The sequence below is a fragment of the Bufo bufo genome, chromosome 2, assembly GCF_905171765.1.
Source record: "Bufo bufo chromosome 2, aBufBuf1.1, whole genome shotgun sequence".
Lineage (NCBI taxonomy): Eukaryota > Metazoa > Chordata > Amphibia > Anura > Bufonidae > Bufo > Bufo bufo.
In genome coordinates, this window is record NC_053390.1 from 734,342,189 (window position 1) to 734,403,136 (window position 60,948).

The window sequence follows — 60,948 nt, forward strand, 5'->3', positions numbered from 1 at the left end:
TTATCCTGCAAATAGGTAACAAATGTTTATAGGAAAACCTCTTTAGGCTACCTGCACATGGTGGAGATTTGTGTGCTGAAAATCGTCACGAACCAAAACCGCACAAAAAACAGCACATAAATCCACACTATTTATCGAGGTGTTTATGCTGTTTTTGCTGCAGATTTTTGTGCTATTTTTTTTGTTTATGTTAACAACCTCATTAAAGACTATGGGGGGAAAACCACTCTACAGAGGTGCAAAAATAATTGACACGCTGCAGATTTTAACATTTTTAAAATCTGCACAACAGGTCAATTTTCGCAAGGAAGGGAAAAGCCAAAGTCTGCATAGAAAAACCACATGTAATCTGCAACATCTGCAGGTAGCCAAAGAGTAAAAGAAGCATCTCAAAATAAAGGAAATGTGTTTGAGCAGGATCTCAGACACAAAGTAATTATTTAAAAGATCAATTCTGTTTCAAATTGTGATTCACAGGTTGAAAAAATATTTAAGGTTGTACAGGGTTCTGTCCTCTGCCGCAGAAAACCATAGCAGAACTTTTACTGTACCGCAGACTACAAGCACAGAATACTGATCCCAAGCAGAAAAGCAGCTATAATTCATTGCATTGCATTTCATCTCACAAAATATTTTCATCTATCGAAAATTAAACATCTTGTTCACTGTGTCTCATTTGACTATAAACATGTTCATTATGTACCATTAACTAAACAATTTTTATTGTCATATGGATCCATTAAGCCAATTAGAAGCCACTTAGAATGTCATCCAATAAAAAGAAAAAAATTATGCTTTATGATAAACATCAGGAAGGCATGTTTTACAAAGCACTCAGTGGACGTCACTGCTATATCTATATTTATCCTGCAATTAAGGCTTTACTGTGTCATGAATGTTCTAAGAAGTAATGTAGGGGGGCGGAGCTAGCGCCGGAGCAGAGCGGACATGTGAAGCGCTGCTCTCCTGCAGATTTACCCTCTAAGCTTGGATTTTCAGCTCTACTGGTTACCAAAATGGTCAAGATAGGTGGCCAAAAACCTCCTGACCAAACGAATCAAGCCCGTTCCTCTAGCCAGCCCGGCGATATGGATAGTTTCATCAGAAAAGCACCCTCTGCTGCAGTGAACAGAGATCCTAAGATGGCGTCCGGCACTCCTAGAAGCGGCAACAACACATCAGCCAGAGAGACGGCCGAATCGGATGGGGTAAGAGATAATTCCCCTGACCCTGACAGCCTCCCCATCTCCCGCTCTTACCTTAAAGAGGCTTTATTAGATGCCCTAGGTCCCATCAGCCTGGATCTTGCTTCTATCAAGGAAGATGTCCGTCATATAGGCAGAAGAGTGGAGGGCCTAGAAGAGAATCAGGCGGCCATCATTACACACCAATCGGAGGCAGCTAACAGCCTCATGGCATGTCAGAAACACCTTAACTCCCTGTACTCAGCCATCGAGGAACAGGAGAACAGAGGCAGGAGAAATAATCTACGTTTCCGTGGAATACCGGAGTCTGTGTCCCCAGTGGATGTTCCGCACACGGTTATTCAAATCTGCCTACAAATCCTGGGTCCTGATTCAGCACATGAGGTGATCATAGAGAGGGCGCACAGAGCCCTTCGCCCCAAGCCACAGACTTCAGAACCTCCCCGGGACATTATCTGCAAATTCTTGCACTTCCCTGTCAAGGAGGCCATATTATCCAGGGCCAGACAAGCAGAGCCTCTGAGAATAACTGTCAGGGAACCATGAACCAGACGTACAACAAGAGATAAGTGAAAATAGAAGGCTTTATTGAAAATAAAGCTGTAAAGCAAAAGTCCAAACGGATGGTGAAACCGAGCAGAGTCTTTGCGAAGCCAGAGGTCAGGAACCAGAAGGGTAGTCAGACGAAGCCAGGATCAGGAACCAGCAGGGTAGTCAGACGAAGCCAGGATCAGGAACCAGCAGGGTAGTCAGACGAAGCCAGGATCAGGAACCAGCAGGGTAGTCAGACGAAGCCAGGATCAGGAACCAGAAGCAGCAGCAGTCTTAGAAGCATGTGAACACAAGAGGACCAAGCAAGGAACTGAAGCCACAGACCTCCTATATATATGAGCTAGGCATCCAGCTCCTCCCAGGGGAAGGAGGAGCCGCAGGGTGGAAGGCTACAAGAAACCCAGGACCCAAGATGGCCGCCAGCACATGTCAAACGAAGGAGAGCAGCAAGCAGGTAAGACCATGACAGTACCTCCCCCTCAAGGGCCCCTCCTCCGCGGAGCACAAAACGGTTTCTGAGGGAAGCGTGCGTGGAAGGCTCGGAGCAAGGCAGGAGCATGGACATCTGCGGAGGGAACCCAGGAACGCTCCTCTGGACCATAACCACGCCAATGGACCAAAAACTGCAACCGACCGCGGACCAGGCGTGAGTCCAGGATATTGCTCACCTCATATTCCTCACGATTGCCCACTTGGACCGGACGAGGCCGAGGAACCGAGGAAGTGAAACGATTACAAACCAGTGGCTTCAACAGGGAGACATGAAACACGTTGGAGATCCGCATGCCAGGAGGAAGCGCAAGGGCATAGGCTACCGGGTTTACCCTGCGAAGCACTCGGAAGGGACCAACAAAGCGAGGCGCCAGCTTGGGAGTGGGCACTCGAAGGTTGAGGTTGCGGGTGGACAACCATACACGGTCTCCGACCTGGTAGGAAGGAGCAGGCGCTCGTCTGCGATCAGCCTGGAATCTCTGGCGCTGCGCAGAGACCTCAAGGGACTTCTGGATCTGTACCCAAGAAGCACGTAGGACGGAAAGGTGATCCTCCACAGCCGGAATATCCTGGGGAGAGAATACCTGCGGTAACACGGCAGGTTGGAACCCATAATTGGCCATGAAGGGAGACGTCCCAGAGGAAGAGTTCACCGCCGTGTTCCTGGCAAACTCAGCCCAAGGCAGGAGGTCAACCCAATTGTCTTGGTGATCGGAGACATAGCAACGAAGGAATTGCTCCAAGGCCTGATTGGATCGTTCTGCGGCCCCATTGGACTGAGGGTGGTAGGCCGAGGAGAAGGAGAGATGAATCCCCAACTGGGAGCAAAAGGCGCGCCAGAACCTGGACACAAACTGACTCCCCCGATCCGACACAATCTCCTTAGGCAAACCGTGCAACCGGAAGACCTCCCTGGCAAAAATCGTGGCCAACTCTTGTGCAGAGGGTAACTTCTTGAGAGGAACACAGTGGCACATTTTGGAAAACCGATCCACAATCATGAGAATGACCGTATGGCCTCGGGATGCAGGGAGGTCCACAATGAAATCCATCCCCAGGTGTGACCATGGGCGCTCCCCGGTGGCTATGGGTTGCAGAAGGCCCAACGGAAGGTGCCGAGGGGACTTACTCTGGGCACAAACGGAGCATGCCGCTACATATGCGGCGATGTCGGAACGTAGGGAAGGCCACCAGAACAGACGTGAAACAGCCCAGGACAGCTGATTCTTTCCAGGATGCCCCGCGGTCTTGGAGTTATGGTAGGTTCGCAACAACCGAGTGCGCAACTCCTCAGGCACAAAACATCTGCCGTTGGGTCTCCCAGAGGGAGCACCAGATTGAGCCGCCAAAATCTGCTCACCCAGGGGAGAGGTCAGGCTGGTGCGAATGGCGGCCAGGATCTGATTCGGAGGTATGACCGAAGTCGGAATCGACTCCTCCCTGGACAGCTCGGAGTACTGCCGTGATAAGGCATCCGCCCTGATGTTCTTGGAACCGGGTAGGTAGGAGACCACGTAATTAAAACGTGACAAGAACAGAGCCCATCTGGCCTGACGTGGTGTCAATCTCTTGGCCTCAGAAAGGTAGGTCAGATTCTTGTGGTCCGTCAGGATGAGAACCGGAACCAGCGAACCCTCGAGCAAGTGCCTCCATTCTTTAAGGGCCTGCACGATGGCCAATAACTCCCTGTCACCAATCTGATAGTTGCACTCCGCGGAAGACAGTTTCCGGGAGTAAAACCCACAAGGAAGCAGAGGACCCTCTGGTGTTCTACGCTGAGACAGAAGGGCGCCTACTCCCGTCTCAGACGCGTCCACCTCGAGGACAAAGGGCAACCCAGGGTTGGGATGCGACAGAATCGGAGCCGACACAAAGGCGGACTTTAGGGCCTCAAAAGCTCGGATAGCCTCGAGCGGCCAGACCTGGGAATTACTGCCCTTCCTGGTCAGATCCGTGAGAGGCTTGGCCAGCATGGAAAAGTCCCTGATGAACTTCCGATAATAATTGGCGAAGCCCAAAAAGCGCTGCAGGGAACGAAGACCACTGGGCTGGGGCCACTGTAAGACAGCCGAAACCTTCTCAGGATCCATGGAGAACCCCTCAGCGGAAATGATGTAACCTAAGAAGGTTACCTGGGATCGGTGAAATTCGCATTTCTCAAGCTTACCGAACAGCTTGTTCTCTCGTAACCGTTGCAACACTCGTCTGACATCCAGAATGTGGGCCTCCATGGATTCAGAATATACCAAGATGTCATCCAAATAGACTACCACACACTGCTGCAACAGGTCACGGAAAACATCGTTGATGAATTCCTGAAAGACTGCGGGCGCATTGCACAACCCAAAGGGCATAACCAAGGATTCGTAATGACCGGTCCTGGTGTTAAACGCGGTCTTCCACTCATCGCCCGCCTTGATCCTTACCAGGTTATATGCCGCCCTCAGGTCGAGTTTGGTAAAGACCGTGGCCCCTTTAAGGCGATCGAACAGCTCGGAAATCAAGGGTATCGGGTAAGCGTTCTTGATCGTGATGCGATTGAGACCCCTGTAATCGATGCAAGGCCTCAACTCACCGCCCTTCTTTTTCACAAAGAAAAATCCAGCCCCTGCCGGGGACGAAGATTTGCGAATGTGTCCGCGTGAAAGCGCCTCCCTCACGTACTCCTCCATGGCCTCATTCTCCGCTACCGACAGTGGATAGACTTTGCCACGAGGAGGAACGGCACCAGATTGTAACTCTATGGCACAATCGTATGGGCGGTGCGGAGGTAGGGCAACCGCGCGCACCTTATCGAATACATCCCGGTACTCCTCGTATTCAGGAGGCAACAGAGAGTCCGAGGAAGTACACAGCAACTTGACAGACCCATGGATGCAACTAGCCCCACACTGCGGTGACCACGAGAGGATCTCGACCGATCTCCAATCGAAAGTCGGATTATGTTTCTGGAGCCAGGGGTACCCCAAGACCACCGAGTAGTGTGGAGACGAAATAACCTGGAGGCAGACCGACTCTCTGTGAACGGCACCAATGGCTATCCCCACTGGAAGGGTCTCATGAGTCACGTGTGGCGGCAGAAGGGGTCTGCCGTCTATCGCCTCAAGAGCCAGTGGGGAACCTCGAGCCTGCAGAGGAATGGAATTGGCGGCAGCGAACACACTATCAATGAACAAACCACCAGCACCAGAGTCCACCAACGCCTGGGTCGTCACCGAGCCCCCGACCCAGGAGAGGACAACAGTGATCAGTGGTTTGTCAACACGGGAAACCGGGGACGAGGAGACTCCACCCAAGATCTGCCCCCGACAGGATCTCAGGGTACGAGCGTTTCCCGGACGGTTCGGACATGCCAACCGAAAATGCCCACCGAGACCACAGTACATGCATCGGCCCTCGCGTCTCCGGAGTGCCCTCTCCCCCTCGGACAGGCGAGCAAACCCCAGCTGCATGGGTTCACCCCCAGACAAGTCATCCCCAGGAGGCGTGGGAGGAGAGGGAGGCACGGGTGGGACAGCAAACGTAGGCACCAATCTGTTAGAAGACCTCCGCAGGTTCTCCTTAAAGGAAGGTCTCTCCCTGAGTCTGGTGTCAATCAAAATCAGGAAAGAAATAAGAGACTCGAGCTCAACTGGTAGGTCCTTAGCTGCAACCTCATCCTTCAAGGCATCCGAGAGACCATGAGAGAAAGCAGCGACCAGAGCCTCATTATTCCAGCCCACCTCTGCTGCCAGGGTACGAAACTCAATGGCGTATTCAGCTACGGATCGTGAACCCTGTCTGATGGACATAAGGAGCTTCGCAGCAGAGGCAGCACGAGCCGGCACATCGAATACCTTCCGAAGAGAAGCAACAAAACCGGAAAACTCGGCAACCACCGGATTGTTGTTCTCCCATAAAGGGCTGGCCCAGGCCAAGGCCTTGTCCGAGAGCAGCGAGATCAAGAAGCCCACCTTTGATCTCTCAGTAGGAAAGGCATGTGGCAGCAACTCGAAATAAATGCCCACCTGGTTAAGGAAACCTCGGCACTGAGTTGGCTCTCCCCCAAAGCGCTGTGGAAGAGGGGCAGAACCGGTCATACCCCGAAACACCACAGGCGCAACAACAGGTGTCGGGGTAGACTCTGGCGCAACAACCGGAGCGGCAGTAGGAGCGAGCCCAGGAGCGACAACCGACCCATCGGCAACGGGAGCGAAATGAGCCGTGCGTTCAAGCAGGGTTTGCAACGCCACAGCGAACCGACCCAACAGGTGATCCTGCTGATCAAGTCTGGCAACCAGCGTGGGTAGCGAGGATGGCCCTGTACCGTCAGAATTCATGGCTTGGTCCTAATGTCAGGGAACCATGAACCAGACGTACAACAAGAGATAAGTGAAAATAGAAGGCTTTATTGAAAATAAAGCTGTAAAGCAAAAGTCCAAACGGATGGTGAAACCGAGCAGAGTCTTTGCGAAGCCAGAGGTCAGGAACCAGAAGGGTAGTCAGACGAAGCCAGGATCAGGAACCAGCAGGGTAGTCAGACGAAGCCAGGATCAGGAACCAGCAGGGTAGTCAGACGAAGCCAGGATCAGGAACCAGCAGGGTAGTCAGACGAAGCCAGGATCAGGAACCAGAAGCAGCAGCAGTCTTAGAAGCATGTGAACACAAGAGGACCAAGCAAGGAACTGAAGCCACAGACCTCCTATATATATGAGCTAGGCATCCAGCTCCTCCCAGGGGAAGGAGGAGCCGCAGGGTGGAAGGCTACAAGAAACCCAGGACCCAAGATGGCCGCCAGCACATGTCAAACGAAGGAGAGCAGCAAGCAGGTAAGACCATGACAATAACCCTATCGCTGTTTTCCAAGATTTAGCGCAGTCCACCTTGAAGAAGCGCCGATCCCTGAAACCACTAACGGAATGGCTCCGTCAGCACAATGTCACTTACAGATGGACCTTCCTGTTTGGTCTGTCATTTTTCCATGACGGCCGCCGCGTCACCATCTCTTCTTATGGGGACTTAGAAAAAGCGTATGCCCACTTGAAAATCTCCCCTCTGGACATAGAGAACTGGGAGACAGTCCAGAACCTTTCTCTGTTGACACCTCTGCCTGTGATATCCTCCTGGGAGACCCTGCGCACCCCAAGATCACAGAAGACCAAGAAAAGCTACCTTGCTTCTACCCATAAGAGACTTTCTTTGCCAGACAAATGATAACCTTCTTTACCCCTGGTCTCTAGTATTCCAGTAATATTGGCCCTTGAGGGTAATATCTACTTACCTACATGACATTTTGTCTGTATCTCCCCCCAATGTTAATGTTACTGTCTTCAACTCTAACATGTTTCAACAGTAATTTCATATTTGAGCTTGATCACAAGTTCTTGTTCTGTTTTTCGTTATCTGTTCTTATTTTTTCTTTTTGTGACAGGTATATCTTATCCAACTGTAAGATGATCCAGCACTACCTTGTAGACATAGGAAGTAAGATTTTTACTTTGCAAATTCTGCCTTCTCCCTTCATTAAACAGGTTCTGTATATTCTAATTGCATACCCTCTGTCTCTCGCCCCGCCAGGCAGCACCTTCCTTGGGGGAACCGGGTTAGCGTCCTCCAATCCCTTCCCTTCCACACTTTACACAAGATGATGGCGGACGTTCACCTGATTTCCTATAATGTTAAGGGACTGAGATCACCCTCCAAGAGGTGTAGAATCTTTTCATTACTGAAAAAAGCAAATGGTTCTGTGATTTTCCTCCAGGAGACCCACTTCATACATAGCCATTACCCCAATCTCTCATATGCCAACTTCCCCACATGGTTCCATTGTGGGGCCAGTGGTGCTGCCTCAAGGTGTGTGAGCATAGGATTTCGCAAAAACTTCCCCTTTATCCTCCATACACAAATCCTAGACCCGGAGGGCAGATACCTTATTCAGAAGGTTACAATTGGCCAACAAATCTTCACCCTAGTGAACATCTACGCCCCCAACTCAGGTCAGGTAGATTGGCTCCTCTCCCTTCTGAGTCTATTAGAAGAACATATAGAAGGCTCCCTAATCCTAGGGGGTGACCTTAACCTAACCCTCAACCCACTGCTGGACTCCTCCTTTGAAAAAGTCTTCAATTTCCTACAGAAGCCTTAAAGCCCTACAAGTTAAATTATTTAACCTAGGCCTGGTAGACGTTTGGAGGTGTTTGCACCCAGATGAGTTAGATTTTTCCTATTATTCTATGGCAAATGACACATATACTAGGATTGACTATATTTTCCTTCCTAAAGAAAAACTACAATTATGCAAATTAGCTAAGATCGGTGACATTACACTATCTGATAATGCCCCAATCTCATGTGAACTGCATCTATTACCGTATCCCCCTAGAGCCCCAAACTGGCGCTTTAATGAACCTTTGCTAAACAACAATACCACAAAACCCAGATTGCCTCTCACCTTGAGGAATACTTCTCTATTAATAATACCCCAGAAGTTTCCCCCCAAACGTTATGGGACGCCCACAAACCCTATATCAGGGGTAAACTCATAAGCCTCTGCTCATTCCTCAAAAAAGAAGCGGAGAAAAAACTAAACCTCCTCCTGACGAGATTCATACTATTGAGAAGAAACATAAACAATCACATCTTGCTTTGCACCTTTCGGAACTCCTGTATCTTAGATCTGAATTTAAGAACCTCCTGAACGAACGTTCAGCTAAATACTTTCTATCTTCCCAACAGATGTTTTATGCCCATGGCGACAAGGCTTCTAAATACATGATGAGGAGGATTAAACAGAGGAGGGAGTTCCGATTTGTCCAAAGTGTTAAATCCCCGCAAGGCTCGTCCGTTTAAATCGGAGGAAATTGACGATCAATTTCAACTCTTCTACGAGTCATACAATCCCCCCCCCCAGGAGCTAAAATATTCCCCTGAGGAGAAAATACCTCGTATTAATCACTTCCTGGACTTCCTCACACTTCCCACATTAACCCTCTCCCAAAAAGATTTTCTTTCTAGGCCTTTCTCGTCCCAAGAATTGGAGTCAACCATAAAATCTACCCCAAGAGGGAAATGCCCAGGCCCAGACGGTCTCCCAATTCCCTATTACTCCTCTTTTAAAAGCATCCTTATCCCCTATCTACTCCCAATCTATAACTCCTCTCTGGAGGAACTCCAGTATCCTCTGACATGACTAGAGCTACCATCACCATAATCCCTAAATACGGAAAGGATCCCACCTCTTGTTCTAATTATCGCCCCATTTCTCTACTCAATGTAGATTTAAAACTCCTAGCTAAAATGCTCGCCCTTCGCCTGAATAACTTTCTCCCTTCACTAATCCATCCGGATCAGGTGGGTTTCGTCAAGGGCCGTGAAGGCAAAGATAATACTACCAAAGTCTTGAATTCTCTTTTTTATGCCACTCATAAATCCTCACCCCTGATCTTGATTGGCACGGACGCTGAGAAAGCTTTTGATAGGGTTGACTGGTCATATATCCGTCTTACATTACAAAAATTCCAAATCCCAGACTCTTTCATTAACTCAGTCTTCTCGATGTATACCCATTCCTCAGCGTCCGTGTCAGTTAACAGAATCCTTTCATCTAGCTTCTCAATCAGAAACGGGACCAGACAGGGATGCCCCCTTTCCCCTCTTATCTTCATCCTTATTATGGAAACACTCCTGCAAGCTTTGAGACAGGAAAATGACATTCGAGGCCTTCAAGTTGGGGGACTGGAATTTAAATTGGCTGCTTTTGCAGATGATCTTCTAATAATTACGACCAACCCCTCTAAGTCCATGCCCATTATTCTCTCACTATTGAGCCAATTTGGATCCTTATCCAATTTCAAAGTTAATCCTACTAAATCCCAGGTTCTACACATGGGATTATCCCGCACAATTCTTTTTTCCCTCAAAGCTTCCACCCCCTTTAACTGGGATACTCAGCAATTAACATATTTAGGCGTTAAACTTACCCCCTTTTTATCCGATCTCTACGCTTTAAACTTCAAACCCTTATTATCGTCCATTATTGCCCAACTAGACTCACTCAATTTCCCCTTTTTATCTTGGTTTGGGAGGAAAAACCTACTTATGTCCCTGATAATGCCACGGCTTACATACTTAATGCAGACCCTCCCAATAGAATTGCCCAATTTATTCTTCAAGCTTTTGAACAAGCACATACGGAAATTTATATGGCAAGGTAAGGCCCCTCGTATCTCCTTCTCTACTCTTTCCAAACCAAAAAAAGCTGGAGGGATAGGATTACCTGATCCTGAAATGTACATGAGATCTATTCTTTTGTCTAGGATTATTGACTGGATTAGATCTTCCCCCACCAAATCATGGATTGCGCTAGAAAACTCATTCCTAAACACTCCCTTACGGGCCCTTTTATTATCAGGAAAACCCCTTCCTATTCTACGCCTTATCCCTAACTCTATGATTAGGAATACCTTAAAAACAGTGGAGTTGGTTTTCAGCTAGAAAAGGATACATGTCCCTTCCTTCCCCCTTGCTACTTACTAAGGATATAGTCTCCCTAGCCCCGAAGGAACTTAGAGACAGCTTTCCCCCCTCTCTGCGATCCTCCGACGCCCCCATAGGGATGTTAATAGACTCTGAAGGGACTTTACTACCCGACCAAAAGCTATGCGACCTCCTTAAAACAAAGCTCTGTAACCCCATCCCACTGAGTTTCCTAAAAATAGAAATCCCTTCTTCCCTTAAAAACACCTCGACCCACGTTGAACTCTCCTGGTTTGAAAAACTTTTAAACACCAAACTTTATCCCTCCAAACCTATCTCTACAATATATAGGAATCTAAAATCTCCAGTTTTTGATCCCAAACCAGCTATAGTAGGTCTGTGGGAGAGAGATCTACAACATTCCTTATCAGAAGTGGAGATTTCCTCCATGTTGATTGCCCCACACAGGATCTCTAGATGCACCCGAACATAAGAGAATAGTTACAAGATCCTGTCTCGCTGGTACAAATCCCCAGACAAAACCTGCCTCTACAGCAAAGACTCCTCTGACCTTTTTTGGAGATGTAAAACAGAAAAAGGCTCCTATTTTCATATTTGGTGGTCTTGTGGTGTGATCAGAGCGTGGTGGGAGGAGATAATGGGAATCATAAACAGAATATGTCAAACTAATATTCCTTGTACCCCGGAATTAGCCCTTCTCTCCCTGGAGGTCCAGAAAATTCCCAAATATAAGGCTTCCCTTTTCTCACTTATGCTAGGGGCTGCTAGGTTACTCCTTCCGAAACTCTGGCTTACCTCAAATACCCCCAGTCTTGAAAGTTGGTATGCTAAGATAGACCAGATATATAGAATGGAACAGATCTCTCATTGGGAACTGAGAACAAGATCTGTTTTTCTTAATATTTGGAGCCCCTGGAAAAAATTCAGGCATTTCTCATAGTATTTTCATGCAAGTTGCCTTATATGTTGAGACTTTATAGATCCTAAATCTCTCTCTTTTTTTTTTTTTTTTGCTTTTTCTCACAAACATGCTGAAGACACTGCTACTGAGAATTGTCTTTGGAAATAATGCAGTATTGGCGCCACTTTTTGGGCCTAATGTCTTCGGTGTGTTCAAATACGCAAATTCTGAAAGAAAGCTGTCTCAATTGTAAAACACTAGTTGTCTTTCTACTATGAGATTATTCCTTCCTCTACTATGAGATTATTCTTTTGCAAGGCACTGTATATAAAAAAATATATAAAATGTATATAAAAACATGCACATATTTCCTTCCTTATACACCACTATAAAGCAATCGATGATCGTTGGTGTGTAGAAGGATTTTCATTAAATGGTAAATTACTTAGGGCTCTTTCACACCTGCGTTATTGTCTTCCGGCATAGAGTTCCGTCGTCGGGGCTCTATGCCGGAAGAATCCTGATCAGGATTATCCTAATGCATTCTGAATGGAGAGTAATCCGTTCAGGATGCATCAGGATGTCTTCAGTTCCGGTACGGAACGTTTGTTGGCCGGAGAAAATACCGCAGCATGCTGCGCTTTTTGCTCCGGCCAAAAATCCGGAACACTTGCCGCAAGGCCGGATCCGGAATTAATGCCCATTGGAAGGCATTGATCCGGATCCGGCCTTAAGCTAAACGTCGTTTCGGCGCATTGCCGGAGCCGACATTTAGCTTTTTCAGAGTGGTTACCATGGCTGCCGGGACGCTAAAGTCCTGACAGCCATGGTAAGTGTAGCGGGGAGCGGGGGAGCAGTGTACTTACCGTCCGTGCGGCTCCCCGGGCGCTCCAGAGTGACGTCAGGGCGCCCCAAGCGCATGGATCACGTGATCGCATGGATCACGTCATCCATGCGCATGGGGCGCTCTGACGTCATTCTGGAGCGCCCCGGGAGCCGCACGGACTGTAAGTATACCGCTCCCCCGCTCCCCGCTCCTACTATGGCAACCAGGACTTTAATAGCGTCCTGGGTGCCATAGTAACACTGAAAGCATTTGGAAGACGGTTCCGTCTTCAAATGCTTTCAGTACACTTGCGTTTTTCCGGATCCGGAGTGTAATTCCGGCAAGTGGAGTACACGCCGGATCCGGACAACGCAAGTGTGAAAGAGGCCTTACTTTATCGGGGAGGGAGGTATAGGATAAACTCAGCACACCTATATCTGTCACTTTGCTCTTGAAAAAGCACCTCCCTTGACTTTTTTCGTATTTTGTTTACAATCTATGTTAATGCCAGGTTGTGAGGCACCAAAATACAAAAAAAGTCAAGGGGGGGGGTGAATACTTTTACAAGGCACTGTATACATCCTTTTATTTATACCCAAATATCCTGACTGGTTTATAGATTCTCGCCTTACCCTCCATTGTCAATAATCATTGACAACTATAATTTTCTAAACTCCATCCTAAACTGTCCTTGTGGTGCCCCCTCGGTACTCTCAGGATCCCCCTGAAAGAGCACTGCAAACCATTCTCATGGCTCACAGGCTGACAGACAGCCTGTATAAACCAATAAGGGTAATCCCTCCCTCTCACTTCCTCTGAGGATTATGCGAGCATCCTTCTCATTCCTCCCTCATGCTTTTTCCTGCTGACTCGTTAGTAAAATGGCCTTGCTGGCCAATTTACTGGATTCTTCTGAAGGTAGATGTGGAAAAATGCTGCAAAGTACAACTGCACTCAGTTTTTGAGGGAACTAGACAGGGAGGCTGTTCCAAACATCTTGCAGAACTCACCACAGATCTTTTGTGAATGTAGGCCTGTTCAATTCCTTCTGTTTCTTCATGTAATCCCAGAAAGACTTGATGATATTGAGATCAGAGCTCTGTGGGGCCGTATGATCACTTCCAGGATTCATTTTTACTCTTTACTCTAAAGGTAGTTCTTAATGACAGGAAATTTATAAAAACTGATGTAAAGGAAAACTGCCATAGCAACCAATCATTTCATGTTCTAAAGGAGCTCGGAAACATGTAAAGTGGAATCTGATTGGTTCCTTTATATCAGTTTTGATAAATCTCCCATTGGCTGAATGTTTGGTCGTTGTCCATTTAGGACACAATTAATCCTGACCAACTGTATTTGCTAAAATACAGCCCCAAACTTGCATAGTATCTCCACCATGTATCACTGTTGCATGCAGACTAGTGATGAGCGGCAGGGGCAATATTCGAATTTGCGATATTTCTCAAATATTTGGGTGAAAATTGTCAATGTAATATGTGCGTATTGCGCGTGCAATACCTGCATGGGTAACATTTTTCAAACTGCTAGAAGTTTACTGAGACTGGAGAAAATGGTTGGCACGGCAGAATATTACAATAGCTTTATATGCAAATAGAGTGCTCCAATAGATTCGCAATTGCACAAATCGGCAATTAATGATGCGCATATTTTGGCGCAATACATGCAACTTCACATTTTAGCAGGTCTGACTACTTATTACTGATTGGTGCACTAAGTATTGTTGTGATCATATGACATCATAGCACTATGTCTGTAGCATGCATGTATGGACAGCTACACTATATCACTATCTAACCTACACTGACTATCTCCCACTAATTATCTGTATTATACAGTATATAAAAGCTAACTGTCTAATGTAATCCAGCAAAGCATAGAGCACAGCAATGACGCTGCTGTCTCCCTCAGATCTGCAAAAAAACTGCAGAAAATGGCTGCTGGGGAGGTTCTTATATAGTAAGGGGTAGGCAACTTTCCTATTGGTTTCTAGGGATGTTGCTAAGCTCAGACAAAGACATTGCAGCCTTCTCATTGGCCCACAAGCAAGAAGCAGGGATGGATCATCGGTTCAGATGAAAAAGAATCTAGAATATTCACAAATACGAATATATAGCACTATATTCTAAATCTTCACAAATTCTCGAAGTGGCGATATTCTCGATTCAAATTTGCAATTCGAATATTCGCGCCCAACACTAATGCAGACATTCATTATTGAGTTACACTGCTCTCCAGTCCTACGGCGAGCAAACTGCCTTCTGTTACAGCCAAATATTTCAAATTTTGAGTCATCAGTCTAAAGCACCTGCTGCAAATTTTCTGCACGCCCCTACATTGCAGCATTTTTTCCACACTTGCTTAAAACTTTTGCACAGTACTGTATCTATCTATCTACAGTATCTATCTATCTAAGCAACACCAACAAAATACTGTAGATGGTGGGTGCAAAAATCCTCTTTTTTGACTAGTTCAAAAAAAGAAGTCCACATGAATAAAATTCCAGAAAACGAGGCAGCATTCCAAGACTAGTGAAAAAAGGTAACCGATTACTTTATTGACTCATAGCTAGAGATGAGTGAAGTTTTGGAAAATTTGATTTGTCTGCTTCACCGAATTTTACAAAAAAATTTGCTTTGTGGTGAATTACTTTGTCATGAAGCGCATTTCTTTGCAAAGTGGATTAACTTGCAGGATAACAGGCTGAACTGGATGGTCTTTTTTCAGCCTTATTAACCAAGTATAAGTAGTGGGTTCATTGTACCCCTCAGATGCCGCGTTCATAGCTGATTGTGGCATCCAACATTAATATTACAGTGTAAAATAAAAAATAAATCATACTTACCCACATCCATTTGATCTTGAAGATGGTAGTGGCCGGATCTTCGTGCTCAAACGGATGATGGAAGTATGATGTAAAAAAAAAATAATTACCGCCATTTTGGGAAAGTCGATTTGTTATCACGAAGCACAAGGAAATTCGACTTTGTGGCAAATCAAATTTTCCCTGAAATTTGGATTGAATTCCACTTTATCAGGCTCGATTTACTCAACACTACTCATAGCTATGGGTGGTGACCTTCTTTTCAATAGTCTTGGAATTCTATCTATCTACAGTGAGGTACTGTACATTCAGTATGCATACTTAATATAATTATGGGGCCTGTCATAGGATGGGTTTATCCATGGCAGACACATTCCACATTCATCTGCAGCGTTGTACAGTACCAGCAAAGTGGATGACATTTTAAGAAATGCCAATACACATGTGGTGTGGAGTTCAGCAGCATGTCAATATGTGCTGTGGATTGCCACCCTTTGCAATGGAGAGGGTGAAATTCACAGTCATTTCCACAGCAACAACTTCATTTAACTCATGCTGTTTTTGTTCAATTTTTTTCTGCAGACTTTTAAACTGTATTTTATGGCCCCTATATGGACCTACCTTTTTAAGCAAATGCCCTGGACTGATAAATGACTTTCTTCTATATCATGTGGACAGCCTGGTGTGTACATCACTTGCCTGGACACCAGGGTGAACTATAAGTAAGAGCAAAGTCGCCAGAGGCAATTGGATGCTCTACACAATATTCTGCTAGGAAACATTGGGTCCTGGCATTAATGTTGTGGGACTTGACATATACCATCTACCTAAAAGTTGATGCAAACCAAGTCCATCTATTCATGACAATGGTATTACTGTGCAGAACACTGTGCATTGCCACACTGCAGAAATTGTTCAGGAAGGATAGAGGAACATGACAAAGCGGTAGAGGTGTTGGATTGGCCTCAAAATTTTCAAGGTCTCAGTCTTTCCATGCTGGATAAAAAAAAGTCTGATCCATGGTCATACCTAGCAACTTATAGAGTTTTCAGGGAGTAGAATATTGATGACCTACAGTATCCTCAGGATAGGTAATCAATATCTGATCTTTCGAGGTCTGACATCCAACACCAACCAACTGTTTGAAGATACCGTGGCGCCGATCACTGCAGCTTCCTCACATCGTACCAAGCACACCGCCATTCTTTGCATAGTGGCTGGGCTTGGTATCATAGCCAGGTCCTTTTACTTAAATGGGATGGAGTTGCACACAAGTTATTTGACCAATGAAAATGATGTCACTGGCCAAGTACTCGCCAGAGTGCCATAGCCTCTACAAACAACTAATTGGTGGTGGTGCCGGGAGTCTGACCTCCGTGACCTCAGATATTGACCACTTATCCTGAGGATAGGTTAGCAATATTCTACTCCCGGGAAGTATGGGAGTTAAAGGCTCTATTGCTGATGTCTTGTCACTTTTAAAGGTCTTGAGGAGTCTACATTTCCATAATCATCTACTTTCTCTATAAATATTTCATGGAATTTATGGGGACTCTCTGCGCAACATTCAATCAAAATAACATGTAAATGACTTTAAAAAGGTGTGTAACAAATAAGATTTTATTTAAATGAGTATTATGGTTATGCAATATTGGAGATAAGTATTAGATTGGTGAGGTCCAACCACTGGAACCCCTACAAATCACCTGAATGGGGCCCTATACCCTGGTCGAGCATGCACTGTGTTTCTTCATTCGTTCGCAATGGGATTGCCAGAAATAGAGTGCTGAACTCAGTTATCCACCAATCGAATAGTTATCCCCTATCCTGTGAATAACAAAAGATACAACTTGTCATAACCACCTAAATACCCCTTTAAGTTCAGAGAATTTACATGCTTGCTGCCATTCTTTGTATGATATGAAAGTAAAACACATTTGAATGTTTTAGGAAAATTTTATATTATATTTAACTATACATAAATATTCAAATATAGCATACTTCTGATGATAGATAGACAGACAGACAGATAGATAGATGCTCCTGTGTAAATATACTAAAATTGTGCTCAGCCCTGGGGTAATGATACTTCTCTGTTGTATAGCTTCATTCACCTTACATTCCCAAACCTTTCAGCATACCGCCTTTCAATTTCAGTTCTGCAACTGCCTTTGTAATAGAGGATCATTTGTGCTTGGATATGATTATACTGTGGCTGTGCTGCAGATGGCTCAGAAAATGTAAAAGATCAAATAAAATCTCATATCTGACAGATAAAAGGGTTTCTACTTTATTAAATACATTTTATTAACTCTGCTTAAAGATAATACCATGGTGGGCTCCTGCCAGAGTTAACCCACTATATGCTATAAAGTCCATGCCATAACAAATGGTGATGTATTTTAAGGGGTTTTCAGGATTGAAAAAAACATGGCTGCTTTCTTTCGAAAAACAGCACCATTTCTGTCAATGAATTGTGTTCGGTATTGCAGTTTAGCTCCACTGAAGCGAATGGGGCTGATCTGCGCACAGGTGGGGTGGTGTTTTAGGAATAAAGAAGCCATATAACTGTGATCCCGGACGGCCCTGTTAAGAACCCAGATTATTTGAAGTCAACCACTAAGATTTCAGATTTTGATATGTTACGGATGTAGAAAATGTTAATTTCACTGTTCGATACACAACGGGTTCAATACACAATGGTAGCAAACTGGGTATAAAATGTGTTCAGTGTCACTTTCATTTGTAGCTAACCACACACTAGCATCATCTTAACACTGTCACTCTGTTCTCCATATTGGCATTGACCAGGATGCCGTGCACTAAATGTGCAGTGTGCACAATAGAGGGAGCTCTATTTAAAAACCTTATGCCATCTAATTGCTAAAGTACTTAATACCTAGCAGCTTCCTGTAGACATTGCTCTGCTTGTTTATCTCTGTCTACTGTATTTGACCTTGTTAATCTACATATACCCGTATTTAACTGCACAATTTATTTAGGACTCCTATGTATTTACTGATTATAGCAAGGTTTTTCCGCTTTATTTTGTGCCTCCTGTGCTTTCTGTCTCCCTCCATTGAGCGCATCTGATATGTAACCTCCTATGTTTACCTAGTGCTTTGGTGACATACCTATCTTCTTGGTTTAGCACCTGGCTAGTCAACTTCATGGCCGCATACTTTATATTACCCCACACGGTTTCTTTCTACATTATCAACCTTACCAGGCGGAATGTCTTGTTCAATATGCTTGACCCTGCTGACAGATGTTATTTAAGGTTCAATCTGTCCTGGCTCCTAGGCTCTTAGGCTTATGATCTTGTGGTTAGCTCCTGGTTATGACTATAACTAGTTCATACCTAATTATGCTCTTGTATTATCCTCAGAATTGTTGCGTTCTGATTGGTCTCTTGGTGATGCCCCACAGCTCCATTCTTGACCACGCAACTGGCTCTACTCTTGACCACACTGCTGCCAATTCTATGCACCCCAACCTAGTAATCTTCCTGCAGTGGTCCACACCTCTTACAGGGGTTAAGGCTGAAAAGCTGAAGGAACCTTAGACTATATATCCTCATTCCAGTGCATAACAGATAAACTCCAGCACATAATGTAAAATGACAAGAAAAACACAGGATCCTTGTCAGAAATGCAAGTTTCCTCAAGTTTTTATACCATTAGCATCCGTGTGAAATGTAATACAAACCCAATTAGGTATAATATAATTTATTCAAGGCTGGAGGTTCACTTCTCCTTTAATTTACTCTGAAGCCTTCAAGGATATGATAAAGAGTAGGTTAAGTGGTAAAATGTATATTAATCTAGTTACTGAAGACAAAATCAAATTTGATAATGCATTTTTCAGAAGTTGTCTTGGCATATCCAGACAGAGGAGTATCCAATTGAGGAAGTAGAAGATGTGAGTGACAAGCCAGAGTAAAACCTATTATAAGAACAGTGGCAGGTCCTAATAAATTTTTTGCTCCCAGATATAAACTTTGATCTGATTTACCCACAAACATTTAACAAAGTATCATATGATTAGAAAAATATGCATCCAATGAGTTTATTTTAAAATGTATCTCTGTATTGAACTGGTGAGAAGAGCATATTGTATTCTTGGAATTAAAATTTGTGATGATAGTGACCTTTCATCTGCCTGAAAACATAATGGATAAAAAAATAATTGTGGTTAGTGGTTGATACCTTTTAATGGCTAAATGAGAAGTTGATTACACAATTGCAAGCTTTGAAGACTACTTAGGCCTCTTCCTCAGGCATATTTTAAGACAGCATCTGAAGATTCACAAGTACATAGGAATAATGAGGTAGATGAGACGTGATGTGAAGCAGATCAATACTGATGTTACTGATAATACAGCCATCTGCATCCGTTATGAACGGATCAGGTTGTATTATCTTTAACATAGCCAATACGGATCTGTCATGAACTCCATTGAAAGTCAATGGGGGACGGATCCGTTTTCTATTGTGTCAGATTGTGTCAGAGAAAGCAGATCCATCCCCATTGACTTTCATTGTGAGTCATGACGGATCCGTCTTGCTCCGCATCCCAGGACGGAAAGCAAACCGCAGCATGCTGCGGTTTGCTCTCCGGTATCAGAATGGAACGGAAGGCATTTTGAAGCACTCCGTTCTGTTCAGTTACGTTTTGTCCCCATTGACAATGAATGGGGACAAAACAGAATCGTTTTTTTCCGGTATTGAGACCATATGACAGATCTCAATACCGGAAAGTATTAACGCTAGTGTGAAAGTAGCCTAAGCAAAACGCTGTAGCAGTAAATTGTGATAATATTTATAGATAAGGAGTGTGAAAGTTTATCTTCTGCATCATTCATTCTTAATCGGTTCTGTTATACTGTACATGGACTTACAGTGCATCAAACTCATTGTCAACAGGTGGTCTTATATTTAGGCTCGTTTTTCTAGTTCATCTGTTGCATCATTTATTTTTGATCTGTTCTGTTATACATAGACTTACTGTTCATCAGACTCATTGTCAACAGTCGGTCTAATATATATACTAGTGACAGGAGAGGAGCAGGAGGAGCTAGAGGAAGATGAGGAAGACAATGCAGATGACTGTGGCAGTATGCAGTGGAGGAGGAGGCCGGAAGTCCCTCCGAGTCCCTAGCGCAAATGGCCAGATGCATGCTGAGTTACTTGAATAGTGACAGCTGCATTATCACCATTCGGCAGAGGGATAATTACTGTCTCTCCACGATGTTAGACCAAAATGGGGTCTTTTTTTACACTTTCTGAGAGGGATTAAAAACTCAACTACTATCGAGACATCCTTTGTAGTCTCCAATAAAAAGAAAGACGGTCCAGCTTCACTGAAAAATACTTGAGGCTTTATTTAATCCCGTGCAGATAAAAACCAACATACAGCAATGCAGAAAATCGACCGGTTTCGGATCACTATTGATGTGGAATCCACATCTATAGTGATCCGAAACCGGTCGATTTTCTGCATTGCTGTATGTTGGTTTTTATCTGCACGGGATTAAATAAAGCCTCAAGTATTTTTCAGTGAAGCTGGACCGTTTTTCTTTTTATTGGAATCTGCTGTGCGCCTAAGGTTCAGGGCGAGGTCCGGGCTCCTGGCTTCCTGTGGATGAGCGCGACATTTTCCAGTGTTGCTCCAAATCCTTTGTAGTCGGTTGGTCACTGCCTATGAGCGCTATTGCCCATTCTCACGAAGGTCTTACTGGGGGATCCTCTGAGCTCACGCTCCACTGCCATGAGTGCTGGAGGGGGATGGGTGGCAGGAGCAGAACCAGCTCCATCAGCAGCAACTTAAGTCTCTGATGAGCACTTTTCTTCACCCCCTTATTGCAGAAACCATCCAGCAGCAGAACATGGAGCACAACCTGAACCAGCAGGTGGTGGCATTCTTGGACTGTACCCTGTCACTCCACATCCAAGATCCCCTGGACTACTGGCCATCAAAACTTGAATTGTGGCCCCAACTGTCCAAGTTTTCCATGGGCAAGACTCGGCCAGTAGTGTGCCTTGCCTTTCAACACAAAATGTTTATAAAGATGAATCAGGTGTGTATCAACCAGGATTTCCAGACATTGGTGCCTAATGCAACAGACTAGATCATTCTGGCAATACTGATCTGACTGTAGTGTGTTGCCACATCGTAACATTGTGACAAATAGCCCATTACTTCTGGCCAAGTGCTTCTGCCAGTATTCTGATGCTGCCACCTGACTGATAGTAACATAGTAACATAGTACATAAGGCCGAAAAAAGACATTTGTCCATCCAGTTCGGCCTGTCATCCTACAAGTTGATCCAGAGGAAGGCAAAAAAACCCTGTGAGGTAGAAGCCAATTTTCCTCACTTTAGGGGAATAAAAAATTCCTTCCCGACTCCAATCAGGCAATCAGAATAACTCCCTGGATCAACGACCCCTCTCTAGTAGCTATAGCCTGTAATATTATTACACTCCAGAAATACATCCAGGCCCCTCTTGAATTCCTTTATTGTACTCACCATCACCACCTCCTCAGGCAGAGAGTTCCATAGTCTCACTGCTCTTACCGTAAAGAACCCTTTTCTATGTTTGTGTACAAACCTTCTTTCCTCCAAACGCAGAGGATGTCCCCTCGTCACAGTCACAGTCCTGGGGATAAATAGATGATGGGATAGATCTCTGTACTGCCCCCTGATATATTTATACATAGTAATTAGATCTCCCCTCAGTCGTCTTTTTTCTAACGTGAATAACCCTAATTTTGATAATCTTTCAGGGTACTGTAGTTGCCCCATTCCAGTTATTACTTTAGTTGCCCTCCTCTGGACCCTCTCCAGCTCTGCTATGTCTGCCTTGTTTACAGGAGCCCAGAACTGTACACAGTACTCCATGTGTGGTCTGACCAGTGATTTGTAAAGTAGTAGGAATATGTTCTCATCACGGGCATCTATGCCCCTTTTGATGCAACCCATTATCTTATTGGCCTTGGCAGCCGCTGCCTGACACTGTTTTTTGCAGCTTAGTTTGCTGTTTATTAAAATTCCTAGATCCTTTTCCATGTCAGTGTTACCGAGTGTTTTACCATTTAGTATGTATGGGTGACTTGCATTATTCCTTCCCATGTGCATAACTTTACATTTCTCAGTGTTAAACCTCATCTGCCACTTATCTGCCCAAGCCTCCAATCTATCCAGATCCCTCTGTAGTAGTATACTGTCCTCTTCAGTGTTAATTATATTACACAGTTTAGTGTCATCTGCGAAAATTGATATTTTACTATGCAAGCCTTCTACAAGATCATTAATAAATATATTGAAGAGAATAGGGCCCAATACTGACCCCTGAGGTACTCCACTAGTGACAGTGACCCAATCTGAGTATGTACCGTTAATAACCACCCTCTGTTTTCTATCATTGAGCCAGTTACTTACCCACTTACAGACGTTTTCTCCGAGTCCGAGCATTCTCATTTTATATACTAACCTTTTATGAGGTACAGTGTCAAATGCTTTGGAGAAGTCCAGATACACGACATCCATTGATTCGCCGCTGTCAAGTCTAGTACTTACCTCCTCATAGAAACTGATTAAATTAGTTTGACATGACCGATCCCTCACGAAGCCATGCTGATATGGCGTTATTTGCTTATTTCCGTTAAGATGCTCTAACATAGCATCTCTCAGAAAACCTTCAAACAGTTTACCCACAACAGATGTTAAACTTACCGGCCTATAGTTTCCAGGCTCTGTTTTTGGACCCTTTTTGAATATTGGCACCACATTTGCCATGCGCCAATCCTGTGGGACATTCCCTGTCAGTACAGAGTCTGCAAATATCAGAAATAAGGGTCTGGCTATGACATTACTTAATTCCCTTAGGATACGGGGGTGTATGCCATCCGGTCCTGGCGATTTGTCTATTTTGATTTTTTTAAGTCGCTGTTGTACTTCTTCCTGGGTCAGACAGGACACTTTTAATGGCGAATTTATTTCAGCATTCAGCATTTCATCTGACAGTTTATTTTCCTCAGTGAATACATTGGAGAAAAAAATATTTAACAGCTTTGCTTTCTCCTCGTCGCTCTCTGCGACTCCCCCCTCATTACTCTTTAAAGGGCCGACACCTTCAGATTTATACTTTTTAACATTTATATAATTGAAGAACATTTTAGGGTTAGTTTTACTCTCTTTGGCAATTAGTCTCTCGGTCTCTAGTTTGGCCGCTTTTATTTGTTTTTTACATGTTCTGTTTTTTTCCTTATAGTTTTTCAGTGCTTCCGTGCTACCCTCCTGTTTTAGTGTTTTATATGCTTTCTTTTTGTCATTTATTGCTTTCTTTACAGTTCTGTTTATCCACATTGGTTTCTTTTTGTTCCTTAACCTTTTATTCCCATACGGTATGTACCTCTCACAATGAGATTTTAGGATGTTTTTAAAGATATCCCATTTTTTGGCTGTATTTTTATTTTTGAGGACTTTGTCCCAGTTAGTTAGGCCTATGGCCTCTCTTAGTTGGCTAAATTTAGCTTTTTTGAAGTTTGGTATTTTTGTTCCTCCCTGTAGAAACGCTCTTTTGAATGATAATTGGAAGGTTATTACTTTATGGTCACTATTTCCCAGGTGTCCCCCAACCTGCACGTCTGTTGTTCTGTCAGGTCTATTGGTTAATATTAAGTCCAGTATGGCCGTCCCTCTAGTCGGGTCCTGAACCAGTTGGGAGAGATAATTGTCTTTGGTTATTGCCAAGAATCTGTTTCCTTTATGAGATATACAAGTTTCAGTTTCCCAGTCTATATCTGGGTAGTTGAAGTCCCCCATAATAACCACCTCATTATGATTTGCCACCTTGTCTATCTCGTTTAGTAGTAGATTTTCTGTGGACTCTGGTATATTAGGTGGTTTATAGTAGACTCCTATTAGTAATTTATTGTTGTTTTTAGCTCCATCTATCTCTACCCACAGTGACTCCACATGTTCATGTCCCTCACTTATATCTTCACGGAGTGTGGGCTTTAGACAAGACTTTACATAAAGGCAGACCCCTCCACCTCTCCGGTTTTGATGATCCTTTCTGAACAGACTGTAACCTTGTACATTAACTGCCCAGTCATAGCTATCATCCAGCCATGTCTCAGTTATTCCCACTATGTCATAGTCCTCCTCACACATCACTAATTCCAGTTCACCAGTTTTATTAGTCAGGCTTCTGGCATTAGTATACATACATATGAGAGGTTTATGTATATTTTTTACCCTACACCTTTCCTTCTGAACTGTTCTTGTCCCTCCTTCCATTTCTCCCCCAGTCCCACTACCTTGCCCCCGGTCTCTATCTGCACTATCTTCCCCTTCTATAGTGTAATTACCCTCCCCCCCAGTCCCTAGTTTAAACACTCCTCCAACCTTCTAGCCATCTTCTTCCCCAACACAGCTGCCCCTTCCCCATTGAGGTGCAGCCCGTCCCTACGATAGAGCCTGTAGCCGACAGTTCTCCAGGAACCCAAACCCCTCCATCCTACACCAGTTCTTGAGCCACTTGTTAATTTCCCTAATCTCCCGCTGCCTTTCTTGTGTGGCCCGTGGTACCGGTAGTATTTCGGAAAATACTACCTTTGAGGTCCTTGCCCTAAGCTTTTGCCCTAAATCCCTGAAATCATTTTTAAGGACTCTCCACCTACCCCTAACTTTGTCATTGGTTCCGATATGGACCATGACCGCTGGATCTTCTCCAGCCCCTCCCAGTAATCTGTCAACCCGATCCGCGATATGTCGAACTCTAGCGCCAGGAAGACAGCACACTGTTCGGCGATCAAGGTCTTTGTGACAGATTTCCCTATCTGTTCCCCTAATAATTGAGTCTCCCACTACCAGCACCTGTCTGGCCTGCCCTGCTCTCCTGGTCCCCTGCTTACCGGAGCTGACATTCCCCTGACTGGCAGAGGAAGTGTCCGGCTGCGGCAGTGCCGTCCCTGGACTGATATCCCCCTCATCTGCCAAACGTGCAAACTTGTTGGGGTGTGTCAGATCAGGGCTAGCCTCCCTGGCACTCTTCCCTCTACCCCGCTTTCTAACTGTTACCCAGCTAGCTACCTCACTTTCCTCAGCCTCCTCTCTGTCACCCTCTCCCTCATCTACCCCAAAGAGTGCTTGCTCGGTGAGAAGCAAACTTTTTTGCAAATTGTCAATGCCTCTCAGTGTTGCAACTTGCCCATTTAGAGACTCGATTAGCGATTCCAAACGGGTAATTTGCTCACATCTTGAACAAAGAAATTCACCCTGGAACGGCTGTTCCAGGACTGCATACATCATGCAAGATGTGCACTGGACTGCGTTGTCAATTGTGCAACACATACTAAATGGGGATTACACCACAAAAGCAAAAAATACAATACAATGTAGTAATAAGATACAGGCTAATTGCAGTCCCCCACTGAAGTCCCTGAATCTAAAGTCACTTAATCTTAAGTCACACACTTAATCAACCACGCGTCGCGGTCAAACTCGCGTTATATATCTGCTTATATTAATATAAATGCAGCTCACTACACCAGCCTGGTATGCTTCCCCTCTGGAATCAAAAAGGCTGTGCTGTTCTTACTGCTGAGTTTTTAAAGTCTCCTAATTAGACAGCCACATGTCTGCTGCCTCTACTGCCATCTGCTCCTACTGTAATTTGCCAGCATCTTGTGCTGTTACTGCCACCTGTTGCCACGCTCCCCACTCTGTTCTGGGGCCACTACATTAACTCTTCATGTTGTTGCTACCTTCACCACTCTATTCCTGGGACACTAGTGTCCCTGTTTGGCCGTGTTAACATCGCTGTTTATTTTTCCGTTCTTCTGATCCGTCAGAATAACAGAAAAATAAAAAATAAATAGTGTCTTGTAATTTCAGCATCTATAAGACCTCTGTCACACGGTCAATGTTTTGCATCAGGATTTGATCATGATTTGGAATCCAAAAATAGGAGTGGGTCCAAAACACAGACGACATGCAAATATTTCCATCATGTGTCAAATAGTGATGCAAAAAAATGACCAAATGCAGACTGTGTGATAGAGGCCATTAATGTCCTGCATGCAGGACTTTTTTTCCATCTGATTAAAACTGATTTCAGATGCAAATTGCCAAAACTCATGCACATTGAGTATGCGGCCTTTATCACATGGTCCGTATTTTGCAGCAGGATTTGTTCATGATTTGGAAGCCAAAAGCAGGAGTGGGTCCAAAACACAAGAGACATGCAAATATTTCCATCACATGTTATCTCTGTTTTTGCCTTATGAATAGTGATCAAATGCTGACCAAATACTGACGTTGTGAAGGTGAATGCTCAAACTACAGGATCCACTTTTTTAGGACTGTTCTTCTGGCCGATCAAAAGAAAGGAAAAATAAACAGTGATGTGAAAACAGCTTTATTGCTGACACCCTCGCTTCCCCTGCCTGTAGTGGTGCCACTACACCGATAAATTAGACCTGACAGTTCCATTGACCTGCAAGGCTAAGTTCACATTTCAGTTAATTGGTCAGTTATTTCCATTAGTTTTTGTGAGCCAAATTCAGGAGCCAAGCCTACTAACAGATTAGGTATGAATAGATCTACAGTATATCTGTTCCGTGGGTTTGACCCGCACCTGCTTTTGGCTAACAATAAATGATGAGAATAACTGACCAAATAACTGAAGTGTGAAATGAGCCTAATAGTGACACACAGTTATTCTATATATAACAGAAGGGATTCAAGAGCATGTGTTTGCACTGCCACAATATGAATTAATAGAAACTTCTTTTTCTCCAATATTTTATTGGCACTACCTCCAAATCTATATTTTGTTCCACTAAACAGTCATTAGGACACAGCTTCTTCAGAAGCAGAGACATGTAGCATTTTTGTTTGCTTACTGAAGGCTGCTGTATGCCTTTCTTTTGGTTTAGCTAGGAGTTTGCTAGGATTTTTGGTGGCCTGCACGATGATACGCACGTCCATATATCTGACCTGCCTGTCATTCTGATGCACAGTTTCACTACCAGAAAGGACTAGCTATGCATGTTGCTGCACTGCACAGTGATGTACACAAAAGTTTACCTGCAGCCCACGATAGACCTGATTTAACACTCTTCATGACAAATTCATTTGTCAAGAAGCAAAAATCTTGGAGAAATTTGCAGAAGAGACTGAATCGAATTTTTGAAAACTTCGCTCATCTCTAGATACATCCACACATGTTAAAACTCTACATAGGAGGATTATCACCTTGGAAGTCTCAAAAAGAAATTTTCCAGTAGGGGATATCATACAATTAAAGTGAAAAACCAAATTACCAAGGAGTGAGCTCCGCTAGTAGTAACCTACAACCAAAATCTGGAGGATTGCTCGGAGACTACATTCAAGACTACAAAAAGATGACCGCTTGAAATCCATATTTCCAGACCCCCACTCCTGTGCTATAGGCAGATCCCTAATCTTTAAAATATCAAACTATTATCTATTAGAGGACAATAAAACTCCTTATCTATAATGGCTACCACGATTTACTGTTACAACTGTTTGTTTATGCCTCTAATCATATTAATCTGCTTTACATCACTTCTCTCATCTACATTATTCTTATGTACAGAACAGACCAAAAGTTTGGACACACCTTCTCATTCAAAGAGTTTTCTTTATTTCCATGACTATGAAGGCATCAAAACTCATCAAGAGAATGCCAAGAGTGTGCAAAGCAGTAATCAAAGCAAAAGGTGGTTACTTTGAAGAACCTAGAATATGACATATTTTCAGTTGTTTCACACTTGTTTGTTATGTATATAATTCCACATGTGTTAATTCATAGTTTTGATGCCTTCAGTGTGAATCTACAATTTTTATAGTCATGAAAATAAAGAAAACTCTTTGAATGAGAAGGTGTGTCCAAACTTTTGGTCTGTACTGTATTTTGATGTATAATTAGGTGTATCTTCAAATACTGTCTTAAGAGATGCCCGTGGAAGAGTCCTAAAGTACTCTTCAAAGCCTACAATTGTGTCATCTTTTAAGTTAGCCATTAAAAGGTATCATCCACTGAGGAATCAAAAAATGTTAAGCTTCTATTTACTGGCTAATATGGTACAAATATATGTTTACTTTAAAAACATAATCTAACATAGAAGACCAAGCACTAAATAGTGATGAGCGGCATAGGCATTATTCGTTTTGCGATATTTCGCGAATTTGTTGCATAATATTCGCAATAAATTTGTGCATTCTAGAATTCATGATCTCCAGTCATTATTTTCGCGATTATGTAAATCTGCACTAATGATGCGCATATATTTTGCGCAATACATGCAACTTCACATTTTATCAGGTCTGAGTAGATATTACTGATTGGTGCACTAAGTATTGCTGTGACATCACAGCACTATGTCTGTAGGATGTATGTATGGACAGCAGAGAAACAGTAATTCCTATCACACTACCTAACACCCTGCACTGGAACCTTTCAGCTACACTCTATCACTATCTAACCTACACTGACTATCTCCCACTAACTGTCTGTATTATATATATATGAGCTAACTAACTATCTAATGTAATTGGATAAGGAATAGGGTCCAGATGAAAGCACAGAACACAGCAATGTCACTGCTCTCTCTCTTAGAACTGCAAAAAAATAGCAGAAAGTGGCTGCTGAGGGGTTTCTTATATAGTAAGGGGTAGGCGACTTTACTATTGGTTGCTAGGGATGTTGCTAAGCTCTGACAAAGACATTGCAGCCTTCTTATTGGCCCACAAGCAAGAAGGGAGGTTACTAATGAAAACAAATCTAGAATATTCGCGATTATGAATATATAGCACTATATTCTACATCTTCGCGAATTCACGAAGTGCCGATATTTGCGATAAAAATTTGCAATTAGAATATTTGCGATCAACACTAGTACTGAATAGGTTTTAATAAATATTATATAAAAAGAGCCCAATTTGGGCTATTAATGTATATCCCAACGTGGGCTCTTTTTTATATAATACAGTATGTATTAAAAGTTATGTGACCAACATATGTGATTATCTACACTTACGTTTTTTGTATTTAGTTTTTTCTGACTATGGCTGGTTTTCTCTCTGGCACCTTATTTACGGAAGCACTTATCAAAAAGGCTAAAGTAGTATTTTTAGAAAAAGAGATTCCTGGCCTTTCTACATCAGCAACTTGCAAATTAGCGTTTAAGGATTTATACGCAGGATATAAAGATAACATTAAATCTTGGTGGGATATTAGATCAGTTGAGAGCTATATTTAACATAAGATTATCCCGAAGGGCTAACGCATACCTATTTTATCAGCAGTACGTATACGTTCTACTAACCTCTTGAATCAGTGGGAAAAGGAACTTATACATATTTCCTTTAGACTTATAACGCTCCTCTTGGAGGAGGAAATGGGATTTTTTGAGAAATCATCTCTTCGGTTGAAGGAATTAATTGATTTAGCTCTTAGGTTCAAAACCAACTCTGATTTTGCTAAGAGGGAGATCTCTCTGCAAGCATCAGTAGAAAAATTTCAGGGCCTCCTTAAAGAACGTAAACATAGACAATTCATTAAAGACCTAAATGAGAATAGGGCTTATCAATTAGGAACCAAAACCTCTTTCCAATTTGAATCTGAAGTCTCTTCCTCTGAACAATACCTTTCTAACTCTGACTCAACCCCTTATCAGGGTAGAGTAGCTGAGAGGAGAGGGCGGGGGCCACTATGGTGGGCTTTATTACTCCCCCATGGTATGACCCCCTAGTAGCAGCACCAGCCTCTCTCTGCTCTGCTATCCCCCTGCCCCTTCTCCAAATGCTTATTATGAAATCTTTCTCATTAGGATAAAACACAACATCAGCTCCACCGAGCCCCTGGCCATGTGTTGAAGTGGTGTCCGAGATCCCCAAGGGCCAAGCCAAGTAACTGTAAGTTTTTATGTGAAATATGTTTGTTTGTAGTTGATCTTTATTATCGATTTTACATTGCAGATTTTTTTTTTTTTTTGCAGCATATGGGTGAGATTTTATAAATATTTTTATTATTTGGTCGAAAGGCTCATTGGGGGGGAGGGGGGATTGTAACAGGACTGCCGTAGAATATCTAAAATAGCTGGTCAAGTAAAATGTTGCATGCAACAATCATTAAATAGCGCCAAAAAATTGAACCATAATCTTCACAAAGTGAAAATCGAAAAGCTTTATTGATAATATATAATAAATACATACATAATAATAAAAGGCAGCGCAAAGGTGGAACACAAAGATGAGGAACAGGACCCAAGGAGGGACTGAGAGGTCAGCACACCAAAGAGCAGGGAAAAGAATGTAAGATGAAAAACACCAAGGCACCACTGGACAATAAGCCCCAAACAGACTGCAATGGAGGCAAATATGAGGATAAAAAGACTTGGTGATTAGAAGGAATAAGCATACCCTGAATGGTGTGTCGATCTCTCAGCCACCTCCTGACCCAACGCCGTTTTCGCCAGTAACCTGGCTTCTTCCGGGGATAATTGGGTGGCAATCATTAAATAGGTGGCCAACAAAAAAGGGTCTGGTCAAAGGGCGTGGTAAAACACTGTCTGAGCATGCTGAGAGTTGTAGTTTTGCAACAGTTGGAGGCATCCTGGTGGGGAAAACACTGTGATAATATGAACAATGGGGGTTCTACAAAAGAGCTATCGTGGGGCAAAGTTCATATTCGTGTTTACACACGTGTTTTAAAATGAATGCTTTCTCCTATTATAAACAAGTAAATAATGACGCAATGCTGTGGGGCTGGTATGCAACTTTTTCCAGGGCTGATTTTTATCCCCAGTTCGGCCCTGGCGGGGGGCCACTAGAGGACGTGGTAGCAAGTGGCAAAGATGAGGTAACCAAACGGGAAGTGGGGGAGATTCCTCCTTCTCATGTTCCTCTGCCTCTGTTTCAATCAATGCCCCAATCAACCATTCTCATTTTTTAACCAAGGGACCCCTCCCCTACGACCTCAGGGATTGCTCCAAATTGGGGGAGATTTAGAATCTAATGATAACTTGCAGGAGAATAATCTTTCTATCCGCTATCTAAATGATATAGAGATCGGTTTATTACAGAAAGGTCTTTCTTTTGTTTCTACCACTGGCTTTAAGACATTTTTGTGTGTCAAGGACCTTCACCTGTTCTCCAGAAGGCTTAAATGGCGCAAGTTTATGAAGAATTCTAATAGACAGACTTGTGACCAATTAGGTATCTTGACTACTGACTACCCAGTCCTCAGACTCCTTATGGACCTGTGGGATGAAAGCTCAAAGGGACTAGGGGAGGGTCCCTTTACTGACTTACGTCTAAGGAGTAACAAGTTGCCCCCCCTAACTCTGACCGTGTTGATATTTTTCTCCAAATGGTAATTTTAGTGACTCGAAATGGAGGCATTGATGGGTTTGGAAAAGGATAGTTCTATAGCTATCAAACCCTCGGGCAAGGGTGGTAACGTTGTTATCTTGGACCAGGATGTATATCGTCAGATGTGTAATGATTAGGGTTGAGCGAACCCGAACTGTAAAGTTCGGGTTCGTACCGAACTTTAGGATTTTTGGACCCTGGACCCGAACCCGAACATTTTTGTAAAATTTCGGGTTCGGGGTTCACCGCTTTCTTTGGCGCTTTTTGAAAGGCTGCACAGCAGCCAATCGACAAGTTTTCATACTACTTGCCCCAAGAGGCGATCACAGCCATGCCTACTAATGGCATGGCTGTGATTGGCCAGAGCAGCATGTGACCCAGGCTCTATATAAGCTTGGGTCACGTAGCGCTGCATGTCACTCTGCTGTTACAAGTGTATGCGTGAGAGACTCTAATGGCGGAGTCATATGTGTAACCTAAAACGGAGAAGCCATGCGTGAGAGACTCTAATGGCGGAGTCATAAGTGTAAACCTAAAACGGAGAAGCCATGCGTGAGAGACTCTAATGGCAGATCCGTATGTGTAAAACTAACACGGAGAAGCCATGCGTGAGAGACTCAGATGGCGGAGTCATATGTGTAAACCTAAAACGGAGAAGCCATGCGTGAGAGACTCAAAAATGTATTATTTTTTTTTTTTTCACTATCAACCACTTAAGCAGCTCTCGTATGGGCACAGCTCTGAGTATGAGCATGAAGAGCATGGTATAACGCAGATCACCTGCACGGACTAACTAACATCCTGTGCCTAAATAACCCCCTTGGAACCTAATGTACGGCCGGCAGCAGGAAGCCAGCCACCGCCTATGATCTGCTCCCCCTGACCGAGCCTAGTACTCCTTCCCCTGATCCCTGCCTACCTAACGGCACGGCGGCCCGTGCCAGACTTTATTGAAGATGAGGAGCCTTACCCCCCAGCCGCGTGGGGAGCTCACGCTGCTCCCTGGCAGAATGCACCAGTGCGGGGGAGCCCCCCTCCTCAGCTAGGGCCGACCCACCGCCGGCTGGACACTCGTACCGCGTGGGGAGCAGCGCCACTCCCTGGCAATGTGCACCGAATCAGAGGGAGCCCTTCCTTTACCGTGGGCCCCGGCCCCCGCTGGTTTGAACCATGTGCCGCGTGAGGAGCCGCACAGCTCCCTGGCATTGTGCGCCGGTGCGGGAGTGCCCCCCCTCACCTAGGGGCTGGTTATTGTGACTGGAACCCGCTGGGAGACTGAAGCCTAACTGGACCTACCTGTGACCGTGAAGGCTGACCTCCCAGGCCGTGGCTGACCCACGTGCGTAGTCGTGACGCAACTACCCGTAGATGCTTACCCAGTGCCTGTAGTTAACGGGAGTGCGACCGAGTCTGTGGATGTGACCGACTAGCCCCTGTAGTCGTGAGGGGACCCTACATCGAGAGTAGCGGTAACGGACCATCGCCTGTAGACGTGGTAGTATTACCTCATGAGTCTGTTGACATGAGACTAATGCCTGCAGTCGTGACCGGTCTTAATAATGAGTCTGTAGTCGTAACGGATTTGTGCCTGCAGTCGTGGCAGGGCTTTAGAGCGGGTCTGTAGTCATGACAGACTGATGCCTGCAGTCGTGGCAGGACTTTATAACGAGTCTGTAGTCGTGACAGACTGATGCCTGCAGTCGTGGCAGGGCTTTATAACGGGTCTGTAGTCGTGACAGACTGATGCCTGCAGTCGTGGCAGGACTTTATAACGAGTCTGTAGTCGTGACAGACTGATGCCTGCAGTCGTGGCAGGGCTTTATAACGGATCTGTAGTCGTGACAGACTGTTGCCTGCAGTCGTGGCAGGGCTTTAGAGCGGGTCTGTAGTCGTGACAGACTGATGCCTGCAGTCGTGGCAGGGCTTTATAAGGAGTCTGTAGTCGTGACAGACCTGGCAAAGCAACATTCCTATCTATACCATTATTATTATTATTATTTTTTTTTCTTTTTTTTTTTTTCTTCCCCCCCCACCAAAGGCCACGACTGTAGGCGCCACCCTGTAAGAGATGCGCCAGAGGCCTGGACATAATAGTCCACCATCCCCCGTCCCCCAAGCCTATGCAGGAGAAAAGAGGGGGTTGGCCCCCGCATGCACCACCCCTGACTCACCTGGCGGCCATGACAGCCACGAACCCCACAGTATCGTAAGTTAGCCCACCACCTGTGGACCTGAACAACCAAGAACAAACGTGTGAGTGAGCGCACGCCAGCTGGGCGACACTTTACTCATGCCACCGCTTCCTAGCTAACCACCGGATTATTGTGACTGCGCCCGAACCAACCCCCTGACTGACCATATGGGCTTACGGGCGGCCCGGCTGCGTGAGCAAAGTGACGTGGCCAGCCCCCCTCCTTGAAGCCCTCTTTATATTTGATCCTTGAACATATTCCAAATTTTATTTAAATATATTTTTTTTTTTTTTTTTTTATACTCCTGCCTTAGTACCTAGCCACTGTGCCTGAGCAGAGGAGCCCTGCACCTCGACTGCAGTACCAGTATGGGCCTGTAGGTGTCGACCATCCCCCGCCCTCTCTCAAGCCAGGACCTGCTGGAGCGCAGCAAGCCAGTGATTCCCTTCTAGGTTAGAATTAACCATTGAAATCCTAACTTGTTATACAGTGCACATGTCTGAGTATCTGCTTATCTCGTCTTGCCTGAGTTTGGCGCAGTAAAGAAGACGAGTTTATTCTGCAGCGGATTCCTAGACATGACTGAAAGTCACATAAGCATGTCCACCTTCACAGCCTCGCTAATTGTAATTACCAGGAGAACGTGCATCAGGATCGGCTGCGAGGGATTTGCGCTCCGCCATGTGGAACATTGCATCCCGTGCCCACCGCTATCGACTATTTGTACAGGGAAAGCCGCGGCGTATTAATCGCCTATAGGTTTCGGCTTCCGTCCCCTGATCCTGCAGCTGGACCTCTGCTTACTGATTGCAGCTAATGAATAGATCCCTGTGTGAGCGGACGGCGTTTTCCTCTACGGCGGAACGTTCTGATACGGGAGTGAGTGATATATAACGCTGCGTCGTGGAGCCGACGGCCGGCGTGACCGATGCTCAGGGTATGCGAGCGGACGTCGTGACCCGTCGCTGCTGAGCCACAGGTGAGGGGTGCCTGCCTGGGGGACGCTGCATGTGGGAGCGGGGGTGCTTAGCGCAGGGCCTGGAGCGGATCAGGGTGCCTGTCTCGGGGTGCCGGAAGCGATCGGGAGTGCGGGCAGTCTCCAGCGCAGCTGGGGACCGGCGGCACGCTCGGCAGCCCCACATGTTATACATAGCGAGACGGGTGTGCAAGCCACCCTGCCTACCTAATCACCGTAGCGACGAGCTCGACGCAGCCGATCCCCCGATCCTCCAGTGACGCATGCCCTTCTCTGGCACCAACCCACAAGCCGATTCGAAATCGTTCGAACCGACAAGTGGGGGGAGGAGGGCCAGGTTTAAATAGCCTCCCCTCACACAAATGCGGCACTGTTAATTGCCTACCACTTAGTATGTCCCTCATGAGGTCATAATAGACCTCTAGGGGGAATTCCCGTTTTTTTTGCCATTAGTCACAGGTAGAGCTAATCTGGGGCTGGTAAGACCCAGGAGCTCTGCAATGCTGAGGTTCACCCACCAACCCTGTGATCCCAGCCTTGCCATTGCCTCTATTCACCGCAAACTAGGATGCAATAGAGAATACAGATATGGTTAGAAAGCAACTCTGTCTTCTACCTTGGGTCCTACTGATACTAGATTGCTTTAAACCCATGCTGTACATTTACAATGGCATGGGTTTAATGCCCAGCACCAGGCACCGTACATGTAGTTCAGAGAAGACACAGCTTACGGTGTGCCTTCTCTCACCTACAGCATATTGTTTAATCTTCTGCTAGAAGAAACATTTGTAGAATACAGATACACTCTTATCACTCTATATAATAAAAGGAGTCCTTGCTAAAAACTGTTATACTGACCTGTGTCCATTCATTTGTTTGTGGATCATAAGCCTCCACATTAGTGAGATAGCTCTGCCCATTATATCCACCTACAGCATACAGTTTGTCGCCCAACAGACAGACACCTACTGCATCCCTGCTAATGCTCATGGAGGCCACCGAGGTCCACGTGTCTGTTTTGGGATCATACCTATAAAATGATAACATGTAATCACATCAAAATCTAGATCATGACCAAATGTGTACAGACGTACCTAAAGATTACTAAGCTGGGCCATTTAAGCCACACAATTCACTATCTGCTAGTCTGCTGGGCAATGGTTACTAGGGCACTTCCTGCCCAAATGTGTAATGTCTACCATAATATTTTATGATGGTCTGTGGCTGTTTTGCATGGCTGAGATTCAATACAGCAAAATCTTAAAACAGATTTGTCAGCACAGAAAGTAATGCCATATTGCTAAGCTACGTCATCAATTTCAGATCGGTGGAGGTCAAATTACTCTATATCTTTCTGATCCAGAGAATGAGCTTCTTTAAGGTCTGTTCACATTTAGTTTGTGCACATAGGCCTCCATGAAACCATCATATGCCAAAAGAGTGCCCCTTTGGCATACGCTGGTCTGGTATGTATCAGCTTTCCTGCTACGCTTTCCTATATAGAGGGACAGAGTAAAACACATATAACACTTGATATACTTTTTTTTATTGGAGTCAATGGATGATGTATGCCGATACTGCGGCATATGTCTGAGGTTTTCATTGGAGAATGCTCCTGGCAAATACCTTGAAGAAAACCAAAAATGGGATTTGAACACAGAATAAATGCTGTGGCCCATTTACATTTTTTCCTAGTCGGTGGTGCTCCCAGACATCCGCTGTGCATGAAACTGCAGTCCAGCTTCTTTCAAGTGAATGATACTGTGTTGAAGTTCCTGTCACAGTCAACCCCTTAAAGGGCTTGTTCCTTCATAAAACCTTATAAACTATCCATAGGATAAGAGATGATCAGGAGGGGTATGACTGCTGGGAGCCCCAACGATCATGAAAATGGGATCCTGGAGTGACCAAAATGAACGGAGTGGTGGTCACGAATGCACACTGCTGCTCATTCATCTGTATGGAAATTCTGGAGATAGCCAAGTGTTGTGCTCACCTTCTCCTCAGCAGACCCATAGTGTTGAATGAAGAAGCAGTGTGCATTTACGACCATTGCTCCATTCCTGGAAACTTTTTTTTTTCATTTGAACCGAAGTAGGGAATACAGGAAAGAAGAGAGTGGGAGAATAAAAGAAGGAGGAAAGTGGGGAGAAAGGAAGGGAGAGAAGGAGTCAGCTCAACCAGCAGTGAAAGACACGATTCCAACTTCCTTGAAATATAGAATTTTTATTCAGGCCAGTAACATCCAAAAAAGAAGACATATGCACACTTTTACAGTTATAACAAGTTATCTCCTAACCACAAGATAGAGTATAACTATCAGATAGGTGGGAGCCCTACCGCTGAGACCACCCCCCTACAAACACTAATCACGCTCTCACAGAAATGAATGGAGTGGCAGTGGATTTTTCTGACCAGCTGTACCATCCATTTAAGGGGGGGGTTCACGGGGTACAGGGACCCCGTTCTTGTGATCAGTGGATGTCCCAGCGGTAGGACTCCCACTGATCTGATAGTTATCTCCTATCCTTTGTTAAACATGGAATAAATGTACTGCAAAAGGAATCACATTGCTGAACATAAATAATCTTGTAGTGGATACGTAACAAAAAAAACACTTTAGAGCCTCTGGCGCTACGTTTTGGGGGATACAAAGGCGGACTGGGAATGTAAAGCTGCCTTGGAAAAAATAAAAATAAAAGTGGCCCCATGTTATAGGCGGTTGACAGAAGGTGGGGGCAACATAAGTAGGGACCAGCAACATCATAGTTAAGCACAAAATACTGCCCCAGCAGAAATACCACAATGCAGCACAAAATACTGCCACCCTTACCACAGCAATTAACTGTATTTCCGTGCTGAGGACAGTGATGCAGTTGAGTTAAAGGGATTCTGTCCCCAAGTTTTGGGCTATAGAGATGCTAGATCACCACTAGCATGTCCGCAATATGCCTGTCCTATAGGGCTGTGTGCTTTTATTTTCCTTAAAAAAGGATTTTAGAGATATGTAAATTAGTCTTGTAGGTGCCCAAGGGGCTATATGAACCTTCCTGGTGCCTAGCCACGCCCGCCTGTGAAGGAGCCCAGCACCACCTATGTCCCTTGGGCACCTACAAGACTAATTTACATATCTCTAAAATCCTTTTTTAAAGAAAATAAAAGCACACAGCCCTATAGGACAGGCATATTGCGGACATGCTAGCGGCGATCTAGCCGTGCATGTCCGCATCTCTATAGCCCAAAACTTGGTGACAGAATCCCTTTAAGAAGGGCCAAGTGCAGAAGTACCTGATGCTCCTAGCTGAGAGCATTAGATCACTATGTACTCGACAGTGGGGAGGGCTCCGGTGGCCCACTGGACATCTGCCCATCTGGAGATTTCCCTGTAGGGTATATAGCCAGTCTGTCCCTGGGGAAACGGCTGTGTACAGTGGTACTACATGAGCCGTAGTCTGACCATAGCTGACATCCCATTTTCAATCCTGTAATTGACACAAGATGCTCTTAGAATCCTGGATATAACCAGGTATTTGGGTTGAAGTTCTTCTTTAAATCTTTTAGTAGGATCAGCAGATAGATGGAGATAAGTGGTGGTATCAAACGTCATCTCATTTTCCCGTAAATATAAAGCCTTCTGAGGCATTTCCACCATCCCTCTCTTACACCCCTTACAGTCCACATGGTGGACTATCTCTCGTTAAATGTTCAATTATGAAACAAAGAATTACCACCCTTATCATGCAGAGAGACGAGGACATCCTCAACAAGGGAGGGGGAGCGGGACTGGACAGGGTAAAACAACCGATTGTGGGTAACATGCTGCAGAATGATTGACCATATATGCCTGAGAATGAAAATGTAATTGTAGTAAATAGACATGTCTGAATTCTCAATATTATCATTGTTTTCCATGTCCATGTGGAATCATTTACTTCAATGGGGCTGCAAAAAAAAACTGAAATGACTCCGTGTGCATTCTGTGTCCATATGTCCGCATGGCTGTTCCGCAAAAAAATAAAAATAATATAGAACACGTCCTATTATTGTCCGCATTACGGACAAGGATAGGACTGTTCTAGTACGGGCCAGATGTTCTGTTCTGCAAAATGCTAAATGCACATGGCCGGTATCCATATTTTGCAGATCCGCAATCAGATATGAACTGACTGCATCATAAAACACTGACACATTCAGTTCATGGAAGCCGTGGTCCACCCAGCAGATCTGGCAGACACTCGGACCGTGTTTCCCGGGACCATCACGATCGTGTTCAAGAGCCCTTATACTGATTGGTGGAGCAGCAGTGGGCAGAAACTCCACCAATCAGCTCAGTTACGCTCAGTGACAGACACCAGCACCACCAAGGAGGAAGCTGGAGCCGCTGTGTGAGTCAATCATCGCCTGTGTATACCACCGCCACCTCTTGCCCCTGGTCTACAACACAGAAGTAGCAAGCATCCATACAGCCCAAAGACTAGACTCCAGACCTGCACCTGTAAAAGTCCTATCTCGTCAGAGGAGTCAGTGCTCAGTGCAGAGCTGTGGCGGGCCAGCACCAGTATACTGTATATACACTGGTCCATTCCCCAGCAGTATACTGTATATACACTGGTCCATTCTCTAGCAGTATACTGTATATACACGATGATGCCAGAAAATTGACCAGTGTATATACAATATACTGCTAGAAAACGGACCAGTGTATATACAGTATACTGCTGGGAAATGGACTGGAGTATATACAGTATACTGCTGGGAAATGGACTGGTGTATATATACAGTATACTTCTGGGAAAAGGACCAGTGTATATACAGTATACTGCTGGGTAATAGACTGGTGTATATACAGTATACTGCTGGGGAATGGACCAGTGTATATACAGTATACTGCTGGGAAAAGGACCAGTGTATATACAGTATACTGCTGGGGAATGGACAGGTGTATATACAGTATACTGCGGGTAATAGACTGGTGTATATACAGTATACTGCTGGGGAATGGGCCGGTGTATATACAGTATACTGCTGGGGAATGAGCCGGTGTACATACAGTATACTGCTGGGAAATGGGCCAGTGTATATACAGTATACTGCTGGGGAATGGACCGGTGTACATACAGTATACTGCTGGGAAATGGACTGGTGTATATACAGTATACTGCTGGGGAATGGGCCAGTGTATATACAGTATACTGCTGGGGAAAGGCCGGTGTATATACAGTATACTGCTGGGGAATGGGCCAGTGTACATACAGTATACTGCTGGGAAATGGGCCGGTGTATATACAGTATACTGCTGGGGAATAGACCGGTGTACATACAGTATACTGCTGGGAAATGGACTGGTGTATATACAGTATACTGCTGGGGAATGGGCCAGTGTATATACAGTATACTGCTGGGGAATGGACTGATGTATACACAGTATACTGCTGGGGAATGGGCCGGTGTATATACAGTATACTGCTGGGGAAAGAGCCGGTGTATATACAGTAAACTGCTGGGGAATGGACTGGTGTATACACAGTATACTGCTGGGGAATGGACTGGTGTATACACAGTATACTGCTGGGGAATGGGCCGGTGTATACACAGTATACTGCTGGGGAATGGACCAGTGTATATACAGTAAACTGCTGGGGAATGGACCGGTGTATATACAGTATACTGCTGGGGAATGGGCCAGTGTATATACAGTACACTGCTGGGGAATGGACTGGTGTATACACAGTATACTGCTGGGGAATGGACTGGTGTATATACAGTATACTGCTGGGGAATGGACCAGTGTATATACAGTAAACTGCTGGGGAATGGACCGGTGTATATACAGTATACTGCTGGGGAATGGGCCGGTGTATATACAGTACACTGCTGGGGAATGGACTGGTGTATATACAGTATACTGCTGGGGAATGGACTGGTGTATATACAGTATACTGCTGGGGAATGGACCAGTGTATATACAGTAAACTGCTGGGGAATGGGCCGGTGTATATACAGTATACTGCTGGGGAATGAGCCGGTATACATACAGTATACTGCTGGGAAATGGGTCAGTGTATATACAGTATACTGCTGGGGAATGGACCGGTGTACATACAGTATACTGCTGGGAAATGGACTGGTGTATATACAGTATACTGCTGGGTAAAGGCCGGTGTATATACAGTATACTGCTGGGGAATGGGCCAGTGTACATACAGTATACTGCTGGGAAATGGGCCAGTGTACATACAGTATACTGCTGGGGAATGGACCGGTGTACATACAGTATACTGCTGGGAAATGGACTGGTGTATATACAGTATACTGCTGGGAAATGGGCCAGTGTATATACAGTATACTGCTGGGGAATGGACTGATGTATACACAGTATACTGCTGGGGAATGGGCCGGTGTATATACAGTATACTGCTGGGGAAAGAGCCGGTGTATATACAGTAAACTGCTGGGGAATGGACTGGTGTATACACAGTATACTGCTGGGGAATGGACTGGTGTATACACAGTATACTGCTGGGGAATGTGCCGGTGTATACACAGTATACTGCTGGGGAATGGACCAGTGTATATACAGTAAACTGCTGGGGAATGGACCGGTGTATATACAGTATACTGCTGGGGAATGGGCCAGTGTATATACAGTACACTGCTGGGGAATGGACTGGTGTATACACAGTATACTGCTGGGGAATGGACTGGTGTATATACAGTATACTGCTGGGGAATGGACCAGTGTATATACAGTAAACTGCTGGGGAATGGACCGGTGTATATACAGTATACTGCTGGGGAATGGGCCAGTGTATATACAGTACACTGCTGGGGAATGGACTGGTGTATACACAGTATACTGCTGGGGAATGGACTGGTGTATACACAGTATACTGCTGGGGAATGGACTGGTGTATATACAGTATACTGCTGGGGAATGGACCGGTGTATATACAGTATACTGCTGGGGAATGGACTGTATATACAGTATACTGCTGGGGAATGGGCCAGTGTATATACAGTATACTGCTGGGGAATGGGCCAGTGTATATACAGTATACTGCTGGAGAATGGACCGGAGTATATACAGTATACTGCTGGGGAATGGACTGTATATACAGTATACTGCTGGGGAATGGACCGGTGTATATACAGTATACTGCTGGGGAATGGGCCAGTGTATATACAGTATACTGCTGGGAAAAGGACCAGTGTATAAACAGTATACTGCTAGGGAATGGGCCGGTGTATATACAGTATACTGATGGGAAAAGTACCAGTGTATATAGAGTATACTGCTGGGGAATGGACTGGTGTATATACAGTATACTGCTGGGGAATGGACCGGTGTATATACAGTATACTGCTGGGGAATGGGCCAGTGTATATACAGTATACTGCTGGGGAATGGGCCAGTGTATATACAGTATACTGCTGGGGAATAGACTGGTGTATATACAGTATACTGCTGGGGAATGGACCGGTGTATATACAGTATACTGCTGGGGAATGGACCGGTGTATATACAGTATACTGCTGGGGAATGGACCGGTGTATATACAGTATACTGCTGGGGAATGGACCGGTGTATATACAGTATACTGCTGGGAAAAGGACCAGTGTATAAACAGTATACTGCTGGGGAATGGGCCGGTGTATATACAGTAAACTGCTGGGGAATGGACCAGTGTATATAGAGTAGACTGCTGGGGAATGGACTGGTGTATATACAGTATACTGCTGGGGAATGGGCCAGTGTACATACAGTATACTGCTGGGGAATGGGCCGGTGTATATACAGTATACTGCTGGGAAAAGGACCAGTGTATATAGAGTAGACTGCTGGGGAATGGACTGGTGTATATAGAGTATACTGCTGGGAAATGGACTGGTGTATATACAGTATACTGCTGGGGAATGGACCGGTGTATACACAGTATACTGCTGGGAAATGGACTGGTGTATATACAGTATACTGCTGGGAAATGGACTGGTGTATATATACAGTATACTGCTGGGGAATGGGCCGGTGTATACACAGTATACTGCTGGGAAATGGACTGGTGTATATACAGTATACTGCTGGGGAATGGACCGGTGTATACACAGTATACTGCTGGGAAATGGACTGGTGTATATACAGTATACTGCTGGGGAATGGACCGGTGTATACACAGTATACTGCTGGGAAATGGACTGGTGTATATACAGTATACTGCTGGGAAAAGGACCGGTGTATATATACAGTATACTGCTGGGGAATGGACCGGTGTATACACAGTATACTGCTGGGAAATGGACTGGTGTATATGCAGTATACTGCTGGGGAATGGACCGGTGTATACACAGTATACTGCTGGGAAATGGACTGGTGTATACACAGTATACTGCTGGGAAATGGACTGGTGTATATACAGTATACTGCTGGGAAAAGGACCAGTGTATATAAATGAAAAGCACAGGAGAGGACTGGAGACATGACACACTGTCAGTGACATGCCATCAGTGAGCAGACAGTTCTGCTGAAAGAAATGCCTAATTTATTAAGAGGTGAGCGTCTCTCAATAAATTAGGTTCACCTAACTCCAGTGGGCTTATTAGTAACAGTGGCGTAAAAAACGCCAGCCTGGGGGGCGGAGCTTGCGCCGGATAGTGATGGACGCATAGTTCTTTGCTCTGCTAGGAGTATCGTCCCTAACGCCAGCTTTTTCAGCTTTCAGAGGCGAGAATGGTAAAAATCGGAAACCCCAGGCAAGGGGACACCCCTGCACCCTCCAAAAACCAGACATCTGGAGGGGATATGGAGAAATTTCTTAAAAAAGCCGCAGCAACGGTCGCATCCAGGGAACCCAAGATGGCGCCGACCCCGCAATCCAAAACCCTGAAGCGCGCTCCTGTGCAATCGGAGGGAGAAAGCGACTCAGAAGACATTCAGGCCTGCTCGGATCTACCGATCACAAGAAAGTACTTGGATCGTGCTCTTAACAGGGTTATGGAGCCGATCCTGACAGAGCTCGCGGCCTGCAGACAGGAGGTGAGGCATATCGGGGAGCGGGTAGAAATCCTGGAATCCCACCAGGTAGCAACCTTGAACCACCAATCCGCGGTGTCGGCCTCTATCCGCCGCTGTTCTACCTACCTAAACGACCTCCATAATGCGCTGGAGGATCAGGAAAATAGGGGGCGCCGAAATAACCTAAGATTTAGAGGAGTTCCCGAGTCGATCCTCCCTGGGGACATTGCGGCTACCATAATTACAATATGCAGTTCACTGCTAGGCCCGGACTTCCCACAAGAGATCGTAATAGAAAGGGCGCACAGAGCCCTGAGACCCAAACCGAAGCCGTCAGAACCGCCCAGGGACATCATCTGTAGGTTCTTGAACTTCCAAGTCAAAGCCGCCATCTTAGAAGCGGCACGAAAACAACATACATTCAATACATTGGCCCGAATAATATTTTTCTTATTGTGGTGAATGGTAACAATGAGGAAAACATCTAGTAAGGGACGCGGATTCGGACATGGTCGTGGTGGTGTTAGTGGACCCTCTGGTGCTGGGAGAGGACGTGGCCGTTCTGCCACAGCCACACGTCCTAGTGTACCAACTACCTCAGGTCCCAGTAGCCGCTAGAATTTACAGCCATATTTGGTGGGGCCCAATGCCGTTCTAAGGATGGTAAGGCCTGAGCAGGTACAGGCATTAGTCAATTGGGTGGCCGACACATTATCTCCCACCCAGTCTTCTGCAGAAAGCGCACAGATGGCGCATGAAAACCAAGCCCATCAGTCTGTCACATCACCCCCATGCATATCAGGGAAACTGTCTGAGCCTCAAGTTATGCAGCAGTCTCTTATGCTGTTTGAAGACTCTGCTGGCAGGGTTTCCCAAGGGCATCCACCTAGCCCTTCCCCAGGGTTGGAAGAGATAGAATGCACTAACGCACAACCACTTATGTTTCCTGATGATGAGGACATGGGAATACCACCTCAGCACGTCTCTGACGATGACGAAACACAGGTGCCAACTGCTGCGTCTTTCTGCAGTGTGCAGACTGAACAGGAGGTCAGGGATCAAGACTGGGTGGAAGACGATTCAGGGGACAATGAGGTCCTAGACCCTACATGGAATGAAGGTCGTGCCACTGACTTTCACAGTTCGGAGGAAGAGGCAGTGGTGAGACCGAGCCAACAGCGTAGCAAAAGACAAAGAGGGAGCAGTGGGCAAAAGCAGAACACCCGCCGCCAAGAGACTCCGCCTGCTACTGACCACCGCCATCTGGGACCGAGCACCCCAAAGGCAGCTTCAAGGAGTTCCCTGGCATGGCACTTCTTCAAACAATGTGCTGACGACAAGACCCGAGTGGTTTGCACGCTGTGCCATCAGAGCCTGAAGCGAGGCATTAACGTTCTGAACCTTAGCACAACCTGCATGACCAGGCACCTGCATGCAAAGCATGAACTGCAGTGGAGTAAACACCTTAAAAACAAGGAAGTCACTCAGGCTCCCCCTGCTACCCCTTCTGCTGCTGCCGCCTCGGCCTCTTCTGCTGCTGCCGCCGCCTCGGCCTCTTCCTCCGCCTCTGGAGGAACGTTGGCACCTGCCGCCCAGAAAACATGGGATGTACCACCAACACCACCACCTGCGTCACCAAGCATCTCAACCATGTCACACGGCAGCGTTCAGCTCTCCATCTCACAAACATTTGAGAGAAAGCGTAAATTCCCACCTAGCCACCCTCGATCCCTGGCCCTGAATGCCAGCATTTCTAAACTACTGGCCTATGAAATGCTGTCATTTAGGCTGGTGGACACAGACAGCTTCAAACAGCTCATGTCGCTTGCTGTCCCACAGTATGTTGTTCCCAGCCGCCACTACTTCTCCAAGAGAGCCGTGCCTTCCCTGCACAACCAAGTATCCAATAAAATCAAGTGTGCACTGCGCAACGCCATCTGTGGCAAGGTCCACCTAACCACAGATACGTGGACCAGTAAGCACGGCCAGGGACGCTATATCTCCCTAACTGCACACTGGGTAAATGTAGTGGCGGCTGGGCCCCAGGCGGAGAGCTGTTTGGCGCACGTCCTTCCGCCGCCAAGGATCGCAGGGCAACATTCTTTGCCTCCTGTCTCCTCCTCCTCCTACTCAGCTTCCTCCTCCTCTTCTTCCACCTGCTCATCCAGTCAGCCACACACCTTCACCACCAACTTCAGCACAGCCCGGGGTAAACGTCAGCAGGCCGTTCTGAAACTCATATGTTTAGGGGACAGGCCCCACACCGCACAGGAGTTGTGGGGGGGTATAGAACAACAGACCGACGAGTGGTTGCTGCTGGTGAGCCTCAAGCCCGGCCTGGTGGTGTGCGATAATGGGCGAAATCTCGTTTCAGCTCTGGGACTAGCCGGTTTGACGCACATCCCTTGCCTGGCGCATGTGCTGAATTTGGTGGTGCAGAAGTTCATTCACAACTACCCCGACATTTTAGAGCTGCTGCATAAAGTGCGGGCCATCTGTTCGCGCTTCCGGCGTTCACATCCTGCCGCTGCTCGCCTGTCTGCGCTACAGCGTAACTTCGGCCTTCCCGCTCACCGCCTCATATGCGACGTGCCCACCAGGTGGAACTCCACCTTGCACATGCTGGACGGACTGTGCGAGCAGCAGCAGGCCATAGTGGCGTTTCAGCTGCAGCACGCACGGGTCAGTCGCACTGCGGAACAGCACCACTTCACCACCAATGACTGGGCCTCCATGCGAGACCTGTGTGCCCTGTTGCGCTGTTTCGAGTACTCCACCAACATGGCCAGTGGCGATGACGCCGTTATCAGCGTTACAATACCACTTCTATGTCTCCTTGAGAAAACACTTAGGGCGATGATGGAAGAGGAGGTGGCCCAGGAGGAGGAGGAGGAGGAAGAGGGGTCATTTTTAGCACTTTCAGGCCAGTCTCTTCGAAGTGACTCAGAGGGAGGTTTTTTGCAACAGCAGAGGCCAGGTACAAATGTGGCCAGACAGGGCCCACTACTGGAGGACGAGGAGGACGAGGATGAGGAGGAGGTGGAGGAGGATGAGGATGAAGCAGGTTCACAGCAGGCTGGCACCCAACGCAGCTCGGGCCCATCACTGGTGCGTGGCTGGGGGGAAACGCAGGACGATGACGATACGCCTCCCACAGAGGACAGCTTGTCCTTACCTCTGGGCAGCCTGGCACACATGAGCGACTACATGCTGCAGTGCCTGCGCAACGACGGCAGAGTTGCCCACATTTTAACGTGTGCGGACTACTGGGTTGCCACCCTGCTGGATCCCCGGTACAAAGACAATGTGCCCACCTTACTTCATGCACTGGAGCGTGATAGTAAGATGCGCGAGTACAAGCGCGCGTTGGTAGAGGCGCTACTGAGAGCATTCCCAAATGTCACAGGGGAACAAGTGGAAGCCCAAGGAGAAGGCAGAGGAGGAGCAAGAGGTCGCCAACGCAGCTGTGTCACGGCCAGCTCCTCTGAGGGCAGGGTTAGCATGGCAGAGATGTGGAAAAGTTTTGTCACCACGCCACAGCTAACTGCACCACCACCTGTTACGGGACGTGTTAGCAGGAGGCAACATTTCAATAACATGGTGGGCACACCCCTCCACGTACTGACTGATGGTTCGGCCCCATTCAACTTCTGGGTCTCCAAATTGTCCACGTGGCCAGAGCTAGCCTTTTATGCCTTGGAGGTGCTGGCCTGCCCGGCGGCCAGCGTTTTGTCTGAACTTGTATTCAGCACGGCAGGGGGCGTCATTACAGACAAACGCAGCCGCCTGTCTACAGCCAATGTGGACAAGCTGACGTTCATAAAAATGAACCAGGCATGGATCCCACAGGACCTGTCCATCCCTTGTGCAGATTAGACATTAACTACCTCCCCTTAACAATATATTATTGTACTCCAGGGCACTTCCTCATTCAATCCTATTTTTATTTTCATTTTACCATTATATTGCGGGGCAACCCAAATTTGAATGAACCTCTCCTCTGTCTGGGTGCCGGGGCCTAAAAATATCTGACAGTGGCCTGTTCCAGTGGTGGGTGACATGAAGCCTGATTCTCTGCTATGACAGGAAGACTGATTCTCTGCTGACATGAAGCCTGAATCTCTGTTATGGGACCTCTCTCCTCTGCCTGGGTGACGGGGCCTAAAAATATCTGACAGTGGCCTGTTCCAGTGGTGGGTGACATGAAGCCTGATTCTCTGCTATGACATGAAGACTGATTCTCTGCTGACATGAAGCCTGAATCTCTGTTATGGGACCTCTCTCCTCTGCCTGGGTGCCTGGGCCTAAATATGTGACAGTGGCCTGTTCCAGTGGTGGGTGACGTGAAGCCTGATTCTCTGCTATGACATGAAGACTGATTCTCTGCTGACATGAAGCCACATTCTCTGTTACGGGACCTCTCTCCTCTGCCTGGGTGCCTGGGCCTAAATATGTGACAATGGACTGTTCCAGTGTTGGGTGACGTAAAGCCTGATTCTCTGCTAGGACATGCAGACTGATTCTCTGCTGACATGAAGCCACATTCTCTGTTACGGGACCTCTCTCCTCTGCCTGGGTGCCTGGGCCTAAATATCTGACAATGGACTGTTCCAGTGTTGGGTGACGTAAAGCATGATTCTCTGCTAGGACATGCAGACTGATTCTCTGCTGACATGAAGCCAGATTCTCTGTTACGGGACCTCTCTCCTCTGCCTGGGTGCCGGGGCCTAAATATATGACAATGGACTGTTACAGTGGTGGGTGACGTGAAGCCAGATTCTCTGCTATGGCATGAAGAGACTGATTCTCTGCTGACGTGAAGCCAGATTCTCTGCTATGGGACCTCTCTCCAATTGATATTGGTTAATTTTTATTTATTTTATTTTTATTTTAATTCATTTCCCTATCCACATTTGTTTGCAGTGGATTTACCTACATGTTGCTGCCTTTTGCAGCCCTCTAGCTCTTTCCTGGGCTGTTTTACAGCCTTTTTAGTGCCCAAAAGTTCGGGTCCCCATTGACTTCAATGGGGTTCGGGTTCGGGACGAAGTTCGGGTCGGGTTCGGATCCCGAACCCGAACATTTCCGGGAAGTTCGGCCGAACTTCTCGAACCCGAACATCCAGGTGTTCGCTCAACTCTATTTATCAGTGCTCAGACCCCCACCAATAAAAATCTTTGATATCTCTCTATGACTTATGAAAAGTTTTATGAAAATTCAGTGCCCCTCTAAACATTGATTTTCAGCCATATAGAATCAATTCATATATTTGCTACATTTTCTGCAATCATTAAATAACTCTAGAGTATGGTGCTGTGAGGATTTTCCATCCTGCACTCCTCTTGGCAATCATTTCTGATACCTTAGAAAGTTCCTGAACTGCCAACAGTCCTATTATACAGTGCCAGTTGTCATTAACTAGTTCAGGCTCTCAGTTTATCACACATTTCTCTATATTAACGCTACATGGTACAATTACTTCTCTACTAGACTAACACTAGCTTACCTTTTGTGGCATCCATCCCACCGACAGTAAACAGCATCCCTACAGTAGACTTTCTGGGTTTTGTACGAGGGCTCTGTAACATAGGCCTCCTCTCAGGCAATAAATGGTATTTCATGGCTTCCATAATTAGTTTCTGGCACTCAATATCATCCCTGAATAGTGCATTATTCTCCATGTCTGCAAGAAACTATCAAGATACCATTTTATTAGAAATCTTATAGACCAGTGCATTAGTGTATCTCATAATGGGTTATACTTTCTGCTAAGGTCCCATCAAGGAGTTTCAAGGGTTCAAGGAAATGAAAATACGAAAGGACATATATGAGAGGGCGTCCAACCATCTTGGCAGTCATGTACGATTGGAAAATCGATCCACCTAAGCCAACCAACTCATCACATATTGATAGAGTGCTTCCTGTTGGCTCCATGACCAGCTCCAACTAGCTGCAGAATCCCATATCCTTAGTAAGCAAAGTTCAAAGTATTAGTGCCAACACAGTTGAATATTTTTTTCATGCAGAAGACTGAATACCTGTTGGTGTACTGGAAAACTTCGGACACCTCTGGTGGCACTTAAAGGGGTTGTCCGTTTTTTTATATTGATGATCTGTCCTCAAACGGATCTCACAAGCAGAACCCCAAACGCAAGTGTGAAAGTAGCCTAATTTTAGAAGCAATTTTTAACGTTTTTAAGAAAATTGCCAAAACCCACTTTTTAAGTTCAGGTCTGAAGTCACTTTGTGGGGCTTACATAGTGGATACCCCCCATAAATGACCCCATTGCAGAAACTACACCCCTCAAGTTACTTAAAACTGATTTTACAAACTTTGTTAACCTTTTAGGTGTTCAACAAGAATTAAAGAAAAATTTAGATTATATTTTTAAATTTCACTTTTTTGACAGATTTCCCATTTTAATCCACTTTTTTCTTTAACACATCGATGGTTAACAGCCAAACAAAACTCAATATTTATTATCCTGATTCTGCGGTTTACAGAAACACCCCATATATGGTTGTAAACTGATGTAAGGGCACACGGCAGGGCGGAGAAGAAAAGGAGCGCCATATGGTTTTTGGAAGGCAGATTTTGCTGAACTGGTTTTCAGATGCCATGTCCCATTTGAAGCCCCTCTGATGCACCCTTACAGTAGAAACTCCCAAAAAGTGACCCCATTTTGGAAACTAGGGGATAAGGTGGCAGTTTTATTGTTACTATTTTGGGATACATAGGATTTTTAATTGTTCTATATTACATTTTTAGTGAGGCAAGGTAACAAAAAAATTGCTGTTTTGGCACTGTTTTTCTTTTTTCTTTTTAACAACATTCATCTGACAGGGTAGATCATGTGCTATTTTTATAGAGAAGGTTGTTATGGACGCAATGATATCAAATATGTCTACTTTCTTTCTTTGTTTCAGTTTTACATAATAAAGTATTTAAAAAAATATATATGTTTTTGTGTCTTCATATTCTGAACGCCATTTTTTTTATTTTTATGCAGATCGTCTTGTGCAGGGGCTCATTTTTTGCAGGAAGAGTTGACATTTTTATTGGTAGCAATTTTGGGTACATATGATTTTTTGATCATTCATTATAACACTTTATGGGGCCAGGTGACCAAAAAATTGGTTGTTTTAGCACAGTTTTTATTTATTTTTACAGCGTTCACCTGAGGGGTTAGATCATGTGACAGTTTTATAGAGCAGATCGTTACGGATGTGGCGATACCTAATATGTATACTTTTAAAAATTTATTTCACTTTAACACAATAGCATTTTTGAAACAAAGAAATTATGTTTTAATGTGTCCATGTTCTGGAGAGCTATAGTTTTTTAATTTTTTGAGTGATTTTCTTATATAGGGACTCATTTTTTGCGGGATGAGGTGACGGTTTTATTGGTACCATTTCGTGGGACAGCCTTTTTGATCACCTTGGAGTTGCACTTTTTGTGATGTAAGGTGACAAAAATAGCTTTTTTTGAGTTTTTTTTATTTTATCTTATTCACACCGGTGGATCATGTGATATATTTATAGAGCCGGTCGCGGCAAAACCAAATATGTCTATTTTATTTATATTTTTTCTATAATTATTTTTTTTTTATTATTATTTCAATTAATTGGGGGAATTTTTTTTTTTTATATGTGAAACCTTTTTTTATTTTTTTTTTATTTTAATTTTACACTTTGCGTCCCCCATAAGGTCATACAAGACTTCGGGGGGGAATTTAACTTCACTTTTTTTTTTTTCACTATTGATTTCTCCTGTAACTGGGGCTGACAACGCTATACAACGCTATAGAACGCTATACAACGCTGCACAGCCTCAGTGCAGGGCTGATCGAGATCTGTAGAAGACCTGACAGCTCCTTCACTCTCCGACCCCAGTGGTCGCTGTGTATACAGCGATCTAGAAGGCAGGGACACCTGGGAACTGTCCCTGCCTTCTCTCTGGGTTGCCCTGCTGTCACTGACAACCCGCTCTGCAGATGCACGAATAGGGTGCAGCTGCCATCTCTGAATGGACGTTCAGAAACGTCCATTCATAGATAGAGATCCACCTCCCAGACGTTTATAGTCAACGGGTGGACGGTAGGTGGTTAAAATACTGTATTTGTCAATCATGTAGCTTTATGAGTATACTGTAGATAATATAGTATCATGACCTGCAGTCCTATGTAAAACCACAGTCATCATTGTCTGCACAGATAATGTAATTGTTACCTGCAGTCCTGTTACACCACAGATAACGCTGGGACTACAGGGGCAAGGTGCCAGTGCCTGAGGGCCACAGAAAAGGAAGAGGAGGCCCACAGCCGGCAGCAGTGTGAATACTGTCTCAGGGCAGCCTGGGCAGGCTTTATAGTCTTGGAGCCATAAACCATTCATTGGGGCAGCCGCAGACTAGTACCTCCTGTCCTGTAGAGCAGTTTCTGTCCATAAATGTGATTTTAGTGAGTGGAGAGGAGAAGAGGTAGAGGCGCAGATCCCGTATAGACTGACTCACTGCAGCAGGCAGCTCTGGTGCTCTGCTCCCACTGTTCGAAACCTCTTTCTTGTGATGTCATGCGAGACATGTTCAGAAGACTATGCCCGCCCCGGTGCCTCGTCCATCCTCGGCACCCGGGGCATATGCACCCACTTGCAACAGCCCTCCCCCCCTTCTCCCGCTATGCCCCTGGGTACATCATTCTGTGAACCATGTTTGATATGTATATTCTGTAAAGAATGTCATTATATGTATTATTTGTGATATTTAAAAAAAAGTTTATTTTTGTGAACATACTTATTTACTCCTTCTAACAACTCATGTTCCAGAGAATCATTTGCATATGATGATGTCATAATTACATTTTCCACCAATGCAATGGCTTATTTGTTTTGGAGCCTAATTTGCATATTCATATGATATTATTACAATTAAATTTTCCACCAATCCAATTGCTTGTTTCAGAGCCTCATTTGCATATTCTGATGATGTCATAAAGACATTGTCTCTTAACCGGCGCCTGATGCTGTAACCTGTGCAGTGCTGTTGTCTTCTCAGTGGGACATAGTTCTGCTCTCTTGCGTCCTTAGTGATTATTTGCTACAGGAAGCGATTTTACTAAAGATGTCTGGTTCTATCCAGACCATGTGGCTTCTACTGCTCGTAACATCTGTCTTCATCGGACAGTCTCTCTGTTGCATACCATGCGACTCCAGAGGGAAAATGGCTATGGAAGAATTCAACACCTTTATCAAAAGCCAAGTCGATGACATTGACTCAATAGAAGCCTATGTCAACATCAAGCGGTTTGCCAAAGTCACCGAGAAAAAAGTCCTGAACTACCTTGAGGATGAAGTCGGCATACTGGGTACTTATATTATTACTATTATCTCCATTTCATATAATCTATAGATAGATAGATAATTATTGTACCATTATTTTCCTTCCAGATAAATATGCTATATCCGAAATTGCGTCTGAATATAAAAAATCTGTGGACGTCATCCAGGATATAGATTTTAAGGGTAAGTACAATATTTTATACGTAGGTGGAAATTCTACTTGTCTTGTTAATAGGAATTAGTGTGTTGGGGGCTCAGACTGATAGATGAGGGGATCGGACTCTCATTCTTCTCCTCTTTATATACCTTAGAGATCCAGCTTCTTCACATCATTGGACTCCATTTCCAGCGACTCAAAGAAAAGCTCAAGGTTATCGTCCAGGACTCAAACCAACGTAAGTGGAATCTTCTTCTGTCTACCATTGTACTTGTCTTCTCCGTGTCTGGTAGGTTGTCAGAGAGGATGTTTTCAACTTGTTTTCCTTTCCCTACAGCCTAGTGACAAGAGGGAGCGATTGTAATAAAATGTTCTATACTGGGAATTGCTATGCGAGCAGTTTTCTTTTGTATTATTGCAGGGTTATAGATAGAGCCCTCATATACAGGGGATTTCTGTTTTCTATTGTTCTCTATTAGTAATTCTGCTTTTCTTCATTTCTCACTTTTAGGGAGGTGTCCAAATAAACAAGGTGAGTTCTTCTAGATATAACACCTGCTATAATTTGACATATAAATGTATTACACACACAGGCCTCTTGTAGTAATAGTAATGTAGACCCAAACTAGAGATCCCCACAGCCACCAATCAGATCACTGCTGTTATCTCCTACCCTGTACTGGACATATGAAAGCCAGCACCTGATTGGCTGCCAGGAATGTTTGCACTAGGAGCTGCTGCGTTCTATAGAGGCCCGGACCGTTCTGGGGCGGCTCAGAGATTTCTGTCAATGGAAATCTAGAAAACAAAGTGACGAACACAGAGGCACTGACATCATGTAATAATAAGGAGACCCAGAGATTAGAGGTTTCTGAGTCTGACAATGAGAACGGTCAGTAATGTCTTCTTTCTTCTCCATTCCTCAGGTGCAGACAGCTGTGGTAAGTACATTTTATACCAGATTCAGCTTCTTGTCATTATTATTATTATCTATAAGATTGGACGGTTATAACACAAGTGCATTTCCCCAGGATTAATGGTGCAAACCTACATCAACTGTCAGACCTGCGCCGAGGAGAAGGTTGTCTGCGCCGGGGGCCCTCCAAAAAATCAAGGTACAGTATAAGATTTTTATCATAGGCCAGAGGAACTAGAATTACACTATATAATGCATGCCAATGGACCTTTCCCACTAGTGTGTGTAAACTGTGGGTACTGTGCCTATTATACAGAGGTGAGCAGCACTACATAGGCACTTTACACAGCACTCGCTGACTATTATATGACTTCTCCTCTTTTCACAGACTACTTGGAGAGATGCAGCTGCCTGTGCACCTCCAACAGATGTTTTGGTAAAGTAGAAGTTTATTTTCTTACATCTACATTCATATAGTACATTAGTAAATATATAGGACCCCAAATCCACACCGTACACTAAATACACCAGTCACTGGTATACACCAGACTTCCCAAAGCAGGAGGATATTTACATTAATATGATTCAGTCCATAAGCAGGCTAGAAGGGTGATTTGTGGCAGCCTGTACAGTATCCTGTCCATGTGCAGGTGACAGAGGGGTGATAGATACCAGCACATGATTATCATATTTATTCTAATATTATAAGTGTCTTTAATGCTCGGCTCACATTTCATTTCTTTCTTCTTTTCTCAGATCTGAAAACTGGACGGTCCTGCTCTCCATGTAAAGATCACACGTCTTACCTGGCAGAGACTGTAAACTGTGGAGGTGAGGACCAGTTACTATCAGTCTCCTCTATGATGGCCGTATTTCCTATTAGTTCTTATAGAAGGAGACGTGTTATTGAGACAACCCCTAAATGTAGGACAGAATATCTACACAATTACTTCTATAATATCTTCTTTTATTTTCCTGTTTTTCTAGAGATAAATATAAAAATCCCAGAATATGAAGAACTAATTCTGGACTGTACTTTTGAATGGTACGCGAGGCTGGAGGACACCTATAACAACGTGTTCACCCTGGTAAGTACAATGCAGGGTAAAATTGGGAGATTGTTCAGTTTGAGTTATACGATTATAATGTTAAGGCAGCGCTTCCCAAACGTATTCCTTTCATTACTCAAAAACCACTTAGCAGAAAGTCCTTTCACCCAATATCATCACCAGGCTGCTCAATATGGTCTAAAATAAGACTTTCTGTCATGTCAGCAAATTATCATCAGCAATTTTCTAAATTTTTGTCCTAATGATATGACTATGTAAATTACAAATATTATATTATAAATAGTTGTGATATCTGAGGCTCTGATAATTCTCCATATTTTTTCTATAGCCTCGTGAACACAATCCCAAAATCACCCGGGAGCCCTATCTTGTGATCAAGGGCGTACAGATGGGGGACTCCGGACGGTACACGTGTACCACCATCCTGGACTCTGAGGTGCCAGTGAGTAAGATCACCTATAACGTGGCAGGTAAGGACATATTATTACTGGCACTATGCTGAGCGGTATTTCTTAGATACGCGGGATTCATATCTACTTGTGGGTGATAATTAGTGAGAAAGGATCTAGTTTTGAAAATCTGAATTGTCACCTATAATGTGGGGCTATTTTACATTAGTATTTGTAAGGAAAAAAAACTATAATGGAAAGATTTTAGCCATTTCTGTATTTTGGAGCCACTTTTGGTTTTGACAGAGCTTCTGAGCCTCCATGATGCAGACGATTCTGATATTCTGACATATATTTCATGTTCTTTCATGTATAAGATACACTACAATGTCATTATCGTTCTCTTCATGGAATTAACTATTAATGTAATTGTTTTCTTCATTTAGTTATCAGCGAATCGGAACAGGCGACAAAAAAATACCATCCTCGCCCTACACTTCCTGATGTGCTTGACATCACAGCGCCTGAGCCGCCACTTCTAGAGGAGCTACAGAACAACAATGCTTCCCTCATAGCAATATCTGTGGCCGGCTCCGTCACCATCATGCTGATCGCTGGCATATGGTAGGTAGCATCTATAAGATACTCTGTGGAACAGGCGTAGTATTTTAGATAAATATTACACATTACACTTAGTCCAGGCAGTCACTGGATGCTCCAGATTTATCACAATACTGAACGCTTCATGATAAATTTGGCGCATATTACAAGGCCAGACATGTTATAATGTCAGTGGACTGATAAGCAGCTAATGTAAGAAAAAACATTGGAGGATCTGTGCACACATTTCACTCAGAGCTGACATGTAAGTAGCAAATATCAAATAACTGATAGATTTTCTTTTTTCAGCATCTGCATGTTCTGGAGGAAAATGAAATCTAGAGAGCCTCTGGAAAAAGAGCCAGTGTGAAGGCGAACCGTCAAGCACCATCCTGTACTGCCACCCGCCAGGAAAAAAAAAAACTGAAAATTTTAACCCTTCCCCAAAAACAAAGAAACTTAAAAAAAACTTCCCTTCCTCATTTCTCCCTTCCCTTTCTCTCCCTAATCCCCCTCCATAAAAAAATAAAAAAATACAAAATGTTTCCCAAAAAATAAAAAATTATCTTCCCTTCCCCTTTTCTTCCCTCCCCTTTTTCCCTAAAAAATAAAAAAATAAAAAATATTCTAAAAATCTTGACTGCAGCATTTCATTTCCCATTCCTTACCTGCCTATATATCATATAAGAACTACAGAGACTATATCGGAGTAAGATCAGGAGGATGGAGTCTCTTCTTGTTATTCTTGTCACCAGCGCCAGTTTCAAGATCTATAGTCATAAAACTTATGGTTTAACTGAACAGAAACATGTCTTTATTAGAAAACCTCTCTAAGGGCTCATGGACATGAACGTATTTTTGTCCATGTCGGTTCCTTTTTTTTTGTGGCCCTAATGCAGAACCATTCATTTGAATGGGCCCGCAAAAAAAAAAAATTTACTGTGTGCATTCAATATCTAAATGTCTGCAAGTCCATTCTGCAAGGACAGGCTTTGTTACAATAGCGGACAAGGACATGCATTGTTACAATGGATTCTCAAAAAATACGGATGTCACACGGATGTCACACAGGTGTCATCCGTTTTTTTTTGCGCATCCGTGTTTTGCAGATCACAAAATACATACGATCGTGTGCATGAGCCCTAAATCTAGATGACTAACTTCAAGCTCCTGGGCTCCAATGTAAAATACTTAACAGGGCCTTGAACTATCATGTGTGGTGTACAGCACTGGTCTACTCATATAGGACATGTGGACCTTTTGGACCCTTTCAGATTAAAGGGCCTAGGGTGTGACCTTTGCTGGAGGAAAAAGGTGGAGCCCCCCATCTTCTGTCTAACTATTCAGATTGGCTGACACCACCATGTATGAACCATGCTCAGCTCCTGGGCCCATTACTTACCCTCTCTTCCAAATTCTTTGGCATGAGTTTTTATAAACACTGCTCTGTGACGGGCACTACTTATTTGGTGGTTACTTTGTGCCATGGGTTTGCTATCTCTCCATTTTTCACTCTTGCTCTGTCCTGTCCTTCTGGTACTGCCATCTTCTCCTTCCGTCCTCCTACTTCTGGAGGACTAGAGATCCTCTTTGGCAGCTGCTTCATCCTCCAACTGCTTGATAATTCAAATGCCAGCAAAGGGGCAGCAAAATCTAAAATTATTTGAGCCGGAGGAGCCCGCTGCACTTGGGGAATAGGTGGCCTTCCATTCAGTACATTCTAGGGACCTGCTGGATATGATACCTGCATGGGAAAGAGAAGGAGAAGGGAGGATATCACTGAGCGCTGGGTTGCCTGGCATCACCTGCAAGGCATAGAGTAAAACAGTGGTGGGCTGGATACAGCAGGGGCAGGCTAGAAAGTCCACTAGCAGCAGTCGAGGCCTGTAATAAATAGTCTGTAATGGCAGAAATGGCCATACTGTATACATTTCTTCTAGTACCAGTCATATCATATTTACTGACAATTCTCATGTATAGACAGCTATAGCAACTGTCATATCGCCATACCTACTAGGGCTGCAATGATTAATCAAAGCTATCAATAATATTCGATAATGGGATTCGTTGTCAACGAATCCCGTTATCGAATAATTGGTCGATTCGTTGCTATGCGGGGCGGGAGCGGGCGGTCAGGGTCCTTAACCAGCAGTAACTTTTACTTCAACTTTAAATCAGCGCATCTTTACTAACTTACAATGAAGCTCCGGTAACAGGCAGAGCGGGCAGCGGCGTTACGTCAGTTACTCACGCGAAGCGCCTGCTCTGCCTGCTTCATTCATAAAGTGGCTGGAGCAGGCACGTCACGTGAGTGAGTGACGTTACGCCGCCACCTGCTCTGCCTGTTACTGGAGCTTCATTGTATTTGTAAGGTAATAAAGATCATAGAGCTGATTTAAAGTTTAAGGAATAGTCTGAACACTGATGTGGCCGGTGTATTGGGAGATCTGTGGATGGCACTGTTATGGAGGGGATCTGTGGATGGCACTGTTATGGGGAGGGGGATCTGTGTACTGCTATGGGGAGGGGGATCTGTGGATGGCACTGTTATTGAGGGGATCTGTGGATGGCACTGTTATTGAGGGGATCTGTGGATGGCACTGTTATGGGGAGGGGGATCTGTGCACTGCTATGGGGAGGGGGATCTGTGGATGGCACTGCTATGAGGAGGGGGATCTGTGGATGGCACTGCTATGAGGAGGGGGATCTGTGAATGGTACTGTTATGGGGAGGAGGATCTGTGGATAGTACTGTTATGGGGAGAGGGATCGGTAGATGGTACTGTTATGGGGAGGGGATCTGTGGATGGCACTGTTAAGGGGAATATCTGTGGATGACACATATAGCATACGATGCTATATAGTGTCATCCATAAATCCCCCATAGCAGTGTCATCCACTGATCTCCCTCCCCATACAGTGCCATCCACAGATCCCCCTCCCATAACAGTACCACTGCCATCCACAGATCCCCCTCCCCATAACACTGCCATCCACAGATCCCCCTCCCCATAACAGTGCCATCCACAGATCCCCTCCCCATAACAGTGCCATCCACAGATCCCCCTCCCCATAGCAGTGCACAGATCCCCCTCCCCATAACAGTGCCATCCACAGGTCCCCTCCATAAAAGTGCCATCCACAGATCCCCCTCCCCATAACAGTACCATCCACAGATCCCTCTCCCCATAACAGTGCCATCCACAGATCCCCCCACAACAGTGCCATCTACAGATCCCCCCATAACAGTGCCATCCACAGATCCCCCACATAACAGTGCCATCCACAGATCCCCTCATAACAGTGTGTCATCCACAGATCCCCATAACAGTGCCATCTACAGATAACCCCCATAACAGCACCATCCACAGATCCCCATAACAGTGTCATCCACAGATCCCCCAAAACTTATCTTTTTTACATTGTAATGCAAAATTTTAATAATTATGTAACTCCTAAATTTGTTTTAATATGGCCTTTGAACATAATTTTTCAAGTGAAATCATATAAACCCCTTTTTTTGTCATTTTGGTGTTTTTTCCCAATTAATCGATTAATCGATGAAATTATCGACAACTAATCGATTATTCAAATAATCGTTAGCTGCAGTCCTAATACTTACCCATCCATTTATGGCTGGGTCAGCCCAATTTGCCAGGACTTCAGGGACAGTCCAGTCAAATTTTAGAACAGTAGGCAACTATGTATCATGCATCGCTACAGTTATAGTCATAGTATCAGTCATATCCCATATTTACAGGTCAATGGCTGTGTACACTTCTGGAAGTATTTTTTTGTATTATTGTATTGTGCTCATTTAGAGCTAAAAATCATTTTTTCAATTAGTTTTAAATAAAAAATGAAGAGCCGTTTTCCCTGCACAGCTTTGAGTTCTACTACCAGCAGGATCTTTACTTACTCTCTGTTCTGTCAGGCAGGGAGCTGATGGGCTCCTTATCTCTGATCTCTGACCTTAAAACAATCATTAAAGCTTAGTTCTTATCTTACTGATAAGAATGTGGCTTTAATAGGTGTGAATGACCTTTTGGTAATTTAGAGATAAGGGTTATTAGATGATCTGCACAAAATGAAAATTAAAGTTCCATTAACACCGCTAGAAAACAGTTAACCCTTTGTGACAGAACGGCTCAATATTTTTAATAGTGATGGACGAACATTGGGCTGGACGTTTCTCAAACGCACGTTCACGATCAAATGTTCACGAACCGCGCGTTCGCACAGGCCCCATTCACTTTAATGGCAGGCGAACCTGAAAAACCTTCAGGTCATATTTGCAGCCACCAAATACTTACTAGAAGTTCCTAATCAAGCCTCAAAATTGAGGTTCTGTCACCTCCGTGCTCACGGGTGCCCCCCGCTGATTCCACTTTGACTGTTACACTGGCCACCGCCTCCGCACTGTAAATTACAATACCTGGCTGCGGGCTGCCGGCGGCTAGTAATTCACATAGGGGGGCGGACCCGGCGGAGGCAGAGCCGTGTGCTGTTCAGGCGCAGGCTGGGAGTGGTCCCGTCTGGGCGGCAGAGTTGACGTTACGCTGCTTGCCCCACACGCCTGCTAGTGAGGTGAGGACGGC

At 44.9% G+C, this 60,948-nt stretch overlaps 1 protein-coding gene across 1 annotated transcript; it reads left to right on the forward strand.

The window, feature by feature from the left end:
- The first annotated feature begins 30,215 nt into the window (after window positions 1–30,215).
- LOC120991775 (izumo sperm-egg fusion protein 1-like) lies at window positions 30,216–56,798 on the forward strand. Its single transcript, XM_040420549.1, has 13 exons — window positions 30,216–30,244; window positions 53,065–53,245; window positions 53,328–53,402; window positions 53,531–53,614; window positions 53,888–53,908; window positions 54,303–54,317; window positions 54,408–54,491; window positions 54,681–54,728; window positions 55,049–55,123; window positions 55,280–55,380; window positions 55,691–55,832; window positions 56,198–56,375; window positions 56,661–56,798. Exons 2-13 carry the CDS (start codon window positions 53,101–53,103, stop codon window positions 56,719–56,721), a joined length of 1,029 nt encoding a protein of 342 aa, XP_040276483.1. The 5' UTR covers window positions 30,216–30,244; window positions 53,065–53,100; the 3' UTR covers window positions 56,722–56,798.
- The last annotated feature ends 4,150 nt before the right edge of the window (window positions 56,799–60,948 follow it).

Excerpts from the sequence above, each read along its gene's own strand:
- LOC120991775 (XM_040420549.1), top strand. The coding sequence starts at position 53,101 with ATGGCTATGGAAGAATTCAACACCTTTATCAAAAGCCAAGTCGATGAC. Across the intron at positions 54,729-55,048 it reads CACCTCCAACAGATGTTTTG|ATCTGAAAACTGGACGGTCC; the intron begins GTAAAGTAGAAG and ends TTCTTTTCTCAG. Across the intron at positions 55,833-56,197 it reads GATCACCTATAACGTGGCAG|TTATCAGCGAATCGGAACAG; the intron begins GTAAGGACATAT and ends TTCTTCATTTAG.